The sequence below is a fragment of the Puma concolor genome, chromosome B2 (assembly GCF_028749965.1).
Source record: "Puma concolor isolate L17-30 chromosome B2, mPumCon1.1.hap2, whole genome shotgun sequence".
Taxonomy (NCBI): domain Eukaryota; kingdom Metazoa; phylum Chordata; class Mammalia; order Carnivora; family Felidae; genus Puma; species Puma concolor.
In genome coordinates, this window is record NC_141671.1 from 51,930,553 (window position 1) to 52,002,641 (window position 72,089).

At 41.1% G+C, this 72,089-nt stretch overlaps 1 protein-coding gene and 1 long non-coding RNA gene across 2 annotated transcripts; both read right to left on the bottom strand.

The window, feature by feature from the left end:
- Positions 1-6,316: 6,316 nt before the first annotated feature.
- Positions 6,317-56,797, bottom strand: GCLC (glutamate-cysteine ligase catalytic subunit). Its single transcript, XM_025925332.2, has 16 exons — positions 56,168-56,797; positions 31,797-31,909; positions 30,758-30,940; positions 26,912-27,025; positions 25,203-25,261; positions 24,960-25,093; positions 20,604-20,678; positions 19,789-19,905; positions 18,624-18,762; positions 18,062-18,174; positions 17,244-17,336; positions 16,841-16,945; positions 9,727-9,808; positions 9,323-9,426; positions 9,126-9,246; positions 6,317-7,894 (listed from the first exon to the last, which is right to left on the bottom strand). The coding sequence occupies exons 1-16, from the start codon at positions 56,315-56,317 to the stop codon at positions 7,683-7,685; spliced, it is 1,914 nt and encodes a 637-aa protein (XP_025781117.2). The 5' UTR covers positions 56,318-56,797; the 3' UTR covers positions 6,317-7,682.
- LOC112862100 (uncharacterized) lies at positions 52,951-54,696 on the bottom strand. Its single transcript, XR_015251294.1, has 2 exons — positions 54,030-54,696; positions 52,951-53,944 (listed from the first exon to the last, which is right to left on the bottom strand). It is a non-coding gene; the product is annotated as an uncharacterized LOC112862100 (long non-coding RNA).
- Positions 56,798-72,089: the final 15,292 nt, after the last annotated feature.

A 72,089-nucleotide genomic window follows, 5' to 3' on the forward strand; every position in this document is an offset into this window, starting at 1 on the left:
ATGTCATTAATTTCTGCTCTGCTCTTTATTATTACCTTCCTTCTACTAACCTTGGGATTTGTTCTTTTTCTAGTTCCTTTAAGTTTAGATTGTTTGAGATTTTTCTTGTTTCTCAAGGTGGACCTATCTCTATAAATTTTCCTCTTAGGACTTCTTTCACTGGATCCTAAAGATTTTGGACTGCGGTTGGGTGTTCATTTTCCTTTGTTTCCATGAATTTCTAAATTTCCTCTTTGATTTATTGGTTGACTCTTTCATTGTTTAGTAGCATGTTGTTTAACCTCCACATGTTTGTTTTCTTTCCAGTTTGTTTCTTGTAATTGATGTCGTTTCATATCACTGTGCCATAAAATGATGCTTGATATGATTTTAATCTCCTTAAATTTATTGAGACTTATTTTGTGGCCTAACGTGTGATCTCTCCTGGAGAATGTTCCATGTACACTTGAAAAGAATGTATATTCTGTCATTTTTAGATGGAATGTTCCATATATATTTGTTAAGTCTAACTGGCCTGATGTGTTGTTCAAAAATACTGCTTCCTTATTTATTTTCTGGCTGGCTGATGTATTCACTGAAGTAAGTGGGATGTTAAAGTCCCCTAATATCATTGTTTTACTGTCAGTTTCTCTGTTTATGTCTGTTAATATTTGGTTTATGTATTTAGGTGAGCCTATGTTATGTGCATAGATACTTACAATCGTTTTATCCTCTTCTCTGATCAATCTCTTTATCATTAGTAATACCCTTATTTGTATCTTGTTACAATTATTGCTTTTTAAGTCAATTTTACCTGATATAAGTATTTCTAACCAGCTTTTTCTCTTCTTTGTCCCCTTCCATTGGCATGGAATATCTTTTCCATCCCCTTAACTTTCAGCCTGTATCTGTCTTTAGATCTGGAGTTTCTCGTACTCAAAAAAAAAAAAACAAAAACAAAAACGGGTATTATCATCATCATCATCATCAACTTAGTCATCCTATGTCTTTTGATTGGAGCAATTAGGGCATTTACATTTATTTTATTATTATTTTTTTAATTTTCTTTTTTATTTTTTTAAAATTACATCCAAATTAGCATATAGTGAAACAATGATTTCAGGAGTAGATTCCTTAGTGCCCCTTACCCATTTAGCCCATCACCCCTCCTACAACCCTTCCAGTAACCCTCAGTTTGTTTTCCATATTTATGAGTCTCTTCTGTTTTGTCCCCTTCCCTGTTTTTATATTATTTTTATTTCCCTTCCCTTTTGTTCATCTGTTTTGTCTCTTAAAGTCTTCATATGAGTGAAGTTATATGATTTTTGTCTTTCTCTGATTAATTTCACTTAGCATAATACCTTCCAGTTCCATCCACGTAGTTGCAAATGGCAAGATTTCATTCTTTTTGATTGCCAAGTAATACTCCATATATATATATATATATATACACACACACACACACACACACACACACACACATACACACACACACACACATTTTCTTTATCCATTCATCCATTGATGGACATTTGGGCTCTTTCCATACTTTGGTTATTGTTGATAGTGCTACTATAAACATGGGGGTGCATGTGTCCCTTCGAAACAGCACACCTGTATCCTGTGGATAAAAGGGCATTTACATTTAAAGTAATTATTGGTAAGTATGTACTTATTGCCATTTTGTTAAATGTTTTTTGGTTATTTTTGCAGTTTTTCCCTGTTCTTTTCTACTTCTGTTTCCCTCTGTCCTCTTTCTTTATGATTGATGACTTTCTTTAGTGTTGTGCTTTTATTCTTTAAAGCTTTTTTTTTTTTTTTTTTTTTTTTTTTTTGTCTATTTAGGTTTTTGGCATGGTTAGCATGAGGTCCATATATAACATCCTAAGAATATAGCAGTCTATGTTGATTGTCATTTAAGTTCATTAAAATCACTAAATTTTTACTCCCCGCCTTTCACATTTTATGTATGTTGTCATATCTTACATCTTTAAAAAATCCCAACTAATTTTTAGATATAATTGATTTCACTACTTTGTCTTTTAACCTTCATACTAGCTTTGTGATTGCTTACTACCTGTACTGTATGTTTGCTTTTACTCATGAAATTTTTTCTTTTCATAATTTTCTTTCAATCATGACCTTTTCTTACCACTTAAAGAAGTCCCTTTTTTTTTTTTAATTTTTTTTTTCCAACGTTTATTTATTTTTGGGACAGAGAGAGACAGAGCATGAACGGGGGAGGGGCAGAGAGAGAGGGAGACACAGAATCGGAAACAGGCTCCAGGCTCTGAGCCATCAGCCCAGAGCCTGACGCGGGGCTCGAACTCACGGACCGCGAGATCGTGACCTGGCTGAAGTCGGACGCTTAACCGACTGCGCTACCCAGGCGCCCCAAAGAAGTCCCTTTAATATTTTTTTAGAAGGTTCATTTTGTAGTGATGAACCTTTTAAAACTTTTTTTTTTGGCTTGGGGAACTCTATTCTGTCCTTCGATTTTGAACGATAACATTGTCAGGTGGAGTATTCTTGGTTGTAAATTTTTTCCTTCAGCACTTTATTTTTATATTTATTTTTTTAATGTGTATTTATTTTTGACAGAGTGTGAGCAGGGGAGGGACAGAGAGAGGGAGACACAGAATCTGAAGCAGGCTCCAGGCTCTGAGCTGTTGGTACAAAGCCTGATGCAGGGCTTGAACTCACAAACCATGAGGTCACGACCTGAGCCAAAGTCAGATGCTTACCCAACTGAGCCATCCGGGTGTCACTCCTTCAGCACTTTAAATATATTGTTCCACTCCCTTCTGGCCTACAGTTTCTGCTGAAAACTCAGCTGATAGGCTTATGGCATTTCCTTACGTATGTAACTAGTTGCTTCTCAAAATCTTGCTTTCTCTTTGATCTTTGACATTTTAATTATTAGGTATTGTGGTGTGGACCTGTTTGGGTTCGTCTTGTTTGGAACTCTGTGCTTCCTCAACCTGCATGTATATTTTCTTCCCCAGATTAAACAATTCCCCAGCTATTATTAAAATGATTCTTCTGCCCCTTCCTCTCTTCTCCTTCTTGGACCCCTATAATGCAAGTGTTTGTGTGTTTGCAGTTCAAAGGATCTGTTAACATGACCTCATTTTAAAAACATCTTTTTTCTTTTTGCTGTTCAGTGTAGGTGCTGTTACTGTCTTCCAGTTCGCTGATCCTTTTTTCTGCATGCTTTTATCTATGAGGATTTTCCATAATATTTTTTATTTCAGTTATTTTTTTCAGCTCTGATTTTTTTAAATATTTACTATCTCTTGTTAACATTCTGAATTCATCCACTCTTCTCTCCAGTCCAGTGAGCATCTTTATGATCATTACTTTGAAGTCCTTATCAAGTAGGTTGGTTATCTCTGTTTCATTTCTTTTTCTGAGATTTTTGTCTTGTTTTTTCATTTGAAGCATATTCCTAGGTCTCATTTTGCTTGACTTTTTGTGTTTCTGTAAATTAGGTAGAATAGGTGCTTCTAAACTTGAAGGAGTGTTCTTGTGCATGGTTGTCTCCTGTGTAGGTTATGTGTGCCTGGTGACTTTGGCTGGCTGGAGGTGTGGCTGGCATGGGTAGGGGGTCCCAGGGCATTCTGGGTTGGGTCTGCTCTAGTGGTATGCCCAGAGCTGAAATGGGCATAGGCTGGAGCAGTTTCAAGGCTCTCTGTACAGAGTGTCCCCTGGCAGGACAGTTGAAGTGGATGCAAGCTGAGGTGCCTCCAGGTGTTGCTCTCAGGAGGTGTTTTGGTGAGTGGCTGGAGTCCAGGTAGGGTACACGCTGTGGGGGAGGGGAGATCACAGAGCACTCCACACAGGGAGTGTCCTGGCAGGGTGGCTGGAGCCAAGGTGAGTGCAGGTTAGGTGCCCTGGCAAGGTATGGGGAGCTGAAAGAGTGCAAAGCTGGGATGTTCTGAAATGTTTCGAGATGCTTTGTGCCTGGGTCACTTTGGTGAGATGGCTAGAGCTGTGTGTGTGTTCATTGCGAGTATCCTGGTGTGTGCCTCACTGGGGCCACTTTGGTGCAATGGCTGGGTGTGGTGTGAGCTTGGGGTTGGGACTCTGAGGTAGTGGGCTGGCTAGGATGTCTGGACCTGCACCTGTCCATGCTACTGATGTGGAAGGGGAATGCCAACTGTGGTGCTCACCAGGCTCCAACCCAGAGTTCCAGCAGCAGCCCCACCATTTGGCAGAGTTCGAGGGAGAGAGCTTTTATATTCTGGTTGCCTTTTTAAACCACAGCTTTTTTCTGCCCCCGGGGAAGACAAACCCGGTCCCTGCTCCTCAGTACTCTCTCTCCCCACTGCAGCTCCCAGCATAGGGGGTGGGGGTGCCTTTCATTACTGGGTGTCTCTCCCTCACTGTTCTCTCTGTGGTCTTTTGTGCTACAGCTGCTCAGTCAACCCGGGTCTTCAGGGAGCATTGTTCTATATATATAGGCATAAATTTGATGTGTCCCCAGAGGGTGAATTCAGGGTTTTCCATCACCATGTCGTCTTGGACCAGAAAGTCTAGTCTTTCATTCATTGAGTTAATTTTTGTGTTTGGTGCAAAACAGTAGTCTAGTTTTTTCTTTTGCATGTGGCTAGCCAGTATTCCCAACACCATTTATCAAAGAGATGGTCCTTTTCCCATGGTACATTCTTGGCTCTTTTGCCATAAATTAACCATATATGCATGGCGTTTTTTTGGGGGGGCAGGGTTAGTCTGTTTCATCAATCTGTGCTTTTATGACAAATATCATACTATTTGGATTACTACAGCTTTGTAATATAGTTTGAAATCAGAACAAAGCTGGATGCACCATTGCTATATGTTAATACATCTTCCATACTTACCTTTGTAATGTTAAGAGAGAATGGGGCTTTAGGAATTATCCAGCTAGTTTCAATCTTACCAAGAAAACATGAATAGTCTGAAGAGTGTATTTTTCCCAGTCAAGGTTGTCTACCACAGTCTCCGTGTTTCCAAACCAGACCTCATCAATTTCTCTTCTAATTCACATTTCCTAAGTATCTCTTGGCATGTATGTTCAGAAGTGTTTATAGGGAATTTACACAAAAGCATAATGGAAGAGAGAGCAGCTGGTAAAACTGAGATGGTTTAACAAGGGAAGGAAGCTTTAACTTAAATGAAAAGCTTGTTAGCATCTATAAAAATCTTGCAATTAGGCAGCCTTTTCATTGTTCTGAAAAGGGCTCCTTATCTAAACCCACACCCCATCCTGGATGTCCACATGTCTCATGATTAATGTTTGTGGAGGTGGTTTAGAAAGAAGCTGCCAAGGCAGGCTTTCTCCCTTTTTAATGGAAAGGCTCATCAACAGCCTCAGGAATAAGCCAGATGGCAGGGGCAGGGGCAACCTGGGACTAGAAGCAGGCCTCTTAGTGATCCAGGAGACCTCATGGGCAGGAAACTAGACTTTGGGTTAAGTAAATCCAGTTATACTCTAAGTGAGGATCTGAGAGTCAGAAACAGCTGTGGATGAGCCCAAATAGGGAGAAAGCCCTTTTTGCTCTTAATGCTTATCGTCTTGTGCCCCAAATCCTGAGTTGTCTGTTGCGTCCAGGGAGGGTAAAGCTCAGGAAGGGTGGTGTTACTCTCAATGTTCTGGGTTTCAGTAAGAGAAAAATCTAGGTACAACACATTAGAATTAGAAACAAGTGTCATTTGAGACCTAAACGGACATGTCTATAACTGAGGTCCAGAATGTGATCGAAGTCCTTTTTACTCAATGTGGCCCACAGAGCAGTAGCCATGTCTCCTGGGAGTTTGCTAGAAGTAGGGGAACATGGGCCCCACCCCAGGCCCGCTGAGCCAGAATGTGCACTTTACTAAGACCCCTACACATCCGTATGCAGATTAGTCTGACAAGTCCTGCCCTAGAGTCATTCAGATAAAGTCATCAGTGAGAAAAGTGAACTGACCAGATGAAGGACATTATTACATTACAAGGGACTAGGGTAGGAGAGAGATGCTGATCCAAAGATACGAGTTGACAACAGCTCCCGGTCGGGCTTATTGATAAAGTCCTTGGTCTCCAGCTTTGAGTGCCCACAGCACCTAGGTGACCCAGTATTGCTCCATGTGACCAGCCTGAAAGCCGCTTCCAGTGGTTCTTTCAGCCATTGAGCAAGTCCCTCCCCTGCCCCTAGGGGTTGACAGCCACTAAGGGAGAGAAGGCACCTGCTTTGAGAGCAGGCTTCTTTCTAAAGACATCTGAGGACTGAAACAAGTAACCGTCACAGAAGATCTGGGCTAATTCTGATCCCCATCATGCTGCAGTTAGTTGTGGAACTCACACATTCAAGAGTTTTCAGAATGCTAATTCCATGTTTTATTTCCTCATACCACATTTAGTTCATCTGCCTTTTTACATCCTGATTTACACAAGCAAACTGCAAATGAAAAAACAGGCATTCTTTAATCCTCCAAAATACATGTATGAAACATAGCACAAACCCTAGTATTTATACATACACAGGCTTAGCTGAAGCAGCTTTATCGCGATTTGTTAAAATTAGCATTACAGTTTAAGTGTTTAGGCCTATAAAGGTTTGCATCATCTACTATACATAGTTATTTCAGAAGCAGTTAGGACTTAACTAATTGGGGAAAAAAACCTTTAACAGAATGCACTAGTGACAATTGTGTAAACTTAAATTATTTACAATTAAACATGTAGGGTCCTGATTCACAAAACTTAGTGCACATCATGATTCATTTATGATTTTCACAGAGAAGATAAACATTATGTAGAATATTCCCTTGGTAAAATCTAGAATGGTTTTTGGAAGAATGTCAATATGCTTACTGGAAACCAGATAAAGAGTAACAGAACAAAAATTTCAGAAACTGCATTTGGTTTGAAAATGTAAGTAGATAGCAGCAATCAATCCCCATGGGCCACAACACAAGGGCTGGTGCCATTGCTGACATTACTCTTGGTGTGTACAGGAGGACAAACAATTCTGCCCTTTAAAAAACAAACAAAATCACTTTCCCTAATCACCACAGGTGAACTAGGGATACCAGTCTCATAATGCCTAAATCAGCAAATTTAAAGAAAAAAAAGTACCTTCAGTTCAATGGACTTTAGAGGTGAAAACTTGAGGAAGGGTGACCAACCTATTAACTATTCCAATTATAAAAAAAACAACATAGATTACCCTTAAAGCATTTCAATGGATTCGATAGTGATTTTAACTATACAACAAAGGAGACGACTCAGAGAATTCACAAGGCCACCTGTTTTTAAAATGAAGTGATAAATTTCAGTGAATCAGGTCCCTGGTAAAGGCTTTAAAAAAACCAAAAATTTACAGTAAACGCCTCCAACTCTGGAATGCAGGTATAGTACAGTCACCAGTACGTTACATTTACAAAACTGTTTAGTCGATAGGTGTTCCAGAGTAAGAAAATGTACAAGCCAGTTCACAGTGACTTTAGATACAAGGTTATTAAAATACGTTGTTAATCATAAAAATACTTTACTATGTACACGTACACTGTATAAACTCTAGATTTACCTACTGAAGGGAAGCCTCTAAATCCATTTCGGGCCAAGCGGCCCAAGACACAGGGCTGTTCTGGAACTTGGTCTTCATACCACTCACGGGCAGAGCATCACTCGGTCAGTTTTCAATAAAACAGCAATGTGTTTTTCCTTCTACAGAATGTCAGTTGGAAGGGTCCGTTTTACTTCCACTGTATTTCACTTTCCTAAACGCTGGTCCAAGTAACTCCGGGCACTCACACAATTCGTCTGCAATTTGGTTACACTTTAAGATGAGGCTATAGTTCATTTCATCAGTGATTACACTGTCTCCCTTATAGTCAGGATGGTTTGAGATAAACTCTCTCATCCATCTGGCAACTGTCATTAGTTCTCCTGGGGGAAAAAAATTAAGACAACATAAGAGAAGTGTGTTTGTTTTGTTTTGTAACTTGCCACTTAGTGACCAGCATAAACACAATCCTGAAGAAAAATCAGTATGACCTCCTGGTGTACCCACCAGAGGGTGGGGAGAAAGGTTTTCCAGAAGAATTATTTTAGGTTGCAGGCAGGTAACTAGAACACATGCGTCCCAAGGTTAGATGCACCCACTTGGGGACACAGCCACCTCTTCAGAAATGGGGAGCCACTAGCATGTCACAAAGATGAGGACTAGAGCTAACACTGCCTGCTGTGTGACAGGCAAGCTGCGGAGTGAGCAGATCGAAGTTCTCAGACAAGGGGACATTTTCTTTTCATTCTGTCTATACAAGAAGATGGTCTTAACTAGAGTGGTAATCATTTCACAATATATGTAAATCAAGCCGTCATGCTGTGTACCTTAAACTCACACAGGGATCCATGTCCATTACTCCTCAAAAAAAACTGGAAAGAAATCAAAAAAGGGAACTAACACATGTACTGGAGCACACGTCCTCCTGTTTAGCTGAAGAGCTGCGACTGATGGAGGCACTGTAGGGTATGGAGTTCCCAGAACCATCTTTGATCAAAGAGGTGAAAAAAATAAGGAATAGTTAAGAATGAAGGGAGAGATTGGCAGATACACCATCTTTGGAGGGTGTATCCTTTGAGACTCCAGGAAGTTTATGGAAGCCTCAAGTGAAATGTAGATGACATTGTTACTCTTATTCACAGCTGACAGTTCCCTTGTGCTGGGCCCTTGGTAGGCATGGTTGGTCAATGTGATCTCAAAACAAAAAAGAGGATTCTGGGGTGCTCACTGTATGCAAGGTGGCTGAAGAAGCAGACATCGTGGCTGTCACTTATTTAACCTAGAGTTACTTAGCCCTATAGAGCTGTTGATGATGATGTCCAACAAATACAGCTTCCCATAAATGACTAAAAGGCAATTTAGATACTGTATTTCATTGTCCAAGATGCCATCAACTTAAAGATGCACCACTGCTTTATGAACTAGTAAGACAAAAAAGTTCTTATAATTAAAATGTCAATGATTATAAGGTGTCTCCTATTGCAGAGACCTCAATGTGAAAAATACACTGATAAAATATGGTATATTTGAAAAGACTACATTAAGAAACAATATTGTAAGATTGTGAGATTCTGCCTCCATTAAGATTTCAAACAAAAGCAAAGGATACCGTACCAGATGCTCTCTTCTTAATTAGCTTTAGGTAGTTCAGAATACTACATCTAGTGTCCACATCCACCTCCATGTTTTCAAGGTAAGAGTTCAGAATCGGGATCAACCCAGGAAACACACCCTCCTAGGAGAAGCAGGACACATAATTAGTGCCCTGCCCACTGGTGCAGGTGGTGAGGTGCAATGGGCAGGGCCTCTACCTTCCCGTTGATGATGGTGTCTATGCTCATCAGGGTGTAGTCCTCCGTGGTCAGTTCCGAGGTGTTCTGGACCTTCCCGTAGCCATCCACCACAGTGTTCCCACCTGCCAGATGAAAGGATGGAGGAGCTTTAGGGGCTTGTGAAAGCCTAGAGTGAGGGACCCTGGGGTGCCTGGCTGGCTCAGTAGGGTCAACATCCGACTCTTGATTTCAGCGCAGGTCATGATCTCAGGGTTCATGGGATCGAGCCCCGTGTTGGACTCGGTGCTAACAGCCCATGGCCAGCTTGGGATTCTCTCTCCCCCTCTGTTTGCCCCTCCCTGGCTGGCACCACTTCTCTCAAGATAAACACTTAGAAAATAAAAATAAAATGAGTGACCCTAGAAATCCAAGAGAATGAATACCTTTGCAAATATCTTTCCTGAAATAAAACATTCCCCGCAAGACAGCATCTCGTTTCTGTGCAACTTTCATGTTTTCATCAACCTAAGGGAGAAAAATAATCACGGCTACATCAGAACATTCTTCATCCAACAGAGAAGGGGTGGTGCCTTCCTTGCTTTTGCAATTAAGACTCACCCCTCAGAATTGTACTTTCACCTTCAATGCTTTCTGGTTGGAACAAGAGACTTCACTTTTTTGTAGGGCCTGGGTCATTCCAACACAGATTAGTATGTACTTTTTAGTAAGAATGAGAAAACTTTAAGAGAAGTTTACTTGAAAAAAAATCACAACAAAAACTTACATTCACATAGGCTGTCTGCATTTCAAAATACCTTTGTGACTGAACCTTGTAAGAAATCTGTGGAGGGCAGGTGGTTGGTTCTCTTCACACAGCACAGTGACTCACACAAGATGCCAGGGTTACAAAAAGCAAAGAACCCAGAGAACTTCTGGCTCAGTGCTATGCCTTCCCTACCACTAGGGTTTTGCTTTCCTCACTGGTGAGGAAAGGAAAAGAGTTGATAGGTAGTCAGATCTGGAATAAGATTAGTCCTCTAAGAACAGAGGGTCACAGTATGTTTAGCGCTCTAAGAAGAGAGGGTTCAATCAGGTAGTTCTGGCCACATCAACTATTCGTGAGCCCCAATTTCTTTAAGAAGTACATACCCAGAAGACTGCTAGGTCATGTGGTATGCCCAGGCCACACACCAGACCAGTTAAATCGGAGCTTTTCACTATGGGTCCCGAGTATCAGTGTCTTTATTTTCTATCAAAGCATCGGTGACACATAATGTTATGTTAGTTTCCAGTGTACAACACAGTGATTCAACAACTGTTGTGCTGTGTTCACTGTAAGTATAGCTCCCGTCTGTCACCATATGATACTATTACAGTATCATTGACTCTATTCCCTATGCTTCTATCTTTCATCCTGGTGACTTATCCCATAACTGGAGCCTATACCTCCCACTGTCCTTCCCCATTTACTCACTTCCCCACTCCCTCCCCTTTGGCAACCATCAGTTCTCTGTATTTATGGGTCTGTTTTTTGTTCATTTTGCTTTTTTAGATTCCACACAGAAGTGAAATCATACGGTATTTGTCTTTCTCTGATTTAGGGATAATACTCTCTAGGTCCATCCACATTGTTGCAAATGGCAAGACCTCATTCTTTTTTATGGCTGAGCAATATTCCATTGTATATGTATATACCACATCTTTAATCCATCTATTGACGGGCACTTGAATTGCATCTGTATCTTGGCTACTGTAAATAATACTGCAATAAACATAGTAGGGGTATGTATCTTTTTGAATTAATATTTTCATGTTCTTTGGGTAAATACCCAACAGTTGAATTAACTGAATCATATGGTAATTCCATTTTTAATTTTTTGAGGAACCTCCATACTGTTTTCCATAGTGGCTGCACCAATTTGCATTCCCACCAAGGAATGCACAAGGGTTCCTTTTTCTCCACATCCTTGCCAACATTGTTATTTCTTGTCTTTTTAATCTAGCCATTTGACAGGGGTAAAGTGGTATCTCACTGTGGTTTTCATTTGTATTTCCCTGACAATTTGTGATGCTGAAGAATTTTTCATGTCTGTTGGCCATCTGTATGTCTTCTTTGGAAAGATGTCTATTCAGGTCCTCTGTCCATTTTTTAATCAGATAGATTTGAAGTGGGTGTTTTTTTTTTTTCCTTTTTAAGTTTATTTATCTTGAAAGAGAGCAAGGAAGAGCGCACGCAAGCAGGAGAGGCAGGGTGAGAGGGAGAGAGAGAGAATCCCAAGCAGGCTCTGCACTGTCAGCACAGAGCCTGATGTGGGGCTCGATCCCATGAACTGTGAGATCACAACCTGAGCGAAAAATCAAGAGTCAGACACTTAACCGACTGAGCCACCCAGGCACCCCTCTTTTGGTGAGATTTTTAAATATATTTTGGATATTAAACCCTTATCACATATATCATTTGCAGATATATTCCCCTATTCAGTAGGTTGCCTTTTTGTTTTGCTGATGATTTTTTTTTCTATGCAAAAGCTTTTTATTTTGAGGTAATCCCAATAGTTGTCTTTGGCTTTTCTTTGCCAGAGGAGACAAATCTAGACAAATATTGCTAACAGTACATGTTAAAGATTAATACTTATGCTTTCTTCTGAGTTTTATGGTTTCAGGTCTCACATTTAGGTCTTTAATCCTTGTTGAGCTGATTTTTGTGTATGAGGTAAGAAAGTCCAGTTTTCCCAACACCGTTTGTTGAGAAGACTGCCTTTTCCTGTATATTCTTGTCTCTTTTTTTGTCATAGATTGCATAAGAATGGGTTTATTTTGGACCTCTCTATTCTGTTCCATTCATCTATATGTCTATTTTTGGGCCAGTATACCTTACTGTTTTAATTACAATAGCTTTGTAATATGTCATCTTGGAATCTGGAATTGTGTTACCTCCAGCTTTGCTCTTTCTCAAGACTGGTTTGGCTATTTGGGGGAAGTTGTTTTTTTTTGTTTTTTTTTTTTTTGGTTTGGTTCCATACAATTCTAGGGTTATTCTAGTTCTATGAAAAATACTGTTGGTATTTTGATAGGGGTTTATTGAATCTGCAGGTTGCTATGGGTAGTAGAGATATTTTAACAATATTCTTCCAGTCCATAAGCCTGGTATGTCTTTCCATTTCTTAGTGTCATCTTCAATTTCTTCCATCAAGAGTATAGGTTTTTCACCTCCTTGGCTAAGTTTATTTCTAGGTATTTTATTTTTTTTTTGGTTTAACTGAATATAAAATTGTTTTCTTTCTGCTACTTGGTTATTAGTGTATAGAAATGCAACAGACTTTGTATCCTGCAGCTTTACTGAAATCATTTATTATTTCAAATAGGTTTTTCTGGTGGGCTCTTTAGAGTTTTCTACATAGTATCATGTCATCTGCAAATAATGAGTTTTACTTATTCATTACCAATTCAAATGCCTTTGATTTCTTTTTCTTGTCAACTATTAGGACTAGGAGGACTTCCAGGACTATGTTGACTAAGTCTTGTTCCTGATCTTAGAGGAAAAGCTCTCAATTTTTCATCACCAACTAAGATATTAGCTGTGGATTTTCCATACATGGCCTTTACTATGTTGAGGTATGTTCCCCCTCAACCCACTTTACTGGGAGTGTTCATGAATGGATGTTGAATTTTGTCCAATGTTTTTTTCCTGTATCTACTAAAATAAAGATTTTTATTGTTCTCTGTTAATGTGGTCTATCACATTAATTAATTTGCAACTACTGAACCAGCCTGCATCCCCAGAATAAATCTCACTTGATTGTGGTGAATGATCCTTTCAATACGTTGTTGAATATAATTTGCTAATATTTTGTTGAGAACTTTCAGATTTTGTTCATCAAAAGGTATGAGCCTACAGTATCTTCACCTGGTTTTGATAATATAATGTATTTGGAAGCTCTCCTTCCTCTTCTATTTTTTGGAACAGTTTGAGGAGAACAAGTATGAACTCTTCCTTAAATGTTTGGTAGAATTCACCTGTAAACCCATCTGGTCCTGGACTTCTGAGTTTTTGCATTACCAATTCAATGCCATTAGTAGTATTTGGTCTGTTCACATTTTCTAGCTCTTCCTGATAGAGTTTTGGAAGATTCTGTTTCTAGGAATGTATCCCATTTCTTCTTGGTTGTCCAATTTGTTGGCATGTAATTTTCTGTAGTAGTCTCTCATAGTCCTTTCTGTGACGTCAGCTGTTACTTCTCATTTTCTCTTTTACTTACTTGTGTCCTTTTTCTTGGGGAATCTAAAGGTGTTTAAATTTCATTTATTTTTTTGAAGAGCCAGTTCTTGTTTCATTGATCTTTTCTATTTTTTTAGTGTCCATTTAATTTATTTCTGCTCTGCTCCTTCCTCCTTCTAACTTTGGGCTTTGTTCTCCTTTTTTCTAGGCCATTTAGATGTAAGGCTCTTTGAAATTTTTGTTTCTTGAGGTAGGCCTGCATTGCTGTGAATTTCCTTCTTAGAACTGCTTTTTCACTCTGTCCCCCAAATTTGGACCATTGTGTAATTTCATTTTCATTTGTCTCCACGTACAAAAACATCTTTATTGTCAATTCTTTATTTTTCAAATGACTTTTTAAGACCCTTAAAGTAGAGCTTTTAAAGTAGTACTTTATTTCCCATAATGAAATTTTAGGAGAATCTTAACATGTACAAGTTAAAGGGTCTTGTTGAACTAGGATGGATAGTGCCAAGTCTTTGATTACCGAGCCTGTCTCCCATACTCAATTTCTATTGTCATGTTTAAGATACATGACCTTCTGAATGATCTAGACACTTCTAGAAACATATCCAAATAACAGTCTAAAATTCCATCATGGCTACGAATGGGTTTTCTTTTCTAAAATTTTTTCTTAGCCTTGATCAAAGTTCATAAAGGACTATTTTAATTTTTGCTTTTCTGAATTTCTCTTACAAGTATACTGTACTACTGCACTTCAGATTCTCAGTTTGACTGCTTAGGTTTACTTTAGTCTTTTATTCTCATTCGCTGATCATATGGCCTGTCAGTGAGTAACAGACAAGGCACTCTAAGTGATTTACCTCCATGAATCCCACATGTTCTTACAACAGCCGTGTAGCCCACTTCTACACATGCAAATGGAGGCACGGTGATGGTAGCACCTTTGCTCAGCTTAAAAAGCCGGTAAGGAATACAAGTGATTTATGAATTTAATGCTCATAATGCAGCCACATCAGAGACACCACACTACAGTGCCTTTAAATTTTTTTATGCTCCTTAAGAAATGTCTGCTATAGTTAAAGGAATAACAACAACAACAACAACAACAAAAATCTAACATGATCTTGGAAGAATACAGAAAACTGCTTTCTCTATTTCATTTAATACTTAATTCTCAAATTTTGTTATTAGTTTCTTATTTCTACTATCCTTTAAAGGTCATTACCTAGCCCTTGGTTTTCCACACTTGTCCTTGTTTTAGGTAGGCAAACACCCTACACCATTATGCTGTTACTTTCTATCATCTGTTTTAGCTTTTTAGTAGAATAGTCTATTCAAATTTGTTTTTATCTTACTTTCATCATTTTATGTTCTCTGGGCTATACTGTCTTACCACTCTGAAGGTGGTTAGTCCCACCCCAAATTTTTGTTCATTAGCACTGGGAAGTTCTTCGTTCTTTTCCCATCCTTTTAAACTAGCAGGTTAGAAGTAAAAAATCTTACTTCCATACTATTAGTTTTTCTTGCTTTGTTATGAAATTCTCTAAATGTCAAGCATTAAAGGATACCTACTATAAATCTCCTTCCACTTTCCCCTCAGTTGGTAAGAGTTCTGGCATGCTTTTAGCTCTAATAATCTATTGAGGAATAGCCTGGATTTTGAAGTTTGGGAAGAGAATTGTTTTCTTTACCTTTATGGATTTTGTGAACTTTTCTCCATCTCTTAGCATTTGATGTTGTAGATGAGGAAGGAGATCAACTAGTTTCTTTTCCTCTTGGTAGCTATCCAATCTGAATTCTCTCTCCTGTTCAAATGGTTGATTTCCTTCTTTAGGATTCAGAAATTCCTAGATTTGGGTTCTTTAAATAGTTGTTTCACCCTTAATGAACTCTTTCAGTCAGAGAAATTTCTATTTCTCTGATTACTGGATCCCATTTTTTATATAGATCATTTCTCCTAAAGTATTACAAACATTGAACTTTCCAGAGCAATTCTCCATGTTTCAGTTTTTCCATAATTTCTGTTTCTTTGTCATTCTGAGATAAATCTCAATTTGGTTTCCCAAATCATTAACTTGGATCTTCGGTAACATGGGCTCTACTGGTGAATATATGAAGTTTTAAAAGTGTAGCTTTTTTTAAGAACTCTTCTCCAAATGCTCTCTGGTCCATACGCTTGCTTATTTTACCCATATGACTCTTCTCTAGAATTTTTTCAAGGGCACTAATTAGCATTTAAGAATTCTTCCGTTTTTCTTTAATTAACTAGTTCACTGAGGAGAAGGCATTCTGTAAACCCAGCTGGGCCCTTTAAGGCTATTAAAAGTTACCCATTTTCTATGGACTTTCAGACATCTATTCATACTTGTTAACAAAGGCTTAGGCAGGTAGCTTACAGGGAATTTTCCTTATATGGGCTGATCCCTCTTGGCAGGGACACCCATATGGGCAAATGGACTCACACAATTCTGTGGCTTACTTTTGGCCTGGGCATTCAGAGCAGGCAGAGATAGGCTGATGGCCAAACTTCCCTCAGGGTGTGTGGGCGGGACAAGTCTCACCTGATGGAGGGAGTAGGCAGTGAGGTGGGAGAAGATGCTGAGTTAGGCATTTATTTCTTTCTTCCATGCTTGCTCTGACAGGGCTGCTATCCTTCTCCTTTCTCTGGAAATAAAACCTCAGCAGACCCCTCACTGGGCCCAACCACCTTTCCCAGACACTTTCTGTGGCCAGAGACTGAGTGGCCCCAGAACCAAAGGTTTCTAGTTAGTTAGCTGCTGCCTCATGGCCTGAAATTGTTCCAAGGCTTTGCTGGGAAACTGCTTCCAGAGAGCTCCTTTTTTGGTTTTGTTGGGCTGAAGCTGATTAACTATTAGTTGTTTTTCTGATAGTCCCATCTACATTGTCCAGAAACACCTCCAGTTTGATTCCACCGACGTGACCCTTCCCTGCAGTTATACATTCCCCTCTCAGTTTTAATATGGTCACCAAAGTGGCATTTGGGGGAAAATGAAATCAATATGTGGATTCTAACCATCACCCTGAATTGAAAGCCTCTATAAAAGTGGTTATTCAAAAGCAACCCCAAATCTCTTTCAAATGGGCAAAGGAGCTAGTGTTAGCACTTTGTTTTCGAGTAACCTCCACCAGTGCAGTACCAAAATCTACAGCCTAAGCTTAGGTTTAAAAGGAAAAGAGAATAGAGTGGAGGGAGAAGCATCTTATCTAAATGGTGAAAATTCAAAATAAGGTCAGATTTAAAATATTATATGTAAACGAGCCATAGATAATCCATAGATACCTAGACTGATCACTACCCTCAAACACATTCTTACCTTTGATAGTGGAATGAGAAAATCCAGTTTGTATGAAAGGATCACTCTTGTAAGCAGCACCACAAACACCACATATGCAGAGTTCTCAAAGTCTGTTAACTGAACCTACACAAGCAGGAACCCAGAAAAGTTATGGACCAACCACACAAACATGCTCTTCCCTACAGGCCCCTCCTCAGATCATGTCATTCCCAAGCCAGCTCCGACTTCCCCCACCCAGGGCTTGAAGCCCTCTGCCCACAATCTCTTCTCAGAAATCAATCCACCTTAGCTTTTAGACCTGCTTTTATCAAGCACAAACTTGATTTGAATGTCCTTCCAAGAACCTTTGAGAAGAGCATCAGAAGGGTGATGGGCAGAGGACGGGTATATTTAAGTCACTTCCTGCCCATGTGTATCTTACCTCCATGGGTCGGAATTCTACTCTCCATCCAATGTCAGAGTTTGGAGGAGGGGGCTTAAATCTCATTGTCTGCCAATTTGTGGACTGAATGTTCTATATAAAATCAAACAAACGGAAAATAAAACCAATTTTCCATATGTCCAGTAAAATATTAAGATGGTTTGGTCTTTATTAAGGGATGATTATTCACTGTTAATACCAAGTACTCTTTAATTTACAAATACAAAAAGGTACCATTTGAGATTTTCTTGGTGTGTGACCTGTTAGGTAAACAAACATTTAACAAAAGTTGGGTGATATGCTGGCAGCACAGAAATAACTGAAGCCATCTTTTCATGTGTCATGTTTGAATTTTTCACGTTTATGCAAGCAAGAGAAAATACTGAAAAAAAATGCAGAACCAGAGATATAACCAGTCAGAATCCTAAAATAGGGTACTTTAAACCAATTTAAAATTTCTTAATTCTTTACTGCACTAGATAATGAAAGGCATAGGACATTTCTCCTATTACTAGCTGTACACAGGTACAGAAAATGACCTCCATCTTGGTTAGTGAAGTGAAATGCATTTAAAACAGAGGAGATGGGGCGCCTGGATGGCTCAGTCAGTTAAGCGTCTGACTTCGGCTCAGGTCATGATCTCGTGGTTCAATAGTTCGAGCCCCACGTCAGGCTCTGTGCTGACAGCTCAGATCCTAGAGCCTGCTTCAGATTCTGTGTGTGTGTGTGTCTCTCTCTCTCTCTGCCCCTCACCTGCTCACACTCTGTCTCTCTCCCAAAAACAAACAAACATTAAAAAAAAAAATTAGAGGAGATACCTCAAAATGGTCTGATTCATTGGCATCATCCAAGTGTATTTTCTCTTCAAATAGAGTCAGTGGGTCTCTGATGAAGAGATGAGCGACATGCTGAGCCAGGAGATGATCAATGCCTGTCAAGAGATTACACAGGACTCCCATCAAAGCTGTAGGCTCCACCGTGTCTACGTCCAGTCAGGAGACAGGACAGCTCAGCAGGTGTGAAGAGAGGGCATTGAGAAGCTTAGGAAGTGGCTGGTTAGTTCGGTCTCTGTATGTCACCCACGGTTTTATTCTACAGACCCTGAGCACATGCCAGAGTTTTATTTGCTACTTACACAATGCCTGGTTGGGGCACTGGTGTGGACCTAGATACAGACCTCCAAAGTAAGTTCCTTTGCTAAAAGCCAAGAAGATCTCAGAATTAGAAACTTGAAACTTTAGGAACAGGCAGCCAAATAAGACAAGTTATAGACTTCACACCAGGAACAGAAACCAGACCAGGGGTCGGCAAAGAGTTGTAAAGAATTTTGAAGAACTAAAGGTGTACAATCAAATCTGGAGAACACGAGTGGCTACTCACCTTCCTGCAGCAGCTGTTCGTAGATTTCTTTATCAATTGTCAAGTCGATGTCATTGTATTTCTCCCCACACTCAGATAAATAACTGTCTATTGAATCATATCGGGATTTACTGATCCTATAGCTATTGTTCTTCAGTGGCTAAAATTGAAAAAAATATAAATGAATGCCATAGAAGATAAGCTCTGGAAATAAACTAATGCCCCAAATAGTTCTACTAAAATGATTTTTTATATATAACAGTTACATACAAATGTCCAACCTTAAGATCCTCAAATAAGTTAATCCTGAGAAGTTATTAGGGAAAATTACGTTTTTAACAACTTTGGAAGTAATTTAAGTAGCTGTTCTGATAGGATTTAAATATACTTTTTTTTCTTTTAATTCTTCCTAAGCTAAGAAAATAAATGCAAAGTTTAGAAGCAAACCTATTAATGTAAAACGAAGCTATTAAGATCATTTCTCCTTTACAGTTTCTCTCTCCTTCGGCAACCTGCTGAACAATGTACGAACGCTCACAGCAAGATGAGAGCAGTGGTATTGCAGTCCTGGTGGAGAACATCCAGGGTGCTCGAGAGGGCTTTACAAATCGTGCCCCGGTCCCAGTTCTGGAGATGCTGGTGTATTAGATTGAAAATGGGCCTGGGGGACTAGTTTTAATCATGTCCATAGGTGGTTCTGATGCACACTCCAGCTTGGGAGAGGTGCACAGTCATATAAAACAAGAGGCACTAACCTACCCTTATTAGGTAAACCTAACCCCTTTCAATGCGGCAAAATAATCTTTGACAACAGATTCCACAGCAGAAATCTTCATATAAAAAACATTCATGTAGCACCAAAAAGCCTTCTGGTAGTAGCGGCCCATCAGCACGGACTTCCAAAATATAGAAAAATAGCACTACTAGTTTTAGAAGAGGATGAAACAAATACAGATTTCAACAGTGATGAAACCTCCTCACCCAAACCAAATCGTGTTTCCCACGTATTCACCCAACACAAACACTAGGACATCAAAGACAGGTTGATAACCTGTCAATTTCTTCCCATATGTGACTAACCCACTCAAGACAAAAATTTAAGGGAGACTTTCAAAATGGCAAATAGTTACAATAACCCCATTTTACCTGCTTGATTTAAAAGGCTATTAAGGAAAATCACTCCCACCTCCAGTCCTCTCTCCTCCCGAGTTCTATCATCTACAGATGCAGAAATCACTCCCCAGCGACAATCAATGTCTGACATATAGCCTCGGTAAAAAGGAGACGCAGCACTCAAAGCCATCTAAAAACAAACAAGAGTCAGCACCTGCAGGTTCAAAGTGTCACATACAAGCTGAGAAAAGCACCATGCAGTTATCTCTGGTCTAGAACAATCAGTTTATGCAACCCCTATGGAGTTATACTCCATCTGTCTGTACCTGACTTCTCATAGTCAAAGACACCAGAAGAGACTCAAGTTCTTGGATTTGATGCATTTTAATTTTTTTTAAATGTTTTTATTTATTTTTGAGACAGAGACAGAGCATGAGCAGGGGAGTGGCAGAGAGAGAGAGGGAGACACAGAATCCGAAGTAGGCTCCAGGCTCTGAACTGTCAGCACAGAGCCTGACGCGGGGCTCAAACTCACTGACCGTGAGACCATGACCTGAGCCGAAGTCGGAAGCCTAACCGACTGAGCCACCCAGGCGCTCCGGATTTGATGCATTTTAAATCATCCCCTCTCTCACATGAGAATGTGAAGGATGGGAGGGGGAAATGGTTGCAGTCAAACTTAACACTTTAACCCTCAAATGTCTTACTAGCAACAGTAAACTCTTACAGCTTAGAGTCTTAGTCCATTAGCTCTGAATGTATATTATTTATGTCAGTTCATTTCTGAATGAAGTCTTACGTGAACTTCAATAGCACATGGTCAGCAAATTCTGCACAAGCACCCTCTAGACAAAGAAGCGTTTAAAGTAAGATGTCATTTCTACTTACGACAATTGGACAGATGGTGGCCAGCTGATCATAAAGGTATCTGGCCTCAGATATGCTGCAGGCTTGGAACGTTACCTGTTTAAGAATTGCAAGTTATTAACAACAACAAATCATGAACATCCTTCCCAAAGATTACTCTGACAAGGAAGATGGCTGGAGAAGGGACCACGGTTACTCCATCACTAATAACATTTAATACAGAATGTTTTTAAAAAGTTGTCATGGTTGAATTTTGCCAAAATATGGTATTTCATCATGTTCACAACTAATATAAACAACCATTTCCTAAGTTAAGTAAGATTAAAATGTCAGGAAAAAAAAGTAAGACACTCGAGAAATAATGAGTTCAGCAAGGCATTTCCTCTTGTGCTGGCTCATTTCCCTCTATAGCTTTCCATTCACTTCAGTTATAGCTGAAGGGTTATATAAACTTGGGTACAAAAGGGTGGGTTTCAAAGTTCCCTGGCAGCAGTATAAAGTATAGCTTGGAACAGGACATAACTAGAGGAAGAGAGAGTTAGTTAAAATGCTGCAACTAACCCGGAAGAACCAAGCACGGCTGGTGCAAGGGGCACACCCAAGTCCAAGCAGCCCCTGGGGGCCGGTGGGGTACAGATAACAAAAGTGTGACTCGAGTTTTGGCTTGGGTGTTCTTACGACAGACAGTGAGCAGAGGCACCAAGACACGATGGGCGTAAAAGGCCAGGAGCAGATAAAGAAGCCCTTTAAAGAGGTGGGGTCTCCAGGGCTGATGCCCAGAAGAAAAGTCTGGGGGTGGAGAAATAGGGAGAAGGCTCAGGTCACGTTCTCAAGATGGACAGGGAGCCCACATAAGAGGGGCAAGCAGAACACTTAAGAGTAAGGCAGAGAAAAAACATCACATGACTGATCAGCACAAATCTAAAAACAATTACCCGAAAGAAACCAAAAAGGTTCTGCCTGCCTTGGGGTGAGGAGCAGTGGAAGGAAGGGACTGGGAACACAAATCATGACTGTGTTAGCACATCCATATAAACTGCCAACTGGGAACAGCTTTCATGTCCTCTGTTATTTAACAATGAAAATTTTGAATTTCGTGTTGGTACAGGAGGTGATTTATGAGCTTAATCCTTGAGGAAGCAGCTGAGCGAAGATGTTTATTGTTATAATCCCAACCAGGTATTTCCCATAGTTCTAGCCAGGTCTCAGAGGAACTTCTGTTCGAGACTCACAGCCTACCTGCAGAATTCTATTCACGTCAGGGTGGTAACTAATTACAGAAAATAATTATTTAGACAACTTGCTGTAATTTCTGTTAATGATTCAATGCTGTATTTTATTTCAAATGTACTGGCAATTAATCAGTCACTACAAACTAATTCATCATAGACATCAAGGAATAAGCGTATCAAAGGTTAAAATAAAGATTAAGAGGGACTGGTAATTAGGTCACTCTTAACCAAAACAAGGGCAGTTTCGGCAATGTGGTGGGAACTCAGGAATCACCTTGTGCAAGGGAAGTATAAAATGGCAAGTAAGAAAACAGAAGACAGTAAGCTGAGTATTTAGACACTTCTGAGCTGGGAATCCCCACGAAAATGTGAGTTCTCTGAGGGCAGGGATGGGCCCTGCTGTTCTCTATTCCAAATGTGAAGTAAAGTGACACTTACCTGGTGCTTAATAAACATTTGTTAAATGAATTTGTGTATCTTGAAGGAAAGAAGGTGCTAAAGAGGAGACTACGGGGGAGTAAAGAAGTTTTATTTTCATAAAATGGTGAGATACTTAAAAAACAGGGACTCTAGAGGCCACATTCAGATGGACGGAGATTAAAAATACCTCAATGTTCCCCAAGTGTTTTGACTGCTGAATTCTTCTGAATATGCATCCCTTAGTTTGTTTAGATCCTCTTTTGTTACTCTTGAGGTATTGTAGTGTGTGTCTGTTATTTCTATCTTTAAATAGATACAATGTAAGTGTTTTCTCTCCAGTTTTTTGACTGGCTTCTCTTAGACAGCCTGGTATATACTAGGCAACTCATAGGGAAATCTAGGGGTAAGGTATCCTTAAGAAAATTAGCACCTGGAACTCAATAGTTAAGTTACAACAGTGAAGTGACTTAGTTATTCTAAATCTATTTAGTAACTGGCTTCAGTACTCTAGAGCTATCTTCAAATCAAACACGACTATGGTTAATGGCTTTAGTGGGGAAAGGAAAACAAAGAGTTCTTATGCCTTAAAGTATGAATATTCAGTTTTGGCCTCTGGTGTCCTTTTAAAGTATCATATAGGAGGAGAAGAAATGTCACTAGGAAACAGAGGGGTAAAAAAGAGAAAGTATGAAAAACAGATGTTGGAAACCTGAATCTCTAAAATTTATCTAGAACCCAGTTTTGAAGCCACCTGATTTTCTTAGAGGGGGAAAACCTAGCACAATGTACACCAACTTATTAAATGATTCCTGAAAAATCTTGACTCCCGAAGAGTCAAGAATCTGAATGTGGTTAAATGATTTTTTTGTTTTGTACAATTAAGTCTTCATTAACCTTTAAAAATTACTTTAAAACTTTTTCTGCTTTACTTTGCTAAGTTGTTTCTACTTTTCCACTTGAGAGATACAAAACAGGGTTTTCGGTGGGGAGGTATGGAATTCATCTTATTTCCCATACACCATACGTGACCTGTGCTAACGACTTTTTAAGTGGAGTATTCAAAGTACGGTCTTGGACATGCCATCGAGAAAAAAGAAACCTTAATCCTAAATCCACAACAAAGCTTAAATTGGACAGAAAAGTGCATCTCCAGGCAATAAAAATGTTACTACCCACCATTAGAGCACATTTACTTGTATAGTAGTACAAGGGAAAGACCATCCTGGTGGAATGAAGTAATTGTGCTATCCCTGGCAAGGCTCCTTGGTTTCATATTAAACCAAGAAAAGGCAATCAGTACTCCCATTGCACTGACACAACTTTAAAGCCATGCACTAAACCCTAGATCTTAATGGTGCTCTTAAAAAACAAACAAACAAACAAACAAAAAAACTGGTAATTAAGACAGGAAAGCAGGTATACAGGCCAAAGTCAAAAGCTCCCTTTATGAAACGTGACCATTTGTAAAGAAGCCTAATGGCCTATATTTGTTTGGAAGACACACTTTATACTACCTATGTAAGCCAGGAAAATCAGAAAAAAAAAAAAATTATGGTCATGTAGACACATTTAGCATAGAACAATGGGACTCTGGCATTCAATTTTCATTCCCCATAGTTGTAAAAATAAGCACATCAGAGCTATATGTGCAAGAAGGTGCATGGCTATGCTGCAGCTGTTCAAGATGATGGGAATTCTGTGCTTTTGGCCTCTGGGTGCTAAGTAGGCAGAGTGGAGACCCAGTGACCTCAGAAGGGGGCCGGGCTTTGCACCCTTCCAGGCCTCTAAGGACACCATTTCTAATCTTCAAGTAATCCGAACTGGATACAATCTCCTTAGACAGTAACAAGTAGCCTCTATTTTTATTTGAAATTTTCAATTTGTGCAACTCCTAACTCCTGTTCTAACATGATTTTAAGCAAACGAAGGGTTATTAAAACCAGCACTTCTGTTGACAAAAACAATGAAGTAAATACTAGCTTAGAGTCAGACCCAGAAGGGGCCTTAATATAAACCTTCCTGTTAACGGATAAGAAAACCAAGACCAAAAGAAGTGAATGGAGCTCCCCAAATACCTGAGGAGTAACAACTGAGACCCTAGTGCAGGCCCACATGCTGCCTGATAGGTTCTGTGCCCTCCCGCCCAGGTCCTTGGGCACAATGCCTGTGCCAAGGGCATCCACCATCTCATTAGATCCACAGAAAGTTTTAATCAAGTAAACACAGAAAGGCTACCCTACCCTGTGTGACTTAGCATGGGGCAAGACACACACAGGTGGCTAAATAGTTCTTTTTATGCCACTAGATGGCCTTGCCTGAGTATGAAAATTTCATGTCCAGACAGTCCTTCCCTTGGATCACAAAATCACTGGAGTGCATCCAGAGTTCATTTTCACAAACAGATCTGAATGATGTTACAAGCTCTAAGCCAGACCATCCATCACTAGAAAAGATTAGAGACTCATCATGGAATGCTTCACACTATAAATTAATTAACAATTAATTATATTTGCAGTAAACTGGAGATTCTGTCAATTCTCCATCAAGATAGCTACTAATGAATTTACTAAAATCACTAGTTTTCAGAAAGGCACACTTGGCTTTCAGTTCAACTTGATTAAAACGTTAACTTTTTTAAATGCACATTAAAAAAAAAAAAAAAAAAGAAATTAGTAAACAGAAAGGGACAAGGGCACACTGCCTCTCTGTGTACTTGAAGCCATACCTGAAGACAGCAATTACCCATCCCAAATCCCATGGCATCCATGTAAATATGATCAGGCTTGGAAGCCCTTGCTGCCTCCTCATCCTCAGGAAATGTTTCCATAAATGGAGATGGTGTATTCTTGTCCTTAAATACTGTATTATTAAATTAAAAATAAAAAAAGGGATATGGGTGAGATTCCAGGATGAAACAACAATTCCACAGCTGTCTCTCTCCCACGCTATCGCCTCACTCTGGACTTACTTGGTACATTGATGACAACCTTTTCTCCTCTCCTGTGTCGGATATTTCTTGTTAGGGTACTAAAACAGACAATCAAACGTCAAGAATCGGTTACCTAAGAACATCATGTACAAGAAGAATTTGATCGTATACAAATAAACAGAACGAAACCCTCCCTCAAACTAAATCTCTGAGGCAATCCTACTGAATATTTATGTGGATCAAGATACTCGAAGGGAATGTTCTGTAAGAAGGCTCTGCGGTCACACCACTTTTTCCGCCTCTTGCTCGAGAATGCCGTTCTCTTCCCTGTTCAACCCTGGGTTCCCCAGTTGCCTGTAACTTACCAGATCAAATTCAAGTGTCTGGGGTATGCCATGGTCTGGTCTCACTGTATGTTACCGTTCCCCGTGTTAACTACAAAGACGCCAAACTTTAGTACTCACTTTCCCTAGGCATCTCTGGAGCCCCAATACCTTGGTACTGCCCTACCCAAACTGCAACATTAATACTTCTCCTCTAGATCCAGAGTGTCTAATCCAGAAGCCACCGGGTCCACTGTGGCTACTGTGCACTTGAAATGTGGCTAGTCCTAATTAAAATATGGTGTAAAGATAATAATACACACCGAATTTGGAAGACTTACTACAAAAATAAAGAGGTCTTATCAATAACTTTAAAGTATTGGTTACATGTTGAAATAATTTTGGATAATTAAAGAAAAAATAAAGTCCATCTTTTTTACTTTTTTCACGTGGCTATTAGAAAATTTAAAATTACATCTGGGGCTGACAGTATGATTCTAGCAGACAGTGGTGATATAGCCTCAGCATGCAGGCCACCTCTTTCACGTGCCTGCTGTGATCCCCTCAGTCAGAAGCATCCTCTTTTCTCCAAGGAGGGTCTCTGGTGCATCTACCTTTTGGCATCCAGCATCATCTACCTTTTCTTGCAGCCGAGTATCTTTATTTTCCCCTTGGCACAATATAACACTTGAAATTGGGAATTATGTCTATAAATGTTTTCCCCAAAAGTCTCTGCATATAGCAGATGTGCAGACCTGTTAAAGGAGTGAACGCTGACAAGTCCCGTGGTTCCTGCCTGTAGGTGAGGAGCCTAGGTTTAGGCTGTCAGAGGAAACTCAAGGTACAAAGCAAGATCTGACGAGTGTGGGCCCTGAAGCAACTTAAAACCCAGGAATGAAACTACAAACAGACCTAGAAGTTAATAGAGCAGAAGGTATAGAGTTGTACATATTTTGCCTCATTCTGAAGGTATACTGAGTGAGAGGAGTAGATCACTTAGTTATTTCTACCTTTTCTGTCCCTCTCTAAGAGAAAACTTCCCCAAACAGGCATTTAAGGAACTAGGATTGAAAAGAACCTGCACATTAAAGAAGACAGTGACTTTAATGTGGATCAAGATATTCTGATGGAATGTTCTCTCAGCAGGCTCTGCAGTAACACCACTTCCTCTGCCTCTTGCTCGAGAATGCTGTCACACACTAAAGAAGCGAATCGCTTTAAGATGACTTGGAAAATGGGCAAGTCAGCCGGGTTCTGAGCAGCATCAAACAACCAACCAAATGCACATATGCCCGCTTCTCTGGTTAGTTACAAGAGAAGCCTGAACTCTTAACTGCGACAAGGATTCTGGGAAGGAGCACCTTACTCCTAGAAGGCATGGTAAGAGTGAGGCACATCTGCATTCATTCGCAGAGACATACTCACCTGAAGCGGGGATGCTTGTTTATGGCTTCATCAGGAAAGAAGAGGGACTTGGAAGCTCCTCCTTCAAGTGGATTGGGTTTAAACTCTGGCAGCGTGAACCCAGGACAGCCTAATCTACAACAAATCAAAGAACTAAGTAGGCAGGATTTGTCTTCAAAAGTTAACGGTATCTCACCATCACCGCACCTGTTAAGAACCACGCCTCTCCATGTTACCCACTAAGGAAAGTCAGCACACGGACACCATGTAAATACTGTGCTTTACAAACACCCCCTCGGCACTGCGTCTTCTTCAGCATCATCTTTTGTGATTGCAGCCCTTTAGTGACTGTATTAGAGACCTTTCACCCACCTGCAATCTCTACAGAGCTTATTCACCTCCACCCATCTCTTCACTTAATAGCAAGGACCAACAGCACAGAAGTCCCTAGGCTACATCGTATCAACTGTCATGGGTTATGGGTTCCCCCTACACAGTTTCTGAGATGTCTTCCTTTACTAGCTCTTATGTCTCGGATTGTCTTTTGACCCCTGCACACCACCACCACCCCCAACCTGTTGATAAGCTTTGTTCAAATATCGTAGGGCTCTCATGTTTTTTGCCTCTCCAGGTCACCTCACGAGTCCATCATGATTAGGTAGTGTCTAGGGGAGCCTTTGTGGCTCAGGTCATGATCTCACGGTTCGTGGGTTTGAGCCCCGCGTCGGGCTCTGTGCTGACAGCTCGGAGCCTGGAGCCTGCTTCAGATTCTGTCTGTCTGTCTGTCTCTCTGCTCCTGTCCTGCTCACACTCTGTGTCTCTCAAAAATAAACATTAAAAAATTAAAAAAAAAAAAAAATTAGGTAGTGTCTCTACAGGTGCCCCCATCCACCCCTGAGATTGCCCTCTGATGTCTGAAACCCAACCTTATTATCTTACTTGACCCAAAGAAGAGCTTTAATTCCAACGCAAAAATGAAGCTCTGTATTTATCCCTAGAGGTAAAGCTCAAATTCCACATCAACTGCAGTGACGCCACCAGTTCCTCAGGTTAAGAAGTTTAAGGTCATAGTTAAGTGTGCTGCTCTGAGAGAGGACAAAGACTGACAGTTCGTGAAGGCAAAACAAGGCAGGCTCTTGTCAGGGCTTTAGATCAGTGGTAGGAAACTTTTGGCCTTAGAGCCAAGACTAGCCCATGCCTTATTTTCAGCCCCTACCTTTTATAAAATAAAGTACCCGCTGGCTGCCCACATCCGCCTTGTGAACAACAACTGAATTTGCTGATCTTATCTGGGAAACAGTTTCCAGCTTTCATGAGGGTTCCTGAGAATTCTTGCACCTATGTGCATTCTCTACTATGAGCCTGCAAACTCAGGAAAAGTCCTGTAAGAGTGGCAAACTTCAATCTTGGGGATTCTTAGCCAGCCAGAATTAGGTTGAATGGAAAGGACAAGGAGAATGTGTCTGGCAGGACAAGGCAATCAGAACTCAGATCTTCAGACTCCTATAGCACTGCTTTTCTTCCAGACCAGCACCATCCATCAAAACTCTATGCCACAATAGGAATGTATGTCTGCACTGTCCAATACCCGTGTGTCCCACGCATGTGGCTAGTGAGCACCTGACTTGAAGCTAGTGTGACTGAGGAACTAAATTTTCCATTTAAGTTGGCTTAAATTTAAAAATTCACTTGGCCACTGTTTGGGCTTTGAGATCCATGAGATTTTGCCTCTTTACAGAGAGAAAAATCACACTATTTACACTTAAGAAACCAAGTACTCCTTTCTCTCTTGACCCCAAAAGAAAACTTTCCTTATCATTCATTCACTACAGATATAGGGTGAACCTTCTACAACTAAATAATAATTGTTTCGTTTAACAAATCCAAAAATGCCCTATCAAAAAATGTATGATGAAGCTTTTTTAAAAAAAAATCCATTTTTGGAAGAAAACTTATTCTTCTGTCCCAACTCTCCCTTTATAACTCCTACTGCTTTTGGGATAACAACTCAAATTCTCAGTTAACCTCATCTGGCCCCGCCAACTACGTGCCCAGGCTCCCCTTCACCTGCAGCACCCCGGTCCCACCGGCTAGCCTTCTTTTGGTCCTCTCAAGGCTCCGTGCTTTCCCCATTCATCCTGAGACATCTACCCACTCTGCTCCCTCTTCCTAGGCCATCCTGCCCCTCCGTACTCCCAATTCCCAACAGGGCTTTGGACTTCATTCCAATCATCAGCACCCCCCCCCCCCCCCCCCCCCCCGCCGAGTCCACCAACAACCTCGTCCCGGTCTCTGTTCCGTGTCTTTTCCTCACGGCACTGCCTCGACTTCATGTTCGGTGGATCTGTAGGGATTTGATCACTCAGTCTCCGCACAGGTAAAGACTCTGCCGTTTGCATTTATGACTGCATCCCCACACTGCATGGGTCTGGCACGGAGCAGGCACTCAAGTATCTGAGTGACGGGCACAGTCGTGATTTTTCACCTCCTCAAAATTCTAGGGCAAAGGACCATGCCAACTCTCTTCCAAGCAAACCCGTCCACCCTCCTTCAGCTGGGGATTTTCTTTTGGCAGGGAAAGAGGAGCGGCCTGCATAATGGCACGAAGGAATCACAGAAAACAAGACGTCCAAGTTGTTTAAATAGAGTTTCAACTATTTCTATGTTAAGATGGAGATTTTTTATAAAGAAAATTCCTATTCAGCATCCTTCTGAGACCAGTGATAGGATTCAGAATGCCTATGTTCGTTATACTTTTATCAGGAAAAAAAGGGAGGGTATAAAGATAGTTCTAAGTGTTCCAGTCCAAGGAAACCAATCCCCAAACAAAGCTCTTTTGAACTTTGAGGAGGTAAGCACACTTTGCCACAACCTGACAGATACCTAGCATAGATGAACCAGATTGACAATTTGGTAGAACTGCATTCCTATGCAGAACTCCTGGGTTTAATTTTACGCTATTTATAGACCTCCTTCTATGCTAGGAATATAGCTTCACCGTTTATTATTCACTTTACTCGATATTTACTTTTATGAGCTTTCAGCCACAACTAGATTGGAAGACAAACTGTAAATTGCCTTTTCATCACAACACTCAAACATGGCCTGATGACCCCCTCATTCATAGTTAAGATGGATCAACAGTGGACCAGAAGCGCTGATGCCAGCCCTCCAACAGGTGACCCTCCAATCACCACCAATATCACCAATCGCTAGTGGGTACACAGGTTTGGGGAAGCAACTGTCAGAGTTGAGTGAGAAGAGCACATGATAATCATCAGAGACTCTGCTACTCTTTTTTTTTTTTTTTTTCAACGTTTTTTATTTACTTTTGGGACAGAGAGAGACAGAGCATGAACGGGGGAGGGGCAGAGAGAGAGGGAGACACAGAATCGGAAACAGGCTCCAGGCTCTGAGCCATCAGCCCAGAGCCCGACGCGGGGCTCGAACTCACGGACCGCGAGATCGTGACCTGGCTGAAGTCGGATGCTTAACCGACTGCGCCACCCAGGCGCCCCAAGACTCTGCTACTCTTTACGGGGTCAGAACTGCGTGGCAGACATGCTGCTCCTACCAGCCGGGCTGGGGCTGGACTCTGCCACAAGGCTATCAGTCACAGTGGTCCCCACGGTCATGCCCACTGAGGCCAGACCAATGCTCTCACCACAATGCTCTGGGCCACCACCCACCAACTGGAACTGGCATGCAATTTTTGCCTGCAGCTCTCACATTACAGATTCTATCAAAGTATGAACTGTCTGTAAAGTATGAGAACTGTACAGTCAAATGCTTGGGTCATGATTTGCTTTTTATAAGCTGAAGCTCTGAACTAACTATCTGCTGGGGCATGTTAATATAGGAACTAACCTGGGAAATGAAGTTATTGTGCAAAGAGCCTGATTTTCTCCTAATAAAGAGGTCGCCTCCTTCCGGCGTTTTCTCATGTTGTCTTCAACTGTGTTGAACTCGGACATAGTTCCTCCGTACGGTTGTCCAGGTGTGCCTTCAATCATGTAACTGCCATACTCTGGTCTCCACAGGGTAGGATGGCTACAGAAGAGGGAAAATTCCATTCCATCATATTTTGCTGCTGTCAATTTTTAGAAGTTTTTAAAAAGTCAATTCAAAAAATTTAGAAACCATTCAGTATAAATGAAGCTAAGAACTCCTTCACAGTTCCCAAAAGCTGGTAATTCTCCAGAGCTCTTTAACCATGTAAGGGTTATAAGTACTGGACCCAAAATATTTTTAAGTAACTGAGAACCACACACAGGGCAATCACTGTCCAAGACAAGCTAGTCCACTTTGCGACAAAGGAGAGGAAGCCTTTGGCCTTAAGGGCTCTTTCAGTTCAATGCTAGACTCCAAACTCAAATGCTGCCTCCCAAAATCGAGTGAGCAGAAAACTGAACTGGAAAGTACATGCCCCTTCACCTCTTTGCCTACTTAAGGAAATACTGCAAAAACATCCCGCCAGCCAAACACCCTCCTCTGTAAGCTCAATCTGGCACCATGGTTTGTGATCTCAGTAACGCTTTGTCAATGGTTTGTTGTTTTTGTTTTTTCTTGTACATTTATTAATATTAAGGAGGTTTTATATTGAGCTCATAGTTCTAAGTGCTTTATAATACGTTAAGATATTAATGTCCATACCCTACATGGAAAGTATTATTATCCCTACTTTACAGGTGAGGAAACTAAGGCACAGAGAAATAACTTGTGCAAGGTTGCACCCAGCTATGAAGTAGGGGAGCCAGGATTTGAATCCAGACAACTTGGGAGGACCAGAACCTGTGCCCTCAACTACTATGCCACCCTGTCTCCTATACATCTGAGGAAAGATTCTATTTTAATAGTTCTATCAGTTTCAGAAACACTGTAACAATCCTTCAGTTTATCAGCTTACTTTGGGTTTGTCCTTTCCCCCTTTTCTTGTAGAGTTTCAAGAACTTCTTCTCCAGACAGGACCAACTGGACTCTCTTATTTTCATGATCAAAAGACACCAACATGTATTCCACCTATTGAAAGTAAAAGAGAGATTAACCTTCTTCCAGACTCAGGTTCAGTGTGACCTTTAGGAGAAGGCAGGAAAATCAAGGTTGGAAAGGGCCCACAGTAACTAGAGACCGTCACATCTGCTTACACTGCACACAATGAGTGTTCTTTTGCATAATATGAAGACCTGGAGAAACTCATCAGTCAACAGTGGCACTGTTTGAGGACAAGAACTTTTTCCCTAATTATTTCTTTCTCCTGCTCTATTTAATATGCTAAACAAAGGTCAAGATGCCCATTTTCACAGACTGCACTTCAAAAGAAGTATTTCAAAGCTAAGATTCTGTAAATCTCAGTTACACAAAGAAGCTGCATTTTAAAATTTATTTCCTCAAATGGCTTACTGAAGGTAAGCAGTTATCTGGGCATTCTAATCATGGTAGATTAATAACCTGCCAGTGGATAAGGATAAATGGAACTGTAAGTCCCACTATTGGAGAGTTAATTCATAATCATAAACACATCAATGTGGAGAGGTTATTTTAGGAGTTTCAACAACTTACTTTTGGTTTCTCATGAGTAACTTAAGACAACTTGCCCACTCTGAAACCATACAAAATTTACAGTGTAAGGTGCACTACTGCATTGATAACACCACCTGGTGGAATTCTGATAAAAATCAGGAGTTAAATACCAAAGTAGGTCTTTTCTGGGTGTAGTACAAATAGAACATGTTTTTGTTTTCCTGAAAACACATGCTTTAAATTATGATAGTATAAATAGTGAAGACTATGAATCACGATTTATGGTTGAAATAAAACATTACCTGTATATAAGTGAAAAGGTATGGAATCAGATCATACAGGCAAACACTTGAGAATACCCTCTGCACAAGATACCAAAACAGAGAAAAGGTAGGAAACTGGTGCCCACAAAGCATACTCAGTCGGCAGATGTATTTTGTTTGACTTATTAAAAAAAAAAAAAAAAAAAAAAAAGGAAGCAACAATACATCCACTATCTCCACTATCTACCTGACATTTGACATGCAAATCCAGATTTCCAGCCTTAAAAACAAATGTCCAGGGGCACCTAGGTGGCTCAGTCGGTTAAACACTTCAGCTCAGGTCTTGAGAGATCTCAGGGTTCCTGGGTCCACGCTGACAATGCGGAGCCTGCTTGGGATTCTCCCTAACCCCCCACTCCCACCCTGGGGCCCCTTTCACGCATGCATGTGTGTGCGTATGCGTGCTCTCTCTCCGCCCCACCCCCCCAAATAAGCTCAAAAATTTTTTTTAATTTAAAAAACAAAAAACTCCACAAATGCCCAAAAGCCCAGTATTGCCCTTTTGAAGGGCAGGGTATGAGCTCCTCTCCTCGGAGGGCCATGCTCTGGTCTGCAGTGGCCTATTCTCTTTACTTATTATGTGTACCTGCCTGGCTTTGGAAGGCATTTCAATCAGGCGCCCCATCACAGACACAGTAATGTTCAACCGGAGACTGTTTTGCACCTCAGCTAAGAGATATAATTATAAAGGAGGAAAGAATGTTAGTAACCATAGGAAATAGCCTAGCAGGTTTAAACAACACACTTTTGAACCAACTTTTATTAGTTGTTACTAGGGACTGAATGTGCTCCACTCAACCCCTACCAAATTCATATGTTGAAGCCCTTAATCCCCAATGGGATAGGATTAGTGCCCTTATTAAAAGAAATGGAAAAGATCACCTCTCTTGCCACCATGTGAGGACACCGCAAGAAGGCAGCTATTCAGAAGCCAGGAAGAGGGCCCTCATCCCAAAATGAATCTGTCCCGACCTTTCACAGTGGACTTCCCAACTTCCAGGACCATGAGAAACAGAAGTCTGTTGTTTAAGCCACCCAGTCTGTGGTGTGTGGTACAGTAGCCTGAACTAAGATAGCAGTTTTATTGATGAGTTTAAGTTCCCATTCTTGTTTTTGTATTAGAACATTTTTAGTTCAAGAAATAGGTAAGACTATTTGGCTTAGCTACATGAAACAGCAATGTGAAATCTGCACTTGTAGGATCACTCAATGTCAAATTCCTGAAAACTGTGGGCGGCAGAATCTGAAACTGCTCCCATATTTAAGCACAGGTTTTCAGATAGTTTCTCCTTCCTCATCAGCAAAGAGCTGATGGAACAGGAAACTAAGTCTCAGGATAGATACATGAAAATATCCTAAGTAAAAGACACAAATTTACCTTTAAATGAGCATAATGAGAAAGGATATGCCACGAATTTTCCTACGCAGATCCAACCTCCAAACCATCATTCAAAGTAGGCATCATCACCTATTTTACAGATGTGCTAAGATGTGCACAGAGGCTGAGTAAGCTTGCCCTAGACCACAAATGTCAGAGCAGATGTGAACCCAGCCTGCCTGGCCTCCAGGCTCAGCACACCTTGCTGCTAGGACTATAGAGGATGCCAATCTTGGTTAGTGATGAGAAGCTTTTTAAAGAATCGTTATAAGCTATATGAGGCAGGGACAGAATAGAACACTGGCTGAAAATATAAAAAATGGATTATGACTCAATTTTATGAAGTGGACCTGACATTCTACCATAGAAGCTGAAACATCACAGGTACAGTTACAGATTTAAATAGATGCCTCAGCCAATCTCTTAGGCCCAGGACAGAGCTTCTGGCTCTATGATGCCTTACTAACTCTCTCAGGGGTCTTCCTACTTCAGTACTTCCTCCTTTGATCACTGGCTGCAACACGTCTGCAAGGCATCATCTGCTATCTGGGCTATCTTCTTAACCAGATAACATGTTTCCTGTGGGACAGAAGAAGAGATACTTCCTAGCTTACTGGGTTCCCATCATTTATCTATTACCAAAGTGAGTAATAACTTTTGTTATCTATGATACAAGCTAAAGTAGAATAAACTCTGGTTGGTTTCCTAGGTTTGAAATAATTGAAATCCTTAGTTTTCAAAATCACTCTGAGGCCCTAAGTTTAAAGCATGGGAATGACACTGAAGAGCAAAAAGCTCAAACTTGGTCTGAGTTTTAAATATCAGCCAAATGGATGACATTTAAAATGCTTACAAAAGAAATGCTCCTTAATTAAAAAATAATCATCCATGATCTCATTAAGTGAATGAAGCAAACACATCAGAATATTTACCAAATGGGGGCGCCGGGGTGGCTCAGTCAATTAAGCATCCGACTTCAGCTCAGGTCATGATCTCACAGTTCAAGCTCACAGTTCGAGCTCCCTGTCCGGCTCTGTGCTGACAGCTCAGAACCTGCTTCAGATTCTGTGTTTCCCTCTCTCTATCTGCCCCTCCCCAGCTCGCTCGCTCTGTCTCTCTGTCTCTCAAAAATAAACATAAAAAAAAAAAAAAAAAAAGAACATTTACCAAATGAGAAAAAACAAACAAACATACTTTTGGATAAAAATCAAAGATCAGTTAGAAGCCTGAAGAATTTTCTGAATGTTTTTCAAACTCAAATTTAGGGTGTTCTGAAGCAATCACCCCCTATAGTGGCTTTGATTTTCCTGCGTCAGTGCTCAGAATGGTTCCTTCAGCTCCTAGTTTTATCTTTTTTAAAATCTTCCTTGAGGGGCGCCTGGGTGGCTTGGTCGGTTAAGCGTCTGACTTCGGCTCAGGTCATGATCTCACAGTCCGTGAGTTTGAGCCCCGCATCGGGCTCTGTGCTGACAGCTCAGAGCCTGGAGCCTGTTTCAGATTCTGTGTCTCCCTCTCTCTCTGCTCCTCCCCTGTTCATGCATGCTCTGTCTCTTTCTGTCTCAAAAATAAATAAACGTTAAAATCTTCCTCGACCCACCTCAAGCAGTCACACAAGCAGTCAACAGTCTCTCCTAACAGCCAAACTAGAGCCAAAATGGAGTTTGGTTCAGTGAGCTAGCTGTTCAGTGATAATAAAGTCAAACAGTAAGGCAATGCTTTCCCAATGTAAAATACCTAAAGCCACAGTGACTTTATTATTATCTGGACTTTGTCCCATCTTAAACCCTTTCTGCAAACAAAGAATGAGAGTAAAAGACAAAATCAAAGAGAAAATAACAAAACAGGATACAGAAGCCCTTCTGAATACAACAGATTCCAAGGATTAAACCGTACCAGCTTCCTAACTTTGAGTAGCATCTAGGCTGTGTATTCAGAGTTACAGCAACATCTATGTACACTGCATACATACACAATTCCAAGATATTGTAAGCGGACTGCAGAGTAATTCAAATTTGTGTAATCAACATATTTGGAAGTAGCAAAAATAGCCATTGGGCTCTATTCTCAGTACACAGATTACAACTCCCTAAATGTAACTTAGGGACATTGCTACTTGGTACCCATTAGTTATCTTTTTAAACGGGGGGAGAAGAGACACAATAAAAATAACCAACCACTATGTAAGATGCTTATTTTAAAATGTGCACTTTTTCTATACATTAAAAATTTTTTAATTTCATTGTGAAAAAGGCTAAATTTTATCCCACTAGAATAAAAGCCACTAATATCTCTGAGCTGTTGAATCAAAGACAAAGGCACATTCAAAAGACTATTGTGTAGTTTATGTGTTATATAGTGTTGCTAGGAATGACCCGAATACAATAATCCACTAGTTATTCAGCGCAGGTTTGCACAAGCACGAGGTGCTTTATGTTCATCTAAAATTAGGCCAAGAAAAGTAAAGAATCTTAATTGAGGGTGATGTAAGTTCTCAGGACAATGCTGAATATATAGTCGACCGTTAAGCAATCATGGCATCAGAGTTCAAGATAACAATAGTAACTGTTAATATAAATATATTCAAGTTTTGTAGGATTTATGTGGTCTTTAAATGACATTTACCACTAGTTTAAAATAAATCTCCTTTGTAAAAAAAACTTTTGATACTCTACCATGAAGGTAAGTGTTTCAGAGAGCTTGGAATTTGAGAAAAAGCTAGACGTTTTATAAAACACGAATTTTAAGATTTCTACTCCCTGGAAGTAAAAACAGTACTTAATTAGGAAAGCAATCTAGTTCTATAAGGCTCAGAAGCAGTTACAGGCAGTTCCCTATTTAGAGAGATGATACTCTAAGAAATTCTTTTGTCTCCAGCCATCCTCTTGAAATTCAAAATTCAGGGCCAGGTCCTCAACTCCACTGTTGGCTCTCTTCCAGTGGCCCAAGCAGTAGTCTTGACTCTTGCTAGAATAACCTGCTTCTGAGACGCAGTTTTCTCCTTACACTAACTCCAAAACAAGCCCACAGCCACTTTGAAGGTTAAGGCCCCAGTTAGAGTTGATGACCAATCAGTGCCAAAACCCATGGTCTTGCTGCTCCACCCTCCCCACCCCCCTCTGTCCTTTCACCCGCTCAACAAGGCCCAGTGTTGGGTAGGTGCTGACAATACTGTGAAGGGTCAGGCAGGCGTGGCTCCTTTTTCTCAAGCTTCCTCCGTTGCTGCTAAAGCCACAGCCAATAACACAGAAGGGTCTGGGTGAGCACTGGAGATAACCAAACAGAGCTGTGCACGTGTAATAGGAGGAGCTGATCCAGTCTAGTTCAGAAGGCTTCCTGGAGGAAAGGGACTGGCCAAAGGGGAGGGTCTATTGATGTTTCAATAACTTCCCACAGGATTCCCATGCTTCCCCCAACAACCACTCTGACTGCAGCATCATCGCCTCTCTGGCTGGTCAGAGATGCAGATAAACTGGGCCCTCCCCAAAGAGATCATGCCATGACAGTCCTTCTCTAGATTATAAGCTATTTTAAAGCTAGCGGCCATGCCTTCTATCCAGAAGACAGTTTTCTCACATGGCAAAATAAAAGGACCAATATTTTTGAGCACTCTCAACCATTCAGTTGGATGGCATCCATTTCCATATGATGGGCACCAGCATGATACCCAAACTTAGAGCACCCCAAGAGATGTTAGCCACAGTGATGCTTTTTCAACCCCACTACTTAAATGGGGAAGAGGCGAATGATAAGACCAAAAGAATAGCTGTGCTTAAGATAGTGAATAAACTTACATAAGAAATTCTTACATGAATGTAGTGAAATTTGATATGACTCAGAATCTGGTTTTAAGGTGGACTCCCAGGTTAGACACATCTAACATTACAAATATCAAAACCAGTGTTTTATGTGGTAATGTCTGAGCATTTGGGGGGACCAGTAACTAGGAAGTAGACACTGGAATACATGTGCTTTTATAGATTCATGTATATGGTGATGTTCTAAACTGTTGATATGTTAGAGTAAACTGCCCTATGTTCCCTAAATAAATGTTTTAGTAGTTTAGTCTACAGTTATGTCAAATTCTTATAATATTTGATGTATTTTGACTTTCTCTCCTACTGTGAAATGTCATTTCATACCACAGAATTACACAGGGTGTACTCTAGGGAACTTTACACTTTTAGAAACCAAAATAAATGTGGCCTTGCCCTGACCTGGTCTTCTGTTGCCATCCTAGATTAGGACTTAAGCTGACAGAGTAGGTTGCTTTTTATTTATAATGTTAATCTCAATCTTAACAATGCATAACATCTGTGAATTTCCTGTACGATTAGGTGAAGTAACTTCCTTGAATCATTATCTTGGTCCACACAGAGAAAAATTCTTCACATGCCAAGATTAGTAATATGAAGTCTAAGTGAAAAAATTTAAGACTTTAAAAGAGACAAAATGGGAGCTGCTGGGAAGATTATGAGAGAGAATGACACCTTTCACTAAAAGAAAAACAAATTCACACTGTCCATTATAGTAGATAGTAAGCATATGTAGCTATTCCAATTTAGATTTAAAATAAAGTTAAAAATTCAGTTCCCAAGTCCCACTGGCCACACAGGGCTACTGGCTACCCTACTGAATAGAGCAAATATTTCTATTACTACAGAGAGTAACATTGAACCTCACTGGACTAAAACCTAAAAGAAACCTCAGTCCTGGAATTGTACATGGGCCTATTAACTCACTACATGGGAAATCCCTAAAAGTACATCTGCTCTTTCATGCTCTATTAACAGCAGGAGACATTTATTTTCTGGGCCTCTGAATTTATGTTCGTCCGATTTTTTTTTAACCATACCACTACACTTCAAGCATATTTCAGTTTTAATTTTCTGATGGTTATAAAGACCACGTTAAGGCATTCCTACCTTCTTTCTGAATCAAACCTAGCAGAACCCAGCCAGTCTTCTCACACAAATTAACCTCACAAAAAGTAATTCATCAAGTAAAGTTACCAAAGGTCATGTTTCCCATGGCCACCAATTTTACACAGGCACTTGACCAAAAAAAAAAAAAAAAAAAACCACCCACAAAAACAAACCCTAAACCTAAACTGCAGACCATTGCTTCTCAAGAAACAATACTGTTAGTTTTTATTTACCTCAAAACATCTCTTAGATCTGTAGCTTCTGAGTTTTAAGGACAAGTCAATTCCTTGGCTCTTTCCTGCAAACATATTCCTCTGCCAGAGGAATATGGCAGGCCCACCTGGCGGGTGAGTCACAGGGGGATGGGGTGGGCAAAGGGAATGGACAACTGGGCCGTGTCTGTGGAGCTTCCTGTGGTAGGTGGGCTGACATGGAGAGTCTGTGGGGCAGGGGACAGGTAGGAAGAGGGACAGGCGCTTGAAAGGAGCTGGGCATGGATAGATGTGGGAGAGGGGTGAACTTTGCAGGGCTCGGGGTTGGGGAGGTGGGTGCAACTGACCACTACACCTTCCTGTGTGTGCTCAGGCGTGACACGGGCAGTTGACCTGTGTGCAGCCCCAGGCAGCTGGAGCCAGGTGCTGAGCCAGAAAATTGGGTGAGTGTGGAGTCCCAGATGGGGTGGCCGGGAGGGGAGGGTAGGCCAGGTCAGGGATGGGCCAGGAGTGAAAACTGGGTTGACATGGGCCAGGCTGTCTGCAGGGGTCAGGGCTCCTCTGCCAGAGGAATATGTCACTACAGGGCTGACAAGAAAAAAGGTATCCTGGTCCCCATCCAGATAAAGGCTGCTTTTGATCAACTATTGTGTAGTTCTCAGTATGGGGAGGTGTGTGTCAAGAACCTCTGAGGTGGCTCCTACCACGTGTGGGCAAGCTTAGGGCTTTAGCAAAGGGTCATGCTTGTTGCTGAAGAGAACATGCACCCTCCATGGTGGTGCCCAGCTCTGCCCGATGCACTCCTAGAACTGGACAATCAAGAAGACAAGTATAGGGGCACCTGGGTGGCTCAGTCGGTTAAGCGTCCGACTTCGGCTCAGGTCATGATCTCGCAGTCTGTGGGTTCGAGTCCCGCATCGGGCTCTGTGCTGACAGCTCAGAGCCTGGAGCCTGCTTCCGATTCTGTGTCTCCCTCTCTCTCTGCCCCTCCCCTGCTCATGCTCTGTCTCTGTCGCAAAAATAAAAACATTAAAAAAAAAATTTAAGAAAACAAGTATAATTTTTCAAGTTGTGTTTATAAATTCAGTGGGCTTAAATTCAAGGACTGCCAAAAAAAATAGAAGAAATTTGGAGTTTTAGTTTTTAGGAACCAGTGGTAGACTAACCCACCAAAGGGGTTAAAAAAAAAAAGTGCTTTCTAAAGAGACTGAGTGACAGCCAACTGTAAAGCAGATACATTCTACCTCCCAAGTGACTGCTATACTCAGGCCCATCTAGGCCCCCAGAGCCAGGGTCATGGGGGGCTGGGGAGAGCATGGATTCAACACCATATTCCACCATCACAAGAATCTGAGCACAGATGCTCTTTCATAATCACATCTCATAAAGGCAGCATCAGGGCTCCACCTCAGGAATGACACCTGGATGTTTGGGCAGATCCCTCCAAGAGAGCAATGCTAACCTCCTTAAGATCAGATTTGGAAGATGGAGACCCTTGTTAATATAGACTCCTTTCCTGCCATATTTGAAATTCCTGTTAAAGAGTAAGTCAAAGGTCCTGATTTTGGCCCAATACCTGCTGGCCTGGGCTGAGGTTGACGCAGGCTGCATAACTAACAACTGAGATCAGCCTGGGTTTCATATAAAGGGCTCATCCGCATCTGCCTTTTCACCGGGCTCCGTTGCCAGCAGAAGATTAGCTGGGAAGGCTGCAGTCATGTTACTAAACCTGCTAGCATTCATCCTGCAGACCGAGAAATTTACCAAGCATATTCAATATTACAGTTTTGAAAGAATGTTGGCATTTCACTTCTAGAAGGGAATCACTGGCCATCTGGTAACGAAAAATACTTAAACATCTGTGACTCTAAGACATTTGTATTTTTACTCAGAAACAAGAGCCTACTTCCTTCATCACCACCATCCCTACCTCTATTTTTTTCTTTTTCTTTCCACCTTCAATCTCATCTTGTGTTGGAGCCCATGAAAACTGTTACAGAGAGCTTTTCCTCCTGCTCATTTGGGAGCTAGGAGTTCATGTTTTGGTGTCCATCAGTTTCTGAGAAGGAGTACATATAAAAACGGCATGTGGGGTGCCTGGGTGGCTCAGTCAGTTAAGTATCTGACTTGATCTCAGCTCAGCACATGATCTCATGGTTTGTGAGATCAAGCCCCAAATCAGGCTGTGGCTGGCAGCTCAAAATGTGCTTGGGAGTCTCTCTCTCTGTCCCTCCCTTGCTTGCACTCTCGTGTGCTCTCTCAAAGAAACTTAAAAACAAAAACAAAACAAAACAACTGCATGCAAAAGTGCCTAAACCAGAAGTATACAGCACCACTCAGATGCTACTGGCTATTGTTTTCTACCTCTTGGGCAGAGGTATATTTATTGAGGCAGAATAGGAGTCTTAGCGGGGTTTTTCAAATGCTAGTTACAAGCCTGTAATGAGCCAAAGTAGGCAGTAATCAACATCACATAAAAATTTTGAAGTTGAGGGGTACTGGGGGGCTCAGTCCATTAAGCATCTGACTCTTGGTTTTGGCTCAGGTCATGATCTCACGGTTCGTGAAATTGAGCCCCACGTCAGGCTCTGCGAGGACAGTGTGCAGCCTGCTTGGGATTCTCTCCCCATCTTCTGTCTGCCCCTCCCTGCTCATGCTCTCTCTCAAAATAAAAAGTTTTTTTTTTTTTTTTTTTTTTTTTTTTTTTAAAATCAAGAATAAAATACCAGAATGTGTCACTCATGGGAATGGAAATACCATTTCACCAACGTTTTGTTTCATTTGGCATTTGTTTCCAGTACTATTGGTCTCAGTCAAAAGTGAAAGCTCCTAGTGTAGAACGGGGCCTAATTCTGCAATCAGGCAGTCCTGGGTTCCTGCACCAAGCAGATCCAGTCATTCCCTTCCTTGAAACTTTCAAGTGGCTCCCACTGGGCTAAACGACCCAACACCCCTCACCAGGAACATTAAGGCTAGTCTTCCGACCTCTGCCTCCTTTATTTCCCACCTCCCTCCTCCCCATTGTGTTGTGGCCACACTGGCCACACTTCTTTCTCCAAAAACCAAGTCAGGACCTTGACAGCCCTTCTATTCTCTCTGCTTAGAAAGATTTTTACCTCAGCCCTTCTTCAAACAGCTAGCTTCTGAGGGTCTCAATGCCACCTTTTCAGAGAAATCTTTGCTGACCACCCACTACCACAACCTCTTTCTTGTCCCCACCCCCAAGAGGCACCAACCTGCTCAGAACAGCCTTAATTTTCCCTCTTTTCTTACAAATATTACAATTATGGACATTTGGAATGTGTTTTAGTCTCTGAGCCTTGGTTTCATCATCTGGAAAAATAGGAGGAAAAAAAAAGTCCTTTCCAGCTCTAAACGAGTAAAGGTATCCACTGCTTTTCAAATATTTGAACCAAGCCACTTTGTTGGTAGGAAAGAGCTACATCAGCAGGGGTTTCCCCACTATCTATCTGGAAGTGAAGTGTTCCTATAAAAACTTTCATAAGCAGAACTGGTGTAAGGCGAGGAGCGTTTCTGGTTTTCCAAAAATTCGCGGTAGGCCACTCACTGTTACAAAAGACCTACCTCAGTATGGTAACTTTGTTTTCACAGCAGCAAGAATTCTCTTTAGATTTCTTTCAGTTAGTGAAACACGTACTAATCTAATCTACGTCTTTTATAAGAGAAACGCCGTCATGCAAAGTTTCAGAAAGTGAGGGATAACTGTACCTGTTTTTGTTAATTGAAAGAAATCTGAAGGAGATTTTCTGCCTTTACAAAAAGGCAAAGGGTCACCTGGTGGCTCAGTCGGGTAAGCGTCTGACTCTTGATTTCAGCTCTCACAGCTCTGCACTGATACTGTGGGATCTGCTTGGGATTCTCTCTCTGCCCCTCCCCCGCTCATGCTCTCCCTCTCTCTCAAAATAATTAAAAAAAAAAAAAAAAAAAAAAAAAAGGTGAAAACAACATCCCCGCAGCGAGCCCTTATACCAGGGAGCACCTGGAGCAGCTAGAGGGCCCCGCCAGGCCCCTTCCCTGGGAGCCACACCCAGCGTGTCAGCCTCTAGTCACCATAGCTCTGAACTGGGTCAGTGAGCATCTGGGCTTGATCTCGATTTATTCTGGCCACCCATTAGCAAGATACGTCCTAAGGTATCAAAAAAGTCTAAAAGAGGTTATTTGGCGGTCTGGGAATGCTAAAAAATTCTTCCATATAAATAACGGTAATTGCTTCTTCACTTTACACGATTTTGGGTTAGAAAAGATTTCAGAGGGATGCCCTTTCGGAGAGTGGGGGGAAAGCTGTATTTCTACTAAATTTTTCTAGAAACTCTTAGTATATGACCATCCATTGTTCTTTCACTGGTGCAAATACATTACTTACTCGGTGTTGCCAGGAAGGTAATTTTATTCAAATGTATTGTCTTGTTTCCCAAAGCTTACTCCTTTCAAGCACATGATCTCTTAAACATTTTTATGTATATTATCTTTCTAAAATTGATTACAACCTCTTCTGCCATCACAATAGGAAGATCCTAAACACACTGTCACTTTTTATTAAAGCTTTGGAATTCATTAGCTATTTTATTTCTCTAACTAGAATTACAGCAGAGGAAGATCCTTAGAGGAACACCGGGCTGCCGTGTCTAGATGTGCTTTTCACAGCTGCTCTCTCAATTGCTTTCTCTTGCTTCTGCCTCAATTGATTTGTCTGTAGCTCATCCTAAACTAAGAAACCAGATGCCAAGCTTGCAGCAACTGTGTATAAAGTGAGTGCTCTCTGGGTAAAGGCTTAAGACGCTTCTAGGAGTAAAATGCATAAACTTTGTACTTAGAAGCCTTTTGTTTACTTCCTAGTCCTCTCTGTATTTGAGTACTAAAGCCCACAGAGCAGGACCCCTAGATACAACTTAATACAGAAATGGCAGCCTTGGGGGCCAAGAAGAGAGGACCACCATCCTTAGCACAGGCAGCACTACTGAAAGTGTGTTAGATAAAAAGGTACCTTCCAGGGCACCGGGGTGGCTCAGTCATATAAGCATCTGACTTTGGGTCAGGTCATGATCTCACGATTCGTGGGTTCAAGCCCTGCATTGGGCTTGCTGCTGTCAGTGCAGAGCCTGCTTCAGATCCTCTATTCCTCTCCTTTCTACCCCTCCCCCCATTCACACGGTTCTCTCTCTCTCAAAAATAAAGAAAGATTAAAAAAAAAAAAAAGTACCTTCGGGGCGCCTGGGTGGCTCAGTCGTTTAAGTGTCTGACATCGGCTCAGGTCATGATCTTGCAGTTCTGTGAGTTCGAGCCCCATGTCAGGCTCTGCGCTGACAGCTCAGAGCCTGCAGCCTGCTTCAGATTCTGTGTCTCTCTTTCTCTCTCTCTCTCTGCCCCTCCTCAGCTTGCACTCTGTCTCTCTCTCAAAAATAAACACTAGAAAACATTAAAAAAAAAAACAAAAAAACTACCTTCCAAATACCTGACTTATGTAAATATGTGAACATTTCCAGCGGGAAATGAAGGAAGCACTCCCAAATAACCTCCTTAGGTTTGTCTGAGGTTTAAAGTTCTCAGAGTATATCCTTTCAAACAAAAACTTTTTTAAAAATAAAAAATGTTAACTTTCTAAGGATTGAAGGTCACTAACTCTTGAAAACACTTCAGACAAGTGCCAGTCAACTTTTACAGGTACTTTAAGATCTTTATGATCTCTCCAGAGCATTAAAATATGTGAAGCCCTGTGTATCGAGCCCATGACCGCTGCAGGTAATCCAAATGGGGCAGAGTCACAGCCTAGATTCTTACTAGCTTCCAAGAAAAGGGTCAGAAAGTCTCTTGCCTAAGGGTTTTAACTCTGCTAAATCAACATCCAGTTAAAAAAAAAAAAAAAAAAAAAAAAGGCACTAACCAAATCCAATGGACTAAAAAAAGGACCTCGGGGGAAGGGAGACAAGACCAGTGGGTCTGTGTGAACATTTATGTAATTAGGAACATCTGGTTTGGGGTTCTTTCGTAATCTTACTCTGGAAACTACTACCGTATCTCAAATTCTGACCATGACAGACACAAAAAAAACCTAAGCATAAGGAAACTTTCAGATGAGTGTCTAACAAAGTACAACTGTAGCCACATACACTCCCCAAGGATATACCAATCCAGATAACCAAGTTTTCTGAATACCTATCAACATGTATCTAAAATGAGTTCTTTTGGCCAGAAGTCTGAGACTTAATCATGTTTCCCCAACTTCTTAAACAATGTCTGAGAACACCAACCTTTAAGTGGAGATTCAGGATCATCATTCTAATATACTCAATCCATTACAATCATTCTAAATATACTACTCCAGAGACAACTTAATAGCCACAAAGGTATTACTTAAGTGATACCCAAACTCACATGCCATCCAGTTCAACTGAAATAGTTCAATTCTGTTTCTTGCTAAAATTATAATCAAGATTTCAAGGACCCTATGAACTGTGAAGATATCCATGGGCTTTGTGCCATTTATTTTGGCCAGAAACCAATTTTTGTTTTTCCCCCCAAGTTCTTAATATGTTTGAGATAGGCTGTTGCCAAAGCCTCCAGTTCCTGCCTAACCAGCAAATCCAGTGGCTTCCTTTCAGTTCTTATCCTTCCACACCTCTCAAAAGCCTGCGAGCCCTCTTCCTGCACACAGTAGTCTTACTACTCCTCACACCGTTCCCTCTCAGGATCCCACACTTTATCCCTGTCCCTTAAAATGTGTATCCATCATGGGGCGCTGGGGTGGCTCAGTCAGTTAAGTGTCCGACTTAAGCTCAGGTCATGATCTCACGGTGAGTTGGAGCCCCGCGTGGGGCTCTGTGCTGACAGCTCAGAGCCTGGAGCCTGCTTCAGATTCTGTGTCTCCCTCTCTCTCTGCCCCTTCCCCGTTCATGCTCGGTCTCTTTCAAAAATAAACATTAAAAAAAAAATTTTTTTTTTTAATGTGTATCCATCAGGGTTCTGAGGTGCTGCCAATGTTTCCTCTCCCTGGTCTATCTTGCTCTCCACTTTGGTTTTAACCACCATCTTTAGGCCTGTGGACTTACAATAGGCCTGGACTCACAATACTAGGTCTCCTGACATGGCCTACTAGCAAGGACCTTCAACAGACTGAACCCAACCCACCTTTCTAGCCTCAACTTCTAGCCATTCCCTTTCCTCTGCTTTGGTCCTGTGTTACAGCAGTACTCTCTCAACTTCAGGCACCTCCATAATCTCACATTTGCACATGCCCTTTCCTTGCCTTTCTCCTTCTCCCTTTGAATTCCACCAAAAGGTTCACTCCCCATCCCTAAGACCCCCAGGATCTCTAGGAATCCTATATAGGAAGTACACAACAAATACTTAATTTAAAAATTATCCAGGGGCGCCTGGGTGGCTCAGTCGGTTAAGCATCTAACTTCAGCTCAGGTCATGATACTGCGGTTCGTAGGTTCCAGCTCTGCATTGGGTTCTGTGCTGACAACTCATAACTTGGAGCTTGCTTCAGATTCTGTGTCTCCCTCCCTCTCTCTCTGTCCCTCCCCCACTTGCACTCTCTCTCAAAAATGAACATTAAAAATTTTTTTTTAAAAATTATCCATCATGTGGAACTAGACTGTATTATACTAAGCCAAATAGATTAGTCAGAGAAAGACAAATATCATATGATTGTACTCATATGTGGAATTTAAGAAACAAAAATAGATGAACATAGGGAAGGAAGGAAAAGTAAGATAAGAACAGAGGAAGGCAAACCATAAGAGACTAAATACAGAGAACAAACTAAGGCTTGCTGGAGGGGAGGTGGTTGGGGGGATGGGCTAAATGGGTGATGGGCATTAGGAGGGCACTTGTTGGGATGAACACTGGGTGTTATAAATAAGTGATGAATCACTGGGTTCTACTCCTGAAACCATTACTCCACTCTATGTTAACTAACTTGAATTTAAATAAATTAAAAAAATTATCCATCATGGAAATATAGCCTTTAGTGTTTTGCCATAAGTAAATAAAACTTAAGTATCAGCTTTTCTGAGGAAAACATTTTTGCAATACCATCATGCTTTTAATAGAAAAGTTGTGGGGCGCCTGAGTGGCTCAGCTGGTTGAGTGTCCATCCGGATCTTGATTTTCGGCTCAGGTCACGATCTCAGGGTCATGGGATCCAACCCTGCATCAGGCTCTGCCCTGAGTATGGAGCCTGCTTAAGATTTTGTATCTCTTTCCGCCACTCTCCCTTGCTTGCACTCACTCTAAAATTAAAAAAAGTTGTGAGGCTCAAATAGGCTCACCTAAGACGTTAAAAACAAATTTCTAGAAACCTAATATCTATGACTATATAATTAGATTATTTTGTCAGTAGCCAGTGAAGTACTTTATCTTAGATGAATGCTAAAACCCAAAAGGTGACAGGGTAAGGAAATAAGTTCTACCATTTCTTGTACACATTTCCTGATTTTTGTAAGTTGTATGGAATTTAAAGTATTCTGAAACAAATTGTTAAAAGATACAATTAGAAACTACACACACACACACACACACACACACACACACACACACAGGTCAACATGAAATTCAAAACCAAATGATATGACTTTTTTTTATTAGTCTTACAGATGAGAAATTTGTGGTCTAAAGAACTTAAGTTCTATACCTAATATCACACAGTTATTTGGAGGAAGATTCAAGGCTTAGACTTGCATCTTCAAATTAAAGTCCATTCATAAAATGTATGCAAACTTTTAAAATGACTGTATTTTCAACAAATACCCAGTTGTAGGATGAGAACAGTGATGAGAAATGATGAACATGACAGCATAAAAGCAAAGAAAATCTTGACTTTAAAAAGTTGGCTAAATCTTGGTTACTGGAGGTATTTTATAACCACAAGGGCAGCCAGCCTCTGGACACAGTTTCCAAAGGAGGAGCAGAACTTAAAAAAAAAAAAAAAAAAGATAAAGAGGAAAAGACCTCTGCTCAAGATGGAGTAAAAGCAACCAATTTTACCTTCCCTCCTGAAACAACCAAAACCAGAGTATATGAAAGAGCAGCTTTTTCAAGACACTGGTGCCAAAGACACAAAGTGCCAAAAAGAGGTGCACAGATAAACCCAGAGGATCAGCAGAGGGCTCCTCCTTAGGAATTCAGTAGTAAGTCAATCCATACATGAGGCAAGTACCCAAAGCTAGGGCAGAGTTGTATTCCCACAAGCCAGAAAGGAACAACTTCTAATTCAGGGGCACTGGGGCAAATGCTCATAAAGGTCTTGCCTCAGTAGAAGAATTAGCCCTCAACTAGAGACTTCTCTGGATCTAATTACAAAATCAGGACCTCAAAGGATTAACCTATCTCCAAATTAACTATATTCAAGAACAAAGCTTAAAAATACTCAGGAAAACCCAAGTAACAAGCACCCAACAAGGTAAAGAATCCAATAAAAGATTACCAGGCATGCAAAGAAGCAGTGAAGCATATTCAGAATGAAAAGAATTAAAACTGAACTTAACCTTGAATAGCAAAGATGAAAGTATTAGCAAAGACACTAAAACAGTTATTAATTACAACTGTATCCCACATGTTCAAAAATGAGGTTAGAATATAAGATAAATATGCAAAAATCAATTTTATTTCAATATATTAGCAATCAATAATCAGAAATTGAAACTTAATAGCATTTACAATAGGAAAAAAATATGAAACCATGATAAACCTAACAAAAGATATGCAAGACTTGTACATTAAGAATGACGAAATACTGGGGCGCCCGGGTGGCTCAGGTTAAGCCTTCAACTCTTGATTTTGGCTCAGGTCCTGAGATCAAGCTCTGCACGGACAGTGTGGGAGCCTACTTGGGATTCTCTCTCCTGCTCTGTCTGCCCCTCCCCCACTCCTCTTTCTCTCCACCCCCCCCCAATAAACTTAAAAAAAAAAACAAAACTATAAAACACTGATGAGAGAAATTAAAGCTGTACTTGTTCTTGGGTCAGAAGACTCATTATGGTTAAAATGTCAATTCTTCCCAAACTGATCTATGGATTCAATCCAATTGCAGTCAAAACCCCAGGAGGGTTTGTTTGTTTTTGGTAGAAATTGCCAAACTGGTTCTAAAATTCATGTAGAAGTTCAAAGGGCTCAGAAGAGTCAAACCAAACTTTGCTGGAAAAGAACAAAGCTGGAGAGCTAACACTGCCTGATCTCACAATGTATTATAAAGCTACAGCAATAAAAAGAGTGTAGTACAGGCATAAAGATAGACATATAGATCAAATACAAAGAATCCAGAAATAAAACCACACACACAGACAACTGGTATTAGACAAGCCACAAAGGCCATGTACCTCTGGCAGTGGAGAAAGGATAGTCTTTTCAACAAATTGTGCTGGGGCAACCAAAAGCAACAATCCATACCTTATACCACAGACAAAAGTAATTCAAAATGGGTCGTAAACCTAAATGTAAAGCCTAAGATTATAAAACTTCTAGAAGAAAATAAGGGAGCAAACTTTTGTGATCTTGGATTAAGGAAAGATTTCTTAGATACCACACAAAAGTATAAAAGAACAAGTGGACAAACTGGACTTCATTAAAATGAACAACTTCTCTGTTCTTCAAAAGACACCATTTGAGGCAATGAAAACAGACTGGAAGAACACATGTGCAATGTCTATTATCTGGGAAGAATTACATCCAAAATATATAAAGAATTCTCAAATTCGGTAACAAGAGAACAACTCAGGGGGCACCTGAGTGGCTCAGTCGATTAAGCGTCCAACTTCGGCTCAGGTCATGATCTCACGGTTCATGAGTTCAAGTCCCTCATCAGGTTCTGTGCAGCTCAGACCCTGGAGCCTGTTTCAGGTTCTGTGTCTCCCTCTCTCTCTCTGCCCCTCCCTGTTCACAGTCTCTCTCTTTCTCTCAAAAATAAACATTAAAAAGAAAATGTTTTTAAAGTTTTATAGTTTCCTTAAAAAGTTAAACACATCACTCCTAGGGAATAATCAAGGTAGATAAAAGCATTAAGTACAAAGACATAATGTTCATATAAATTTTGTTTGTAAAAGCTAAAAATTGGATACAATCCAAACAGTGGATAAACAAATCATAGTATATCCATGCGATGGAATACTACTCAGCAATGAAAGGGATGAACTACTTATACATGCAGCAAAAGGAATGAACCTCAAAATATATATGCAGCTTAAAAAGCCAGACCAAAAAAGTACATGCTATAGGGTTTCCTAGATATAAAACTCTTAGGAAATGCAAATTCTACTATGGTGACAGAAAGGAGATCATTGGTTGCCTGTGAAGTGGGGAGGAAAGGGAGGGTATTACAAAGGGGCACAAGAACATTTTTAGAATGATGGATGTTATTGTGATTGTAGTGATAGTTTCGCAGGTGTATACCTGTATCAAAACTTATCAAACTGTACATTTTAAATATGTGCAGTTTGATGTATATCAGTTACATCTAAATAAAGGTGTTGAAATGTTTTTAAAAACCCACCTAACTTGGTTCAATCATGAACGAACAGAGATTAGCAAGCTTATTAGAATACGCTCCCATCCAATACCAGCAGCACCCGTAATGCCCCAAATACAGTTTTCTAAATTTAACAACACATTCAGATGCCTGGAGTATATAAAATGTTCAGAAGCACAAATCCCTTTTTTCCTTGATTTCACCACTGTGCTTTAGACATATGAATAAATGATGTAAAACAATGTACACAGTGACAGCAGAGACAGAAAGATAAAACAACTTGGCTTTATAGGTCACAAAACACTCAATGACCTATGTAAGAAACCTGAATCTTGACAATGACTATCAAGAAATAGTTGTGCTCAATATCTAATTCTAGTCAGTGTCTAGTAATGTATTTTTAAGACAATTTAGATTGTTTTTTTTTTTTTTTCAACGTTTATTTATTTTTGGGACAGAGAGAGACAGAGCATGAATGGGGGAGGGGCAGAGAGAGAGGGAGACACAGAATCGGAAACAGGCTCCAGGCTCCGAGCCATCAGCCCAGAGCCTGACGCGGGGCTCGAACTCACGGACCACGAGATCGTGACCTGGCTGAAGTCGGACACTTAACCGACTGCGCCACCCAGGCGCCCCGAGACAATTTAGATTGTTAAAAGCAATTTAGAAATACTATAATTACCATCAATACCATCAAAAATAACTAAGCTAATGAAATATATATCTGAATAAACAAATGTAAGTTTGTTAGTTTAAAAATAAACCCTACATACAGGGAATACCTCATTCCCCAATGACTATGGCTATTTTTTTTCTTCAAGTTTGTATTTAAACTCCAGCTAGTTACCATACAGTGTAATATTACTTTTAGTTGTAGAATTTAGGGATTCATCACTTACATACAATACTCAGTGCCCATCACAATTGCCCTAATAGCCATCACCTATTGATCCACCCCCTGTCCACCTCCCCTCCAGTAACCCTCAGTTTGTTCTCTATAGCTGAGAATCAGTTTGACCGTGAGTATTTAGATGAGATATAGCAGATATTTTAAAACTTCCAAGTAGGGGCACCTGGGTACCTCAGTTGGTTAAGTGACTGGCTCTTGATCTCCACTCAGGTCATGATCTCACTGTTGTGTCACTCTGCACTGACTGCATGGAGCCTGCCTCCAATTCTCTCTTCTCTCTCCCTCTCTCTGCCCCTCTGCCACTCACGCTCTTGCTCACACACTCTCATTCAAACATTAAAAAAAAAAACATCTTCCAAGTAAACATTTTAAGTTACCATTTATGAGTCTTTGTTTAGTAAGTTAGGCACTTCCTTGTACACCATTTCATCAACATTATCCTATTTAATCTTAATAACCCTATGAGGTATTATCATCCCTATTTTATAGATAATAAAACTGAGGTTGAGATTAAGCAATCTGTCCAAGCTTCACATTCATTTACACTCAAATGGCTGCTTTTATCCATTCTAGATTTATAGCTCACGGTTATATTACTTTTCTTACACGATCATAAGCTTATTAATCAGCAAGCTATGCATTTTCTAAATAGTCATTTAAGCATTCTTACCCTACACAAGTAAATTTGTAGTTCAAAGTCAATGGATGACCTATCAGCACTGAATATACCCCACCCCAGTTTTACTGGCTTTATGCAAAGAACACACTCAAGTATTAAAGGCATATTATATTTTCCTAAGATCACATGCACTTTTCTGCAAACTACAGGACAATTACCTTCTTAACTTTGACAGCCACTACACTGGGTTAAAAAAAATTAGAAAAATTAAACGTTTGCTTTCAAATGTTGTTTCCTGACACCTTTACAACCTGTAGTGTGAACTGTGTAAAAGGAGATTTGATGAAATCTCCTACATCGTAAATAATCCAAAACCTGGTATAACGTGTTTAAGAAATGGACCTGGAGTCAGACAGATTTCAACTCTGATAATGCCTCTGCCATTATTAAGTAGCAGAAAGGCCAGGAAGGTAACTAACATGAGAGTGATTAGGAAAAAATCAAAAGTTGTATTTGGTGCCATGTTTGCAGCATACAATTCCTAAATTGGTCTTTTAATGAGTACACTCTGGTTATAAACAAAAACTGTACCTGAAAAGTTGTGTGTCAGCTGTGAAAAGGGAAGGGCTTTCTTTTTTGCATACACAGAATGCTTAGCAGGCAGGAGAGCACCCAGGAACATCCATCTTACCTCTCCCCCAAAGCCCCCATCCTGGGGCAAAATGAAGTGTTTTCCTGGTACCCAGGAGTTAGAACGTCTATCTCCTACAGAAACAGAATAAATGGTGGCTAGGGTTAGGACCGGTTAAACCAAAGGTGAAACATGCATCTGTAAGCTGATCTGGGAATCTACTCATGCATAACGTTGTCACAGGAGAATACTTTGGAGTTCCAAAAAGCCAGCATACACACACCTTTACAGTACGACCCATTTTTATCCCAGCGGCTGGTGGCAGCCTTCTCCTTCCTCAACAGCCTGAAGATTATCTATCTCCAGGTGAATTTCAAAGAATAACATTCTGGTTTGAAATTATGTACGTTGCTTTTTAAAAATCTTATTCAAATTATACTCAAACTATAGAAGTTAGAAGGGAGATTCCAACCCTGTCATTTTCCAAAAGAGGAAACTGAGGCTCACCATCACACAGGCAGTTTGGCAGGCCTTGGACTACAACATAAGGAAACTACAACTCCAGGGTTCCTTCTGATAAACACTGTCAGGTGTAAATACTGTCATAGTAACTAGGGCTGAGCATTTCCAAAAGCAGCAGGGTCTCCTTCTAACCATGGTTTGAAGGCTTTTTTTTTTTTGGAGGGGGTGGGGTGGAGAAGAAGACTTATGAGTACAACACCAAAATTTCCCAGTAAGAGCAGTAATTTGGTATCACACCAACACAGTCCAAATATCACATCTCAAACACCATTTTCTGTCTGGCAAGGCCATCCTTCATCTCCAGGGCCATACCACCCACCACACCCTTCTCTACTTTTATCTGCCCAGCCTGTTTCTGTTAATTCCCAAGGCTTCTGCATACAAACAGGCTTGCTTGCTGTCTGACCCTGCCTGCAGACTTTACTTGGTGGATGTGGTCTGTGAGTCCCTCTGAGCAAGGAATACTGCTAACACTGGAGTGGATGACCGCTCTCCTGCTCTTTTCAAAGGCTCGTCTCATCAAGGAAGCCTCCTGTGATAAATAGGACAGTATGGTTTTCAAACTCCTTAAGTGGCCACCATACTAAGAAATAATTTACATGTGACTCAATACATACCTGCTCAACATGCTCTCAAATAACCCAAAAGTTTGACCTAATACTGTTTGTGGTAATTGGTACTCTTCATCTTATTCCATTTCTTTTTTTCTTTTTTTTAAGTTCTGAAGAGAAGAAAACAAATCTAGGGAAATCCAAATTTATTTCTCAACCCACTAATGGATCATGACCTGCATGTAATAATAACGTTTTGGGGCGCCTGGGTGGTAAGTTAAGCGTCCGACTTTGGCTCAGGTCGTGATCTCACAGTTCCTGAGTTCAAGCCCTGCATCAGGCTCTGTGCTGACAGCTGGGAGCCTGGAGCCTAGAGCCTGCTTCAGACTGTGTGTCTCCCTCTCTCTCAGTCACTCCCCAGCTGGCACTCTGTCGTGCTCTCTCTCAAAAATAAACATTAAAAAAAAAATTTTTTTTAAGTAGTAATGTTCTGTAACGTAAATGAGTAATTACTTTGACATGATACTAGAAGGAAGCATCAGCAAATATTTAGGCATGAGACTCCTCCCCGCCCCCGTTCAAAACATCACCTTCTCTATCTGCCCAAACAGAGATACCACAATGGAGAATTCGTGCCTGCAATACCACAGGTCAAGGATCTAAGAGAGAACCAACTTCAGGGAACTAAGGTTTCACTTAAGTGCCATTTCAGGAGAAGAGTGGGGTTCCCCCCCCCCCTTAACCATCTGAGCAGTCTTCACAATCTCACTTGTTCTCCTTACATCAGGCTGCCTATTTCTAACTTGACTGTCAAAACTTGAGGGTAGGAATTTTACTCTTCCTAAAAACCCTATACTCTGCCCAGACACATGATTGAAGCAGAATTTTCAAGGGGGCTGGAGAATAGAGGATAGATCGTAAAATGCCCACAATATACAAATGAACACGTATAATATCAGATGCCGTGAAGAAACAAAGAACTTCAGAATACAACTGAAGAATTACCAGCAAACACAATCCTGTACACTCCTTTTCTATCCCAAGTATGACAAACCCCTTCTAGTAGAAATGTGAATGCCTGATCATTATACTTTTCTAACTTAAAACAGCACAATTCCTTCAACTGTAAAAAAGCAGAATTATCTTCCAATCTTAGAAACAGACAAACTCGTTTTGCAAGGAGACCAGAAATTCTGCATTGGCGTACCAGCACCTTGACGCTTAGGTCAAGAGTAGTAACATGGACTAAAGATAAGCTTACACCTAAGCAAGCCATGGAAGACAGATGGTAAAAACAGACGCACTTTTCAAAAAAAGCATTTAATTATTTGAATTGTATCTACATGTGACTTTCAAAAACGGAAGGGAGAGCGCAAAACGCTTTGGCAGAAAAAAAACTAAATCCAAAGGGGCAATGCTTTCCAGATCTTTCCCATAAACGATGGTTCAACATACTGAGAATACAAAAACATTTCACCTCTAGGCAGAACACATGTTGAAGCATTGATGTGTAAAGTTTAGACATTGGATCCAGGCCACGGAAAACCACTAACAAATCCCAACTGTGAAGCTTCAAGAATTCCCATTTAGAATTAAACAGGACAAGGAAGTTTCCTTCCCTTTAGGAAAACCGAGCCTTAATTTCTACAGAGGTGGTGCAGCAGAAGAGGGAGGAGGGTGAAGAGGGTGCGAGGTGACTGATGAGAAGTTGGGAGGTGTAAAACGTAATCTGCGTGAGATTGGGCAGAAGCGGACATCCTTAAAACCTGACTCCTAGCAGCAATGGGCCTTCTAGGACAACTTTGTGCCTCTCTCACTGATCACAAAAACCCATTTTTACACGGGGTTGGTAGATCTCGAAACGCGGCCGGCACATGTATCAGACTGAGAACTCCTAGAAGCACCAAATGTCACACCTGCTCAAGCTCGCGCCCTCCCAGCGCCTACCCCGTTTGTTTGAATAAAGGGGGAAACCCGTTAAGAATGAATGAATGGGATGGAGAAGTCTGGTGAGAAGGCTCAGGCAGGGCCCCACACCCCGGACGCGCGCCAGGCGAGGGCAGGGACAGCTCGTCCGAGGACCCTAGAGGCACACCGGATGACACGGACCACCGTGGGGCCCCGGGGCGCGCCTCGCAGAACAAAGGAGGCGCGGGGTGGCCTGACAGGGGCGCCAGGCGGGGGCGGAGGCCGTGGGCGCTCACCTCGTCGCCCCACTTGAGCACGTCCTTGTGCCGGTCCTTGACGGCGTGGTAGATGTGCAGGAACTGGAGGATCCCGTGCCGCCGCACGTGGTCGGCGTGGCGCTTGGTCTCCTCCCAGCTCAGCGGCGAGCCCTGGGACAGCAGCCCCATGGCTGCCCCCTCCTCCTTCTCGGGGCTGACGGCTGCCGCTCGCTCGGGGCGCTGGGCGCGAGACGGACACTCAGCTGCCCGCACAAGACGCCGGAGGCAGCAGCTGCTCCGCCCCGCGGGGGCGCCCTCGTGCCGCAGCCGGCGGAGAGAGGGAGGGTCCGCTCCTCTCCCGCTCCCCCGCGCGGGTCCTTGCCGCCCAGGTGACCGACTCAGGGGTCTGGCGCACCGCACGGGCACAGAGGCAGAGGGCAGGAGGGCAGACTGGGCGGCTCTCGGCCAGGCGGCCTCGCCAGCTGCGGCTCCCGCCCCGCTCCTGCTCCCAGGCGGTGGCGACAGACCCCACCGCCGCGGTGCGGCAGCGGCTCCCGCTTCTCTTTGCCAGTGTCGTGCACTGGCTTCTTCCTACTTGTGACCAAGACCTGCGCCGCCACCGAGCATGCCCAGTCTTCCTATCTGCTCGCTCGCCGCTCCGAGGCGCGATCCGTAGCTCCGGATTTTATAGACTACGGGCGAGGGGCGGGGAAAGAAGGCGGTGCAGAAGAGGAAGCGTGGCCAAGCGCCCAAAGAAACACTGAGGAGGCTGAGGAGGAGGCGTGCGCAGGCGTGGTTGGGGCGGAGTCGAAGGGGAGGAGCTCACCGGGGGCCGGGAGAGTGAGATTCGCCCCTCCAAGCAAAGGAAATGTGTGGAAACTCGATTTCTCTAATCCAAAGAGATAAACTTTGTGTTGGAGAAGAAATGTGATCATTTGAATTAATGAACAACACTCTTTATTCTCTGTGAGGTGAGAAAAGCCCTCACACTTATTAAAAAACAGGTGAGGGCAGCCAGGTATGGTAATGACTCTGTAGCTTGGTAGTCAGATAAAACACCTGTTCAATTCTCGTTTCCACTATTTACTGACTGTGGGACCTTGGGCAAGTTATTTCTACACCCGTGTAAACTTACATTAATTCTATTTTTTATGTTGTAAGAGTGTGCACGATGCAGACGTGCATAGAGTTGATGACCAATACATTACCTGGTTATTAAGAGAAATACAAGCTTGTGTATTTATACCATATGTATATATATGACAAGTATTTCTGTATTCTGTAATTATTTGACCTATATTCTTTGCACAGACACCATTCATTGCAACAAAAGGGAATTTGTCAACATCTACAGATGGATTTATTGAAGGAATCTTCTCCAAAAGCATATCCCTCATCCAAACCTAATATTCATCCATTATGTGACTAAAATGATGTTCATGTGAGCTTACAAAAGAGTAGAGGATTTTAGAAGCAGCTGGGGTTGACCCTATCCTGGTGGGAAAGAGAAGGAAGGCGGTATCTCAGCCCCAAGTTATTGTTCAATAAATATGTGTTGACAGAGTGCTGATGTGTCAGCGAGGGAGAAAGTGACAGCAACTAGATCACACACATGAGGCCAAAAGTGTATTCCATGAACTACAAAGTTAACATTTCTTAAGCACTTATTAACTAACTGCTGAGAGGCTATATGACAGAAGTCCCTTCTCCCACACCCTTCCTATTGGATGTGCCCCTCTTAGGGCTTGGGGACATGGAAACCCAAGGTTTGGTTATAATCCTACAGTGGAGTGTGTGTATGTGTGTGGGGTGTGGGGGGGGGCGTGGATTTGTGGGGGTGTTTGAAGCTCAGGAGAGGTTTCAATCCCCAGCACATAGCAAGGATAAAAACCAAGCTTCATTCTAATTTGTTCACAGCCAACTCGACCTCAGCTGCTGCATCCACTCTTCTTTGTACCCTCTGCACCAACATCACCAGGCTTGTTTGGTCCTGGCTTTCCACTGACTTTTCTGCTTGGAAATCTCCACCTGACACATTCCTGTTTATCTGCTCAGTCCCAGTTATTCCTCTCCTTAATTTGGTTGCATTTGTACATGTCTCTAGTTCTACATTATGATAGAATAATTTTAAAAGTATCTCTACACTGACTTCCTCTGGGATAGAGTTAATTTATGCCTTTTATATCTTCGATTCTAGAAAAGTGCTTCCTCTGTATCTTACTTCCTAAGGAAGGCAGGTAGTGTGGGGATCTAGGAGAGCAGTGTTGCTCATGTTTCACATGCAAGTGAGACATCTAAAAGATCATTTTTTATTCTCAAAATCTAGCATTTGCATGGGCCTGCATTGTTCAATACAATAGCCATCAGCTACATGTGGCTACCGAGCATCTGAGGAATGGCTAATTTGTAAAACTAATTTTAGCTTTATTTTAATCCACTGAAATGTACATTTCAAACTTGAAATTCCATTTGGTTACTGGAAAACTTTTACATAAATTTGGAGCAGGTTGGGAATATGAATTTACTTTTTCGCCTGTTAATTTTATAAAATGGAAATACAGATCAAGTATTTCCATTGAAATCTTAGTGGCCTAAGAGACCTACTGTGAGTGTAATACACATACCAGATTCAAAGACCGTACAAAAATAAGCATGTAGACACCTCATTAATAATTTTATATCAATTACATGTTGCCCTAACAGTATTTTGGATATGTTAAGATACAGTATGTGCTTAAATTAATTCACCTGTTTCTTTTCCGTTTTTAAAGGTGGTTAATGGGAAATTTAAGATTATCTTTGTGACTCGCATTCCACTTAATTGAAACAGCACAGTTGTAGACATTTACGCTTTGCAAAGCACTCTTCTCCTACACCTGCTGCATTTCCTCACAATACCTGAAGCTGGACTCTTGGGAGAGTGTCAGTTTCATTTTAATGAACAAACAGGTATGGGGGGGGGGGTTCAGTAAGAGATTTAAGTTGAAGTCTAGCCAAAATTCTAGATAGCACTGCATGTAGTGAGAGCGCTGTAATTTGAGTCACTCAGTCCCAGGTTCCGGGTGACACAGAAGGGGGCCTCTCTTATTCGAATTCTAAACAAGCACCCCCGAGAGCCCCTGGGCTCAGGACAATCCCAAATGGGGTGCAGCATGATGGTACTATTTGGCAGTTATGTCAAATGTAAACTGTGGCCGCCACAGTGCCTTAATCAATTGCTGTTACAAGGCGAAAAAAATCCCCAGCACAGATTAACGGAATTACAGTCAACAGTCAATCCCCTCTATTTGACAGTGTTTTTCATTTTTAGGTTTACTTCTTCGGTACTTCTACGAGTAGGTTTTCAGCGACTAGCCCCAGACAGATCGTTCAGGGCTTTAATGACCACTAACGGGAAACGGTGCCCATAGACTGCAGAGTCAGCTCTTCTTCAGGCCTTGCTCAAAGCGGATTCCCGGTCACATCTTCCGCGGAAAAAAAGCCGGACTCAGTAGGCTCTAACCAACCGTTGCTACTGGCGATCAAGACGACGCTTTCACCTTTCACGCCTCCTAGCCCCGACAGTCGCAAGCCCCGCCTCCAGGGACGCCTGGAAAACTCGGACCACGGAGCAGTGAAGCTGGGGACCCGGAGCAACCGCGCGGCCGAGCTGAGCATGCTCGGAGGGCGGCTCGATAGCGGGAGGAAGCGGCGCGGGCGGCCGGCGCTGCACGCCGCGTCGTTGTTGTGATACAGCCCTCGCCACGTGACTGCGCCGGGCCCGCCTCCAGGCGCGCGGTGCCGCCTCCCCGTGACTCAGCACTTTGTGCCTGTTCTGTGCTAGAGGTCACTGCCGGGGATGCTGCTTGGGGCAAAGTTTCGGCCCTCCACTCCTGACACTCTCCCATCCCCCACACCAGGCTGCTGCTCCTAAGTGTTGCAGCAGCCATTTCAGACTCATTGGTTTTCGGGCCTCTTGAGTACGGAGGAAAAAAATCTATTTCCCTGTGGTCATGCCAGTTCCAATTTTCCCTGAGTCAGCAGCTCCGATGATAGCCTGGAGCTGACCGCCCAAAGATCAAACGAGGAAAGCAGAGGGACTTGTGCCTAAGGGTCTCTAAGGGAGAAATTTGCAGGTTCAGGCCGCTTTGCAGTCACCCGCCCCAGCCCTTACTGCTCTGGCTTGAACGTCCTCTAGATGGTATCCCAGCAGTCGCAGTAATTTACTCTTCATGGTGCACCTGCTTATGCCGAGCACTTTGATCTAGAATCCATGGAACAATCCTGGTTGTTGCCATGTTTTATAGATAAGGCAACTGAGATCCAGTAATACTAACAGGTAGTGGCTACTCAGGGATCTGAACTACAGTGCACTTTCTACTACAACTCATAGTCTGGGTGGAGCTGAAGGCCTCCTTCTGTGGGGCTCCTGTCTTCTTGATGCCACCTCCGCTAAGCCCTCCTCTCCTCTGACATTCCCTTTCCCCACAAAAACCTCTGTTCTGACGGTGAGGTGTTTTAAGATTTTCTTGCTTTGTGTTTTAATTATTGGTAGAAACAACTAGTTGTTTCTCAACTCAAGTGCATACAGTACAAAATGCAAAAGATGCATAAAGCATTTTTTCCCTACCATCTCATTGTACTTAGAATTTGACTACATTGAAGAAATACCCCAGGGCTTTATCACAGAAGAGCAGTGCCCAAAAGACTGTGGTCTTCACCCTGGCTCAGGGGAGCGTGCCCAGTCCTTCTAAGCAAAGTTGTGTTTGTTATCATCAGGGACACTTCCTTCTTCACCTGAGGTTTCTCTCCCAGCCTAAACATTCTCTGATGTTAATACCACTAAGTTAGTTGAAAAAGTGCAATTTTTTTTTTGTATTGTGTAGTATTTCTAACACATGTTGCTGAGATATGTTACTGTCATTCTAAGTCGACAAAACACTGAACCACCGTCAACTTGATTTTTAAAGCTGACTTTTAGTTCATATGGATTTTTCAAAAATAAAAATGTGCTTATTTTCATATAGTCACAAAAGGTTTGCTCCCTCAAGTGAGGCCTATATTAAGATGAGGAAGCTTGAGTGTAAAGAAGATGGATAGGAGTCAATGGGGTGAGATTAAAGATGTGGGAATGAGAGAGGATGCCTTTAGAAGATCTCTCAGGAGACATGATGGAATCCGGGACACATGTGAAATGGTGAGGTTTTTCATAACAGTATCACGATCTTATCAGATGCTAGGGAAGCAGATAAGGAGGCCAAGATTGATGTGCTGAGACAGGGAAGGTAATAGCTCAGCCTAGTAGATTCACTCTCTTCACTGGAGTATGGTTAAAGAAACACAATTTTTTATTGCAGACATTTCCGAGCAAGCAGAAAAGTACAGAGGACATAGTGTAATGTACCTATTACCCATCTTCAGTATCACCACATAGCTAATCTCATCGCAGGTATTCACCCCCTCCCATTAATTTAAAGCAAATCTCACTGGCATCTGATCTCAGGTAGTTAGCTTTAAGTGACGAATGTAAAAGACAATTTGAGCAATTGGTACTGAGGGATGATCCAGGAAGATGAAAAGGAGAAAGCAATAGGCTAATCCCTTACTGGAAGTCAGTTTCCTTCATCCTAAAATTGGAGACAGGTGATGTTATCCAGTTGTTTTTATTCCAACTTTTCTAGCTATTGTTCTACATTAGGTGACCTTGCATTTGAAAACAAAACTAAAAAACCGTACTTGTCACATGTGGTATAAACTTTCACAGTGGCTGGCATGGGTAATTATTATTGTCAAAGGAGGCCCACTGTCAAATATGAGTAAGGTCTTTAAGGCATGTATTTATGTTTTTGAAGATTCCTATTTTTTCTTCCCATTGCACTCACCTTTATTCACATAGATGTAAGCTTCATTCTAGATTAGATAACACCAAATAATTGACCTTTGGCACACAGCAATTTGTGGATGATGAAATGTGAAAAAGTGCCAATCATAATTACACCTACGTGGAAAGGCAACTATACTGGATACCAAGCAATTTTGCTTCAATAAGACATGTCCAAAAAGCAAAACAAAAACAAAGGAATAACATAATTGTACTTCCGGGAGGTATTTTTCACACACGATACCCCCTGCTGCTGCTTATTTTAGTACTTAGTTATTTAATAGTTATTTTGAAGGGAAAAATCAACTCATCGAAAAACTGCCTATCCTACAATGCACGGGAGAGCCCCACACAAAGAACTATTCAACTCAAAATGTCAACAGTGTGAAGGTTGAGAAACCTTGGTCTACATGTATTAGGATTAACTCTAAATATTACATGGGTGCCTTTCTTTAAACATTTGTGACGGGCACCTGGGTGGCTCGGTTGGTTAAGCAGCTCAGGTCATGATCTCACGGTTTGTGGGTTCGAGCCCCACATCGATCGGGCTCTGTAATGACAGAGCATGGAACCTACTTTCGGATTCTGTGTCTTCTCTCTCTGCCCCTCATCCACTCACACTGTTTCTCAAAAATAAATAAATGTTTATATGTAGCTATTGAATATACCACTAGTCTCCAGTGTGTTGATGGGGCCCATGATAAGAGGGAGTAAGGCCACTTCTTTATCTTGTTTCTCTTTTCCTTGTGGCCACTTCCTGATCTAGCCCTGGTCTACTCTCCTAGTCTTAGTTCTTGTCCATGTGAGACCAGTAATATATCAATATCAATATTAAATTTTTTTAATGTTTATTTGTGAGAGAGAGAGACAGAAACATGCACATGTGCATGCCCATGAACAGGGAGGTGGCAGAGAGGGAGAGAGAGAGAATCCAAAGCAGGCCTGGTGCTGTCACAGCAGAGCTCTGTGTGGGGCTTGAACTCACAAACCATGAGATCACGACCTCAGCCGAAGTCAGATGCTTAACCAACAGAGCCACACAGATGCCCTACCAATATTAATATTAAACTGCAGAGTTCTTAGTGCCCTGCTTACATTTTTTAAAAATTCAGTTTTAAAGAATAAAAACTCATTGGGTCTTAGAAGCTCTGTTACTACTGGACAGAGAATATGGCATACCAGAAAAGTCTTGGCTTGAGTGTTAGAACTGATTTGGAATCCCAGCTCTGGCGCCTCTAGCTCTGTGACCTTGGGCAAACTCCTGTGCTTGAGTTTCATCATTTGTATAATGGGGGAAAGCGATACTTTGATGAGTGCTTGTAAAGACTGAAAATAACATGTGGAATATCTGACACATATAGTGGGGAGGGGGAGGCTCACTGAATGGTACTTCTTTTTCATCAATTAAGGCAAGGTAGGAATTTTAGGAGGCACAACATCACTACGTTCAAGTAGCAGTAAGCTCAGAAAATATCTTCCTGCCACAGATGTTTTCCGCTGTTGCAATGGTAAAAAGTTGCAGTTTCCTGGAAAGACACTCCCCTATTACTCAAAAGCTCAGCACCTGTAAAAGCCAGGGCCACTAAAAACCGTCTCTGGCACTTTAATTTTTAATATTTTGTGATGACAGCCAGTGTTTTCGCTGTAAGAATAGTTTAAGCAAACCTTCACTGGCTCTTCTACCTTCTCCCTCCCCAAATAGACACCTGTACAAAGTAGAGAACAGCTTGCTCATCAGCAGTCGACTCCGTGGCCTTGGGTAGGAACTTTATGGAGCTATGCTTAAGGTTATCAGGCCACAGCTTATATATAAGGGGATGCCAGTAAGTTCACCAAAGACAGAGTTGCTATGAAGCATCACTTGGTGTGGACAGCTCTGCTCTGGCACAGTCCAACGGTCACCTTCAGAGGAGTGTTCAGCCAGGGAGATGGGCACCAGATAAACACGTTGTTTTGCTTGTCTTTGATCTAGGGAAGGAAGGGGAACTAGTGATCAGGAAGATTCACATTTATCCCCCCACCCACACCCCCCTGCAAAACAAGGCAGAGCTTCCCAAAAAGCATGGTTTGGAATACTAATGTGCCCTAACTAGCAATGGGATACCAAAATGACATTCCCTTCAGCCCTTGCAATGGCAAAGCAGGACCTGATTTGGGTGGCCAGAGCCTTTTGGTCTGGTCACATCTCACATCTCACCTTTTGGTCTGGTCACATCTCACTGTGGACAGCAACATCCTTTATGTAAAAACATTCTCAGTTTCAAGGTGTGTAATGTTGTGAAAAAGGTTAGGAAAGATTTCTATGAGGTGTTAGCCCATTTTACAGAGGAGGAAGTGGAGGCTCACAGATTAGGAAGCACACACAAAGGCTAGCCAGAGACTTGTAAATAGCAAGTAAACAGCAGAACTTGGATTTGATTCCGGGTCTCTTTGCTTTCAGAGTCCAAATTCATTCCACTTTCCCTCTCACTGCTGAAAACAAAACTCAATCATATGTATCAACAGTAATACTTAAATTTTGAATAGGCCTTTATGGCCTGCGATGTGCTTTGGCAGAAGAAATGGGGAGTTGAGGGGTGAACGAATGAACATATCTCTTATACCTATACTGAATCGTTTCCACATACAGGGAACTAATCAGGGTTCACCTTGCCCTCAGCAAGGTCAGGGGCACAGTCCTACAGTTGAGGGAATGTGTGATGGGGAAATTCACTAGGTTTTCTAAGTTGTAATTAGATTGCAATGGTCATAACAACAGCTAAAACCTTGAATGTGAGAACGTGTCCTTGAAGATAGTATTATTATTGAAGTTAGAGTTAGGCACTATCTTCTAGTTTTCAAATAACTAAGACAGTTTTTTACAGATGTCTTCTAATACTTAAGAACACAGATGAAATATGTCCATAAAGTAGCTGTGAAATTAGTACCAGTGTTGATCTGGGCTACAAAGAACTTTTGGAAGTTTGGACAATATATAAAGTTCTGTGATTATACAACTAAGGCAATTCTCTGCCAGTTGAACTAAATTTGTGTTTATTTAACAAATATGTACTACGTACCCACTCTGCACGGGTCCTGTTCTTGGTGCCGAAGATACTGGGTGAAAGGGAAGAGCAACATTTCTGCTTTCATGGAGCTTTCTTGCTAGAGTGAGAAGACGGACAATAAACAAGAATATAAACTCAGTAATTTTAGGTGTTATTATGAAGAAAATAATAAAGAGCACCTATTGTTTTTGTGATGACTTATGTGTGTCAGACTGGTTAGTTCTGCTAATGATTTAGCTATGCATGCTGTGATTTGTACCCTGAAAAAGACACCAGCCCTGGAGAATTTCCCTTTGCTCAGGCTGGGGATAAAATCTCTCAGTTGAAGAATTTTTCCCCCTTTATCTTCAGGTAGGGCATACAGCTTACTTCTTAGATGATTTCAAAATGAGGTAATCAGTGAGGAATGCTATTGAAAGATAGATGCTTTAGTTAACCTTTGATAGTCTCTGGTTTCTGTTATGAATCTACAGACCTTAGAAGCATAATATTTAAAACAGTATGTAAAATCTGAAGGGTTTATGAGAGATTTATAACGGGATTTATTCAGTAAGTCAAAATTGTGTCAAAATGTCAAGGAATATTTGATTTGACGTTAATTAAATTGACTGGACTTGTTACATGATTAGGGTTTTATTTTTTCAAACGTTACTTAGGGATGAAAATGATAATTGATAGCATGCCTTTGCTAACATTACACGATACTATTCTGCAGGCAGACCATATTGATAAAAAGTTCCTAGTGCAGATGGTGGAATGCTTTAGTATTTAAAGCTAAAGAGGAAAAGTGCAAATAATCACATTTTTCAGAAATTTGGTACATTTGATGATGTCAGATTTGTAAGATATAAATAATCTAATCCATACTCAGTATATTACACCCAAAGTGGCTTATGAATCCTATTTTTTTCCTTGTAAGAAAACAATATAAATTCTGCTTGAAGATGGCATCCTCAATAAGAGTTTTCTCTCTTTTATCTATTCAAAATTTTTCTAGATGGGGGGGGGGTACATGGCTGGCTCGGTCAGTAGAGCACCTGACTCTTGATCTCAGGGTTGTAAACTTGAGCCCCATGTTGGATGTAGAGATTACTTAAAAAAAAATAAAATCTTTAAAAAAAATTCTAGATGTAAAAAAGGACATTCAGGGTCATCGCTTTTTAACTAAAATAACATGACTTGCGGTTTCCAAGTTTTAGTTTTCAAGTTATGGCTAGTTTATACAGTTTTGACTGTTTTATATTCAGATGATTATATGGTAGTTTGTTTAAAAGGCAAAAACATGCCAACGTAAGTCAGCAAATATTTACTTGAACATTTAAAGTCTGTTACCAGCTCAGTTCAGCTAATGTGTTGTTGCATGATTGATGAAAGCTGGCTTTCTTTTAATTGTACTTCGGACACTGCAGAAATAATAAAAAACAATGGCTATTATGTTTCATTTTCTCTGAGGCTTGTAGTTCACTAATGTCATTACTATTGCATTCCCGAGTCCCAGGGGAAGGACACAGAAACTGATGCAGATTATGAGAAGTTACCAGAAAATGGGAGAGAGGAAGAAAGAACAGAGGGAAAAATGAAAGAAAGAAGAAAACGATAATAAGAAGGAAAGGAAAGAAAACAGGAACAGCATGGGTTAGTGTCTTAGATTCCTGATGTACCAGCTCATTATGATTCACTCACTCATTCCTTCAAATATTCATGTGATAGTGATATTACTTTGGGCAGATAAATTAATTTCTTCACCTGGGTTTTGGAAGAAAGAAAGATTAAGAAAAAAAAAGTAAGAGGGGGTGCCTGGGTGGCTCATTCAGTTAAGCCTCCGACTCTTGATTTCTGCTCAGGTCATGATCTCACAGTCACGGGATGAGCCCTGTGCCGGGCTCTGCGCTGAGCGTGGAGCCTGCTTGGGATTTTCTCTGTCTCCTCTTTCTCTCTGCCTCTCTCCCGCTCATGCTCTCTGTCTCTCTCTCAAAAAAATAAATAAATAAACATTAAAAAAAAAAAGTAAGAGAAGAAACTGGTGGAAATGATCATAATTCCAGCCTTGGTTCATCATCATTGTGAGGGTAAACAACATAACATATATGAAAGTGCTTTGAAAAAATTCTCTATAGAAGAATATTCTCTATAGGTACTATTACTAAGAGGCAAAGGCCCATTCACCATCTAAAACTGTGTTGGAGGTTTTGCAAGTGGCCTTCCAGATGGACTCAGGCCCCAAAGCACAGACAGTAAGATGGACATCTTTTATCTTGGGAGAAAAGCGTGCCGAGCGTCCAATACTCAAGCTGAGTGTATGAGGGTATGGTAGGAGCAGAACAATGTCTCTTCAATGGTCTATGGTAAAATAAAATTAAAAAAAAAAACACACTATAGCTTTACATATTTAAGATATGATACCTTATTGTTTGGGAAGAAATTTGGTCGATGATTCATTCTACAAAACAGGAAAAGATCAAGGCAACTGATTCATCCAACTCAAGGCCAGGATCAGATAATTATGGAGGCTGCATTCCATTGACGGAGGCCATAGTGTGGGTCGGTCACTATGTGCACACTCTTAAGTGTCCCCTTAATTGTAACATTTAATTGTAACAATATGAGGTGGGCGACAGTACCTCCAGTTGAAAAATTTGAGGATTTAAGCCTACTTGTAAAGTGACATAGCTAGTAAATGGCAGAATCTAAATTCAAATCCAGGTGTTCACCACCTTCCTTCTCCCTTTCAGTTCTCTAGGCATCCCTCTGCCACCTGCTCTTCCGCAATTCCGTAGGAGAACAGAGGTCCCAGGCCCAGGGACCTCCTGCAAAGTCAGCTGTTAGTTCTGAGGACACTGAGGTCAGGGACCTTTCTTTCCCCAGCCCTTCCCCATTTTCTGTAGCATTTCTGGAGAGTGTGGGCATTTCCTCCTCATTTCTTGTGGTGATGGCATCCATCTGGTTGCTTCAGTTTCTGCATCAGTTTCCTGCTTCTCAGTGATGGTCTAGTTCCGGTAGTCAGGGACTACTTTGTGGGGATTAACAGAGGAGCTGGGATGGGTGGGGGTTCACTAAAAAGAGGCAGGCAGAGTAGTAAAGTAAGGGTACTGAGGAAATATGAATAGATCTAATGAATATTTATTAAGTGCCTACTAGGTGCCAGGTATGGTGCTAGGTGCTTGAACAAAAAGGTGAGCAAAAGGCATGGTAGTTCCTTCACAGTTTACAGCCATGCTGGGTAGGAAGAGACTGGTGTTAAATAAAGAGCCATATGAATTAATGCATAATTTAAAATTATTATGCTTTATGACAGTAAAAGAGTGTCATGACAGAGGATAAGGGGAGGAGGACATAGTTTAGATGGGTCAGGGGGTGGCTGTTTCAGGAAAGGCCTCTCTGGGAAAGTGACATTTAAAACAACATGTTTATCAACTGAATACTGAAATACTTGTATTGTTGAGGATTTCAGAGTAATAAAATTATTAACCTCTGATGAAAGTTACAGGTAATAGTAGGGAATACTTTTACTTTTATTACACACACAAACTTTTCCTACAGCTTTTATTTATTTATTTTTATTTATTTATTTTAAATGTTTATTTATTTTTGAGAGAGAGCACAAGTGCGGGCGGGGCAGAGAGAGAAAGAGGGAGACACAGAACCTGAAGTAGGCTCCAAGCTCTGAGCTGTCAGCACAGAGCCTGATTCGAGGCTTCAACTCCGGAACTCTGGATCAGCAAGGTCATGACCTAGGCTGAAGTCGGACACTTAACCAACTGAGCCATCCAGGTACAGTCTACAACTTTTAAAAGTAAATTGCAGCTGGCGGCAAGTATTTCTACTATGACGTAATTATACATTTTCAGAAACGATTATTGTCTTTGTATCTCCTGGAGTAAACCATGATAATCACCATTTTTACAGATAAAATAACTATTGTGTTGTGAAGGGATTTCTTTTTTCCTCATATCCCCCAAGTAATCAAAGTTTACTCCTTTCTATACACGTAACAGAAATTCTATTCTCTCCATTTAATAGGTCTGTTTTGGGCGCCTGGGTGGCACAGTCGGTTAAGCGTCCGACTTCAGCTCAGGTCACGATCTCGCGCTCGGTGAGTTCGAGCCCCGCGTCGGGCTCTGGGCTGATGGCTCGGAGCCTGGAGCCTGTTTCCGATTCTGTGTCTCCCTCTCTCTCTGCCCCTCCCCCGTTCATGCTCTGTCTCTCTCTGTCCCCAAAATAAATAAATGTTGAAAAAAAAAATTAAAAAAAAAAATAAATAAATAAAATGACCAATCATGGTTAGACACCTGAGATGCTGTAGGGCAGTGAGTACGTGACGTTTTACATGTTGGTCTTGCCTAGCCCAGATCTTGGTAGAGGGGGTGGGGGAGCGTTTTGCATCCTAAGTTATCTGTTTAGTAAGCAGGCAAGGTCACAGAAGTGAGATAGGGCGGTTAGTAATTTCCGATAACCCTAATAGGGAACTACGTAGGCTTTTGTCTCAATTATTCATGAAAGGTGTGTTTAAGCCGAACTTATATACAATAAGCTTTCTGATATCTTATAAGTTGACCTATTACACATTGTATATGATCGATGTTATAGGTAGGGTTAAAAAAGTATTTTTCCAAGAAAAAAAGAAAACTTATTTAAATCGATGGCGCAACTTACAACCAATGGCATCTTAGAACTGGCAAAATATAGTGTGAGGTACATACTGGTGTCAAAAAGCAAGTCTTGACTTCACCCATCTGGATTATATACAAAATGAAATACCATTCAATTTTAATACCCAACTTACCACAGTTCTTCTGCTGCATGAATGTCAGAACATGGCAAACTGGAATCAACTGTTGCCACTGGAACAGACTGCTTCTACTGGAAGAAAGGAGGGCTGGTGTGCTGGTAATGTTTCCCTTTTAAATTTTTCAGTTCTTTAAAACCTGGCTAGCTATTCCTTAATTATGTTAAATCCTCTCTGTCAACAATAGCTGTGTGTTTCTGCCTCTTGCCTGGACTCCATCTGATACACATCATTTCCTATCCCTCTGGCTTCTCTCCACCACTGTGTTGTTAGTATCTAGAGTTTGAGTTCTACATTATTAAACAAACTATATATATGTATATATATATATGTATATATATATATATACACATATATATATACATATATATATATACATATATATGTATATATATGTATATATATATGTGTACATATATATATTTGTATTTTTAAATTTTTCTGTTTATTTTTTGAATAAAAAATGGGGACCTGCATTTCATCTATTTCAGACAAAAAAAATTTTTTTGACAACTTTTTCAGTTAACAACTTTCTCACTGTATCACTGGCATACGACAAACTATACATATTTAAAGTGTACATTTTGATAAGTTTTAGTATATGATACAGTTGTGAAACCACCACCATAATGAAGATAATGAACATATTTATCACCTCCAAAAGTTTTCTTTTGCTCTTTTGTAATCATGCTCTCACACCCTTCCCTGCCTTTCTTCCCCATCTCTAGGCAACTACTGATCTGCTTCTTATCACTACAGATAAGTTACACTTTCTAGAATTTTATATAAATGGGTCAAACAGTATGTACTCTTTTATTTTGTCTTGTTTATCATTATTAGTTTGTAGCTTGTTCATGTTATTGTATGTATCAATAGTTCATTCCTTCGTATTGCTGACTAGTATTCCATTAGATGAATGTGCCGCAATTTACTTATCCATTTACCTGTTAATGGACATTTAGATTGTTTCCAGTTTGGGCTATTGCCAGTGAATTTGCTAGGAACATTCAAGTACAAGTCTTTGTTGTTGTTGTTGTTGTTATTTATAAAGAGCAATGATTTTTAAGTTTATTTGTTTTTTAGAGAGAGTGAGAGCGGGCATGGGTGTGCGTGCACATCAGTGAGGAAGGGGCAGAGAAAGAGGAGGCAGAGAATCCCAAGCAGGCTCCTGGCTGTCACAGCAGAGCCTGATGTGGGGCTGGAACTCACAAACCACAAGATCATGACCTGAATCAAAGTCAAGAGTTCAATGCTTCACCGACTGAGCCACCCAGGCACTCCTCAGGTACAAGTCTTTGAATGAACGTAAACTTTCTTTTTCCTTGGACAACATGTTGGAGTGGAATGGCTGGTTAGATGGTAGGTTTATGTTTAACTTCTTAAGAAACAGCCAAGCTAGTTCTCAAAGTTGTTGAACCACTTCACAACCCAACCAGAAGCATAGGGGAGTTCTAGTTCCTCCAAATTCTTGGCAACACTTGGTATGGTTAGTGTTTGGAGGTATTTCATTATGGTTTTAATTTGCATTTCCCTAATGACTAATTGTGTTGAGTGTCTTTTTCATGTGCTTATTTGCCATCCATATATATTCTTAGGTGAAGTGTCTGCTCAAGATAGACCATATTTGGAGCCATAAGACAAGTCTCCATAAATTTAAAAGGATTTAAGTCATACAAAGTGCGGTTTCAGGCCACAGTGGAATTAAATTTGAAATCAGTAACAGAGTGATATCTGGAAAACACTTAAATATTTGGATCCAGTGTTGCTGTTAAAAAATCTGATGCCCGTCTGATTTTTGTAACTTTGTAGGAGATATGCTCTTTTTGTCTGGAAGTTCTCAGAATTATCTCTTTCTCTTTCATGAGCTTAAATTTTCCAAGACCGTATCTGAGTTCTTACTTTTTCTTATTGGGCACTCAATTCTTTGCCTTTGAGTTCTTTCATCTCCCTTTAATTCAGGGATATTTATTTTTATTATTTCCTTTAACATTTTTCCCTCCCTTTATTTTTTTCTCCTTTTGGATTCCTATTTTCCATATGTCAGCTTGTCTACTTTTATCTCTATATTTATTTCTATAATTATCTCTTATCCCATTTTTTCTCTGCCTTCTGGGAGATTACCTCAGTCTGCTCTTGCAATTTTATAATTTATTCTGTGGCTATGTTCAGCTTGCTATTTATTCCATCTACTATTCTTTCTTTCAAGATATATATATTCTTGATATATATACTCAAGACATATATAAGTATATATATATATATATATAT

Coding starts and splice junctions, on each gene's coding strand:
- GCLC (XM_025925332.2), bottom strand. CDS start 56,317: ATGGGGCTGCTGTCCCAGGGCTCGCCGCTGAGCTGGGAGGAGACCAAG. Junction 18,763..19,788: donor GGGAGGAGAGAGGACTGGAG/GTGGGAGTGATT, acceptor TTTCAATTTTAG/CCACTGAAGAACAATAGCTA. Junction 16,946..17,243: donor TAGAATTCCGACCCATGGAG/GTAAGATACACA, acceptor CTGCTTGTGTAG/GTTCAGTTAACAGACTTTGA.